Raw genomic sequence first — 72,089 nt, 5'->3', positions numbered from 1 at the left:
AAATAGTGCTCAAATCCACCTCTACAAAGTCTTGTAGCCATCCAATATGGTTTCAATGGTCTCAAATCATACTATGCTCTGGAATGGATTGTATGTCTCATACGATCCATTTTAGCGCATAGTATGGGCTTTAACCACTCAAACCATATTGGATGACTGTGAAAACTTGTACGGATGGGAGTGATCACTATTATTCTACCCGTGAAAAGTTGCACATTCATCCAATATGGTATGGACAGTTAAGTCCCATACTATGCGCTAAAAAGGGTTGTATGAGCCATATATCCCATTTTAGCACATAGTATGGGCCTTAACTGTCCACATCATATTGGATGGTTGTGTAATAGTGCAAAGTGAACTAGTGGTTCTCAGCCCCACTCGTGAAAAGTCTTTTGGTTGGTTTGGGCGGTCCCGAACCATATTATGTGCTAAAATAGACCGTATGTCTCATACGATCCATTTTAGCACATATTATTGGCCTTGATTGCCCATACTATATCGGATGGCTGTGAAACATAATAGGGATGGGGGAATAGTGCTCACCCCCAGCTGTGGTCTCATACAATCCATTTTAACACATATTATAGGCCTTGATTGCCCATACTATATCGGATAGCTATAATACATTATAGGGATGGGGGAATAGTGCTCACCCCCACCTGTGGTCTCATACGATCCATTTTAGCACATATTATGGGCCTTGATTGCCCATACTATATCGGATGGTTGTCAAACATTATAGGGATGGGGGAATAGTGCTCACCTTCTAGCGGTGGAAAAAGACACTCTCTCCCACTCATGAAAGTCTTGTGGCCCTCCAATATAGTTTGGATATTCTCGACCCATATTATGCACTAAAATGGGCCGTAAGGCTCATACGTCCCATTTTAGCGCTTAATATGGGCCTTGGCAGCCCATACCATATAAGATGGTTGTGTAACATTGAAAGAGTAAAGTAATGGGGATTTTCCCCATCCTTGCAAAGTGTTGTGGCCATCCAATATGTTTTGGGTGGTCCCTAGCTATACTATGTGCGAAAATGGAATCACGGCCCATTTTAGAACATATTATGAATCCTAATCGCCCACACCATATCGAATGGCTATGAAAATTTATAGGGATGAAAGAATAGTGCTCATCTCCACCTCTACAAAGTCTTGTAGCCATCCAATATAGTTTCAATGGTCTCAAATCATACTATGCTCTAGAACGGATTGTATGTCTCATACGGTCCATTTTAGCGCATAGTATGGGCTTTAACCACTCAAACCATATTGGATGACTGTGAAAAATTGTACGGATGGGAGTGATCACTATTATTCTACCCGTGAAAAGTTGCACATTCATCCAATATGGTGTAATAGTGCAAGGTGAACTAGTGGTTCTCACCCCCACTCGTGAAAATTCTTCTGGTTGGTTTGGGCGGTCCCGAACTATATTATGTGCTAAAATAGACCATATGTCTCATACGATCCATTTTAGCACATATTATGGGGCTTGATTGCCCATACCATATCGGATGGCTGTGAAACATTATAGGGATGCGGGAATAGTGCTAACCCCCACCTGTGGAAAGTCTTGCGGAAATCCAATATGGTTTGGATGGTCTCAAACCATACTATGTGCAAGAATGGGTAGTATAGCTCATAGGGTCCATTTTAGCGCATAGTATGGGCTTTGACCACCCAAACCATATCGAATAGCTGTGAGACTTTTCATGAGTGAGTAAATAGTACTCAACCCCATCCATGACAAATCTTATGGACATACAATATGGTTTGAGAGGTCTCGACCCATACTATGTGCTAAAATTTATTGTATAAGCCATATGTCTCATTTTAGCACATAGTATGGGCCTTGACTGCCCATACCATATCAGATGGCAAGGAAAATTTCTAGGGGTGGAAAAGACACTCTCTCCCACTCATGAAAGTCTTGTGGCCCTCCAATATAGTTTGGATATTGTCGACCCCTATTATGCACTAAAATGGGCCGTAAGGCTCATACGTCCCATTTTAGCGCTTAATATGGGCCTTGACCGCCCATACCATATCAGATGGTTGTGTAACATTACAAGAGTAAAGTAATGGTGATTTTCCCCATCCTTGCAAAGTGTTGTGGCCATCCAATATGTTTAGGGAGGTCCCTAGCTATACTATGTGCGAAAATGGAATCACCGCTCATTTTAGCACATATTATGAGTCCTAATCGCCCATACCATATCGAATGGCTATGAAAATTTATAGGGATGAAAGAATAGTGCTCATCTCCACCTCTACAAAGTCTTATACCCATCCAATATGGTTTCAATGGTCTCAAATCATAGTATGTTCTAGAATGGATTGTATGTCTCATACGATCCATTTTAGCGCATAGTATGGGCTTTTACCACTCAAACCATATTGGATGACTGTGAAAAATTGTACATATGGGAGTGATCACTATTATTCTACCCGTGAAAAGTTGCACATTCATCCAATATGGTATGGACAGTTAAGTCCCATACTATGTGCTAAAAATGGGTTGTATGAACCATATATCCCATTTTAGCACATAGTATGGGCCTTAACTGTCCACATCATATTGGACGGTTGTGTAATAGTGCAAGGTGATTTAGTGGTTCTCACCCCCACTCGTGAAAAGTCTTCTGGTTGGTTTGGGCGGTCTCGAACCATATTATGTTCTAAAATAGACCGTATGTCTCATACGATCCATTATAGCACATATTATGGGCCTTGAGTGCCCATACCATATCGGATGGCTGTGAAACATTATAGGGATGGGGAAATAGTGCTCACCCCCACGTGTGGAAAGTCTTATGGCAATCCAATGTGGTTTGGATGGTCTCAAACGATACTATGTGCAAGAATGGGTCGTATGGCTCATAGGGTCCATTTTGGCGCATAGTATGGGCTTTGACCACCCAAACCATATCGAATAGCTGTGAGACTTTTCATGAGTGAGTAAATAGTACTCAACCCCATCCATGACAAATCTTATGGACATGCAATATGGTTTGAGAGGTCTCGACCCATACTATGTGCTAAAATTTATTGTATAAGCCATATGTCTCATTTTAGCACATAGTATGGGCCTTGAATGCCCATACCATATCAGATGGCAAAGAAAATTTCTAGCGGTGGAAAAATACACTCTCTACCACTCATGAAAGTCGTGTGGCCATCCAATATAGTTCGGATATTCTCGACCCATATTATGCACTAAAATGGGCCGTAAGGCTCATACGTCCCATTTTAGCGCTTAATATGGGCCTTTACTGCCCATACCATATCAGATGGTTGTGTAACATTGCAAGAGTAAAGTAATGGTGATTTTCCCCATCCTTGCAAAGTCTTGTGGCCATCCAATATGTTTTGGGAGGTCCATAGCTATACTATAAGAGAAAATGGAATCACCGCCTATTTTAGCACAGATTATGAGTCCTAATCGCTCATACCATATCGAATGGCTATGAAAATTTATAGGAATGGAAGAATAGTGCTCATCTCCACCTCTACAATGTGTTGTAGCCATCCAATATGGTTTCAATGGTCTCAAATCATACTATGCTCTAGAATGGATTGTATGTCTCATACGATCCATTTTAGCGCATAGTATGGGCTTTAACCAATCATACCATAATGGATGACTGTGAAAAATTGTACGGATGGGAGTGATAACTATTAATCTACCCGTGAAAATATGCACATTCATCCAATATGGTATGGACAGTTAAGTCCCATACTATCCGCTAAAATGGGTTGTATGAGCCATATATCCCATTTTAGCACATAGTATGGGCCTTAACTGTCCACATCATATTGGAGGGTTGTGTAATAGTGCAAGGTGAACTAGTGGTTCTCACCCCCACTCGTGAAAAGTCTTCTGGTTGGTTTGGGCGGTCCCGAACCATATTATGTGCTAAAATAGACCGTATGTCTCATACGATCCATTTTAGCACATATTATGGGGCTTGATTGCCCATACCATATCGGATGGCTGTGAAACATTATAGGGATGGGGAATAGTGCTAACCCCCACCTGTGGAAAGTCTTGCGGCAATCCAATATGGTTTGGATGGTCTCATACCATACTATGTGCAGGAATGGATCGTATGGCTCATATGGTGCATTTTAGCGCATAGTATGGGCTTTGACCACCCAAACCATATCGAATAGCTGTGAGACTTTGCATGAGTGAGTAAATAGTACTCAACCCCATCCATGACAAATCTTATGGACATCCAATATGGTTTGAGAGGTCTCGACCCATACTATGTGCTAAAATTTCTAGGGGTGGAAAAAGACACTCTCTCCCACTCATGAAAGTCTTGTGGCCCTCCAATATAGTTTGGATATTTTCGACCCATATTATGCACTAAAATGGGCCGTAAGGCTCATACATCCCATTTTAGCGCTTAATATGGGCGTTGACCGCCCATACCATATCAAATGGTTGTGTAACACTGCAAGACTAAAGTAATGGTGATTTTACCCATCCTTGCAAAGTCTTGTGGCCATCCAATATGTTTTGGGAGGTCACTAGCTATACTATGTGAGAAAATGGAATCACGGCCCATTTTAGCACATATTATGAGTCCTAATCGCCCATACTATATCGAATGGATATGAAAATTTATAGGGATGAAAGAATAGTGCTCATCTCCACCTCTACAAAGTCTTGTATCCATCCAATATGGTTTCAATGGTCTCAAATTATACTATGCTTTAGAATGGATTGTATGTCTCATACGATCCATTTTAGCGCATAGTATGGGCTTTAACCACTCAAACCATATTGGATGACTGTGAAAAATTGTACGGATGGGAGTGATCACTATTATTCTACTCGTGAAACTTTGCACATTCATCCAATATGGTATAGACATTTAAGTCCCATACCATGCGCTAAAATGGGTTGTATGAGCCATATATCCCATTTTAGCACATAGTATGGGCCTTAAATGTCCACATCATATTGGATGGTTGTGTAATAGTGCAAGGTGAACTAGTGGTTCTCACCCCCACTCGTGAAAAGTCTTCTGGTTGGTTTGGGCGGTCCCGAACCATATTATGTTCTAAAATAGACCGTTGTCGAGAAATTTGCGGTCTTGCCAGGAAAGCACCAGGCTTATGGCTGTGAGAGTTTGTGAGAGAACTCCAAAAAACTATATGAAGTAGTTAAAACCATAGATGCCATGAAGACTAGAGTTTGGAAAGAAGTGCAATCAAAGAAGACCCACTCTTTCTCTCTTTCACTCACACACACAAAGAAAGAACACAAAAGAGAATGTCAAAAGAACACAAAGATGAAAACATCAAGGCTATGGTCATATTGTATCATGGGTAGTATGAAAGGGTTAATAGATGAGTTAATGGCGTTCAATCTTGGCTGACCAAATAGGCTACGAATTGTTCTTTGGAAATGTAGTTTTGTGCTTACCATAATATATATATATATATTGTCTAGTGATTGAGATTAATTGTGTATACAAATCCTCTTGGTTCATAGCAAGATAACTACGCTTACGTCAAAAGAAAAGCTATAGTCTATGAGAGGTAGTATAATGGGATCCGGTGATAGAAGTATTTCATTGAGATTTTCTGGGCCAAAGAGAAACACTATACGTTGTTGAAAGTGTATTTTACGGCTAATCCATACGTTAATTCTAATAGATTGTACAGAGTGAAAGCGATAGAAATTATCATCATGTGGATTATTCATCTAGGATAACTCTAGTATGTGTAAAATGTAGATATGAGAGAAGATAAGGGAAGAGAAGAGAAGAGAGTTTCCCTCCCAAGCCCTATTCTTGCCCGTAGGCAATAAGGATACTGCGGGGAGAGATGTACCTGTAGCAAGGAGAACCTAAAATTTGTAGAGAGAATGAATTACTAAGAGTGAGAGAGATAGATTTGGTTAAGGAGATGAGATTAGATATATATATATATATGTTGGATTAGAGATGAAAAAGAAAACAATAAGAAATCAAGAAAACATCAATGTAGAACACATCTTACTTGACAAACCCTTCGACACCATTATTGATGGAGAGAGAAGAAGAGGGGAGAATTCAACGTTGATTGATACGTCAAGTCCAAGACCTTCTTTGATTAGAGTTGATCTTCCAAGGATAGCGTACAAGAATGGCTAGTCTTCCTCTAGGAGAAAGTGTAGGCTTGGGCTTATGTTAATGGCTAAGTACAATTAGGCATTACTACTCTCTCCCTCAAGAATTTCTCTCATCAATTGCTTGAATGCTTGAGTTCTTTTCAAGGAAGAAAATGTCCCCTTTTATAGGTGAAGGGAACCCCCAAGGGTTTACACAAGAAGAGAGGAGCCAGTGTGAACAGGAATTGGAAAAGTTGGAAATGAGCTGTCCCTGCATGATGTGGGCAGACCGGGGTGCAGTATTTTGATCATATCTTCTCAACCGTGGCTCAAAATAAAAAAGTAAAAATATGGGCAGAAACTTCAGCTCATTAGCTACAATTTTTATTCTAAAATTGTTTTCCAATTTGGATTGAAACCTTGTGCAAAAAAATCATCAAAATAGGGTCCATTTCTGGCAGCAAAAGTCTTCCTGTGGTCCTCTTAGCTTAGACTTTCATTTGATTCCAAAGGACACCTCATGCCATATGAAAGCATGACATTGCTCCTTGAAAAAGTTTTGTAATCATGCTTGCAATAATGCATTAAAGTAAGTGTATCTTTGAAATCATGCCACCTAGTGTCCCACTAGGATTTGATTCCCTCCTAGTAGCTATTTAGAAAGAAATATAAGAAAAATATGAAAAATACATAGAATATATATATATTGGAGTCTACCCTAGATATAGGATCTAGCTAGGGTGTGAGATGATAATGAGATAGTAGAAATAAAGAATCAATGTTTTTTGCCCCAAGTTAAAGAGGCGGAGCTATTGATGCTTTTCCCATAGTATTTTATGATGGTAAAGTAAGAATAGGTTACCCTTGAGAAAAATAATAGGATGAGATAGAAAGCTTATTATTATACTTAAATATGCATATGTACATTATAGGAAAGATAATTATGTATCTAAAAAGTTACAAGATAACTCTTGTAGGATGCGTTCCCACTATGTACGTGTCACAGCACGACATCCACCCCCTCTAAACCTGCACATCCTCCGGCATGTGCCAACCTCATGGTAACTTGTGAAAGCAATTGTATCCCCTATCATCCCATGACCTCCTCCAGGATCATATGGGTAACTCAAAAACTTGTATTTTACTAAGCATTGAGATTCTTCGCATCTTTTAATTCCTCTCGGATAAGAAGGAATTGTTATATACATCTGTCTCCAAAACATCTGTAACAAATCTCCATTATGCACAAAATCTTCATGATGTAGAGACATAGGTTCCTAATTCTCCTCTTCAAAAAACACTTCCAGGCTTCCTGTAATATACTTGAAAGATTTTTGAAACTGCACTTCAACCTTCTCACCAACCTCTAAATCCATATGTACCTCTTTCACATAGAATTCTGAATCTGCATCTTCATTCTCAAAAGAATCCTCTAGATAGCCTTTCTCAACATCGAGAAAACCTCCGAAATATACATGGTAAACCTCTCATCAATTCTCTCACCTTTTACCAAATACCTCTCCAGTTTTACATCATAAAACTTTGCATACCTCTCAAATATGGTGTCTAATTCCCTTTCCAAATCATCCTGGTAGGTATGCTCCCGGTCACTTGTAACCGACTGCTCAAAAACCTCCTTGGATTTAGTCTCTGACACAATATCTTCACCCCTTCTTCCTTTTTGACCCATCGCTAAATTATCTTCAACTGAATCATGTCTCCACTCATCTAGGGAGAACCCTTCTTCATTACATGAGTTTGGTGTCAGTATAGAGCTAGCATCCTCTTCTTGCTTCAAGGCATCACCATGTATACCCTTCATATCCATAGCAGATAGATGCTCACAAACCTGCTTGCAATTTATACCCTGTGACACAAGACCTAAATCCCTTTTATGCCTCAGATATTGTTTGCATACCTGCAAGCAACCGAAATTCTTAGAACCCTGTATAGTAGGCACTTTATGGCAAGCATCTTTATTTGCATCTTCACACAGATAAGAAATATCACCCCAATCAGAGACCATATCCAAAGAGTTTTCTTGCTCTTCTACTCTATCCTCTGATGTCACTTCAACCTGCATAGCATAACCAAACACTTCTCTATCTTTGATTTGTGAATCTTGAAGATTCATAGCTTCATCCGCTGAACCCCAATCCTCATGCAGAGAATCTGCATCTATCATTCCTTCCTCTACCATGGAATTGTGAAAGCTTGCTGCATCTAGCTCTAAATAAGGCACAATTTCATGAGTCATCTGCATCACATCTGCTACCCCATATATACAAGACATACATATTACTCTGTCAATGCACTCCTCTTCTTCCACCTCGTCTAGCTGAGATACTTCACAATCCGGAATGCTACTAGCAGAGCTATACTCACAAAGGAAGAGATTTTCAGTCACCCCCTCTAAATTAGCACTTTCGCAGCTAGGCATATCCATTTGGGTAGTACCACATGCATCAAACTCGCATAGGAAAGCATTGATAATGACTTCTTCATCTTGGTATATGTCTTCAGCATAGGCATCCGGCTCTTCTAAACTTGGTAAAAGTTCATGGATCTGCTCAAAAGTAGATTGTAGCACATCACTAATATAGCCATCTTCCACCTGTTTTCCCTGCACATCCTCTGTCAAAACCATATCATCCTCATCCTTGTATATACACTCATGTGCATCTTCAAACGAATCAAAAGGAGCATCCAAATCATCTATCATAGCTGAGGAGTTTGCATCATCCTCTAAGTCGCTTTGAGCCGTTTCAGGCACTTGGATAGCATCATGAGAGTCATTATCTTGAGATACGAAAGTTACAAGACCCAAACGTGCATAAATAGCTTCCACTATGTCTGCTTCATCTGCATACAATAAATTTGCATCTTGCAAAAGATATGCATCTATTACTGCTTCTAAATTAGCCTGTATGGATGTGTTGACACTTGCATGGCTTACAGGAGACACCAACTCTAGCTGGTCACATCCACTTCCACTCTGCTCCATCTCTTGGTCTTGATGTTCCAAGCATACCTGTGTTATAGCTATAGAAAACTCACCCCAGTTGCTTGCATATACACTTGCATAGTATTGATCTTGGTGTTTGAAATCATCACTCACAAGTTCAACAAATGCTGCAACCATCCGAGCTTCTAGAATTGCTTGAAGCCTCATCTCTATCACATAGCACTCAAGATATCCTTCTAGATTATAGCCTTCGAATATATTAAGCTCATTATATACGGATTGCCTAGCGCTTTCAATCACTTTTTGAATCCGGTCTTCTTCTTCAAGCCATTTGCATCTGTCTGCAAGCTCTTTCATTTCAGTATAAAGCTGCTCCACTTTCTAGCCATCTTTATGTACTCTCACCCCGGCTTGTTCGCGTCGGGTTCACCAAAAATATGTTGAGAAATTTGCGGTCTTCCCATGAAAGCACCAGGCTTATGGCTGTGAGAGTTTGTGAGAGAACTCCAAAAAACTATATGAAGGGGTTAAAACCATAGATGCCATGAAGACTAGAGTTTGGAAAGAAGTGCAATCAAAGAAGACCCACTCTTTCTCTCTTTCACTCACACACACAAAGAAAGAACACAAAAGAGAATGTCAAAAGAACACAAAGATGAAAACATCAAGGCTATGGTCATATTGTATCATGGGTAGTATGAAAGGGTTAATAGATGAGTTATTGGCGTTCAATCTTGGCTGACCAAATAGGCTACGAATTGTTCTTTGGAAATGTAGTTTTGTGCTTACCATAATATATATATATATATATTGTCTAGTGATTGAGATTAATTGTGTATACAAATCCTCTTGGTTCATAGCAAGATAAATACGCTTACGTCAAAAGAAAAGCTATAGTCTATGAGAGGTAGTATAATGGGATCCGGTGATAGATGTATTTCATTGAGATTTTCTGGGCCAAAGAGAAACACTATACGTTGTTGAAAGTGTATTTTACGGCTAATCCATACGTTAATTCTAATAGATTGTACAGAGTGAAAGCGATAGAAATTATCATCATGTGGATTATTCATCTAGGATAACTCTAGTATGTGTAAAATGTAGATATGAGAGAAGATAAGGGAAGAGAAGAGAAGAGAGTTTCCCTCCCAAGCCCTATTCTTGCCCGTAGGCAATAAGGATACTGCGGGGAGAGATGTACCTGTAGCAAGGAGAACCTAAAATTTGTAGAGAGAATGAATTACTAAGAGTGAGAGAGATAGATTTGGTTAAGGAGATGAGATTAGATATATATATATATATGTTGGATTAGAGATGAAAAAGAAAACAATAAGAAATCAAGAAAACATCAATGTAGAACACATCTTACTTGACAAACCCTTCGACACCATTATTGATGGAGAGAGAAGAAGAGGGGAGAATTCAACGTTGATTGATACGTCAAGTCCAAGACCTTCTTTGATTAGAGTTGATCTTCCAAGGATAGCGTACAAGAATGGCTAGTCTTCCTCTAGGAGAAAGTGTAGGCTTGGGCTTATGTTAATGGCTAAGTACAATTAGGCATTACTACTCTCTCCCTCAAGAATTTCTCTCATCAATTGCTTGAATGCTTGAGTTCTTTTCAAGGAAGAAAATGTCCCCTTTTATAGGTGAAGGGAACCCCCAAGGGTTTACACAAGAAGAGAGGAGCCAGTGTGAACAGGAATTGGAAAAGTTGGAAATGAGCTGTCCCTGCATGATGTGGGCAGACCGGGGTGCAGTATTTTGATCATATCTTCTCAACCGTGGATCAAAATAAAAAAGTAAAAATATGGGCAGAAACTTCAGCTCATTAGCTACAATTTTTATTCTAAAATTGTTTTCCAATTTGGATTGAAACCTTGTGCAAAAAAATCATCAAAATAGGGTCCATTTCTGGCAGCAAAAGTCTTCCTGTGGTCCTCTTAGCTTAGACTTTCATTTGATTCCAAAGGACACCTCATGCCATATGAAAGCATGACATTGCTCTTTGAAAAAATTTTGTAATCATGCTTGCAATAATGCATTAAAGTAAGTGTATCTTTGAAATCATGCCACCTAGTGTTCCACTAGGATTTGATTCCCTCCTAGTAGCTATTTAGAAAGAAATATAAGAAAAATATGAAAAATACATAGAATATATATATATTGGAGTTTACCCTAGATATAGGATCTAGCTAGGGTGTGAGATGATAAAGAGATAGTAGAAATAAAGAATCAATGTTTTTTGCCCCAAGTTAAAGAGGCGGAGCTATTGATGCTTTTCCCATAGTATTTTATGATGGTAAAGTAAGAATAGGTTACCCTTGAGAAAAATAATAGGATGAGATAGAAGGCTTATTATTATACTTAAATATGCATATGTACATTATAGGAAAGATAATTATGTATCTAAAAAGCTACAAGATAACTCTTGTAGGATGCGTTCCCACTATATACGTAGTATGGGCCTTGACTGCGCATACCATATCAGATGGTAAAGAAAATTTCTAGTGGTGGAAAAATACACTCTCTCCCACTCATGAAAGTCTTGTGGCCATCCAATATATTTTGGATATTCTCGACCCATATTATGCACTAAAATGGGCTGTAAGACTCATACAACCGTAAGAAGGAAACACAACCGTTCCTGTGAGATATAATGATATAGAAACCATGGAAATACTGAACAGTGGAGCTGGCATAGCCATACCCACAAAAGCAGTATGGGAATCATGGGAAAAACCAGCCATTAGACAAACTCATATGAAATTATAATTGGCGGATGGACACATAGAAAAACCCCTAACACTGCTTGAAAACGTGATAGTTAGTTCCTGTGGAATTGATTATCAACATACTTTTGTGATAGTAGACTTTAGAAAGAAACTTAATAAATCATTTTGGGAAGGCTACTCATGCAGCAAGTACAGCTCATTCAAGATTGGGGAAACAATTACTTATACTTGAAGCAAGTGGGATCAATCAAAAGGGTCAATCTGAATATCACACTTATAGAGATGTAATGAAAACACCCATTCAAGAATTTGACTCAGTATCTTCAGCTGAATCAAAGCTTCTGTCTTGATTAGGCAAAGACACACCTATTTGGATGTGTGGAGCCTCGTTGTCTCTCTTTCCATTTCACCCCAGTGGACACTTGATGTATATGAAGGAGCATGATTTATGCAGATCCGGGAAGTTATCTATTTGTTAAAGATAACTAAAACACCTGTTTCAATGGAAAAATAACAATTTGTGGTTGAAATCTGTGCGAACCCGATCTTTTCAATTTGGGAAGGTGGAGGTAAATTGGTAATAATAAAAATTTAGTTATCAAATGAAGTCAAATGGGAGTTTAAAACGAGATTAATGTATCTTAGAAAGGGATTGCACGGACGAAGCATATATACCTGAATCCTTTTCAAAGCATTTGTTTGCGCCATTTGAGTGGACTCAAATTTTGGCAACAATGGATGTGTGTGGGAATACGTCTGTGCCTACTCAATTTTGCAATGAGGATGGTTATGACAAATTCCCATACAAATGATATCAACCCTTCACATTGAAGATGAAGTTCAGGAACCCAAGGACTTACTGAAATCTCAATCAGTCTTTTCAGACCTCTATTTATGATGCTACTGACGAGTTTGAAGAACATTCAGTTACATCTGATGATTCTGGGTCAAAAAAAGAACATGTGAGAGCCCAACTACTCCTAAAATGAGGAGAGGAAAAGTTTTTTGACTTTCCAAACCAAAAAACAAGGAGACAAAAATGGTATAGAAGAAAAAGAGACACAAGAAACTTGAATCTAGACCTATGCCATCAGTTTCTAGCAGATTACAATTTTTGGTGCAGATAGATGCACATGATTGTGTTAATGACAAAATCACATGTCGATATCCTTTAGACAACAAAAAGGAACATCAAAAACATTGAAGAAAACGAGAAAGGAAACTCAACCAAAACCTAAGCACCAGGATGATGAATCATCCATGACACGGGTTGAAAGAAATAAAAAATATCAAGAGTTGAAGAAAGCTCTAAAGGAGATATATACCACTGAAATAGAAACAACCAAGGAAGAGAGTAAAGATGTAATGAGTGTTCCATCCCATTACAAGAAATATACTCTCCAAGACCAAAAGATCATAGTTGAAGGAAACTAAGAAAACAGGGTGAGACCTATGAAGGACCTAAAAATGCAAAGAAGATAGATCTAGCCGTGAACCAGGAGAAGAGACTAGACCTGCTTACATTGCAAATGACTTGACAAAAGAAGAAGAAGAGCTTCTACTAAGTTTGCTAAAAGAATATCGAGATATCTTTGCTTGGTCTTATAAAGATCTCAAGGGTGTTGATCCAAAAATCTGTCAACATACCATACCTATGAGAGATGATGCAAAGCCAAGTAGAGACCGCTCATATACTTATAATGAAACATTTTCCAAAAAGATCAAAGAAGATATAGAGAAGCTCAAGGAAGCTGTATTCATTTATAAGATTGAACACACATATTGGGTGTCTCCAATTGTGGTGGTACCCAAGAAAAATGGAAGATTAAGAGTGTGTGTCAATCTCAAAAAAGTGAATGCAGCCACCATTAGAGATAACTACCCTCTTCAAATCACCGAGCATGTTTTAGAACGAGTTGCGGGAAAAGAAGCTTACAGATTCTTAGACGGCTTTTCAGGGTACAATCAAATTTTGGTTGATCCCAAAGATCAACATAAGACTGCCTTTGCAACTGAATGGGGTATTTTTACCTATAGGGTTATGCCTTTTGGGTTAATTAATGCTCCTGCCACCTTCCAAAGATTGATGAGCCATGCTTTCAAAGAATATCTTCGGAATTTCTTGGAAGTATATATGGATGATATAGTGTACATTTATCAACTTGAGCCGACCATTTTGAACATCTCAAAAAGGTATTCAAAAAATGTATACTTTATAGGATTTTCTTAAATCCCGAAAAGTGCACATTTATGGGCAGGCAAGGAAAAATTCTTGGACATATAGTGTCTAAAAATGGCATAGAGACTGATATGGATAAATTTCATGTTATTGTTGAATTTCTTAGACCAACAATAGTCAAACGGGTTCAAGATTTCATGGTACATTGTGGATATTACAGACGATTCATTTACATGTATGCTATAATCGCAAAACCCATGTATGGTCTGATTACACTCTTTGTATGGACTGATGAATGTGAAGAATCCTTCATGAAGTTTAAACTAGCTCTTACTTCAGCCCCGATATTGAAAGCACTAGATTGCAATAAAATATTCCATATACATGTAGATGCTTCTAATTTTCCCATTGGATGTGTATTGGCTCAACCACGAGACAAAAAATTGATTTTCCCATTCCTTATGCTAGTAAATAGCTAAATGTTGCCAAGAAGAATTATACAACCACTAAAAGAGAAGAATTAGGGATGATCTATGCCGTAAAAAAGTATAGACATTACCTATTAGCCAACAGATTTTTGTTCTTTGAGGACCACCAAGCTTTATTGTACTTGGTCAACAAGACATGCAACACAGAAAGAATAGTGAGATGGTTCATCATTCTTTTGGAATTTGATTTCACTGTAGTTGTAAAATAGGGCACCACACACCAAAGAGCAGATTATTTATCAAGGATTATTTTAGGATAACCACAAAAGAGGTAGACGATGATCTACCAAATGCATATCTATTCTCTGTAGAAATGATACCATGTTGGTCAGAAGATATGGTTTCATTGATGACCATAGCTCAAGTGGATTCTCAATTACCACTTCCTATTACACCAGGATTAATTGGGCAATTGGCTATGTATCAATTACTAGGTGGAAGGCTATACAAAAGAAATTGAGATGGAATATTCCTTTTGTGTATTAATCCTAAGGAGAAAACCCAAAACCTAAGTCAAGCACACATCACTATAGTAGGACTTCCCTTTGTAGAAGACCAAACTATGCAATGGATCTTGAGACTTGGAGTATTTTGGCCAACCATAAGAAGTGTTGTTTTATCATTTGTGAAAAACTATCTTCAATGCCAAAAACAAACACCCATACCTCATGTGACATTATTTCAGATTTCTGTTATGGCGTGGGCCATACACCATAAATACAAGGGATAGGAACCTTAGTCTAAGGGTAAAGGGAGATTCCAAAAGGCAAGCACGAGGGGACACCAAGGGGATCTCATGGGGCAAGCAAAAGCGTCATAAGGAGATATGAAAGGGTATGGGAAGTTTCCTATATAAGAGGTTACTCTTATCACTTGTAATCAGACCGCAATCATTGAATAAAGCAAGTATAGATCGGGATGTATGGTTATCTCCTGCTTCTTCTTCTATAACAAATTACATCTCTCCATCTCTCTCTACTTATTCTTCCTCTCTGTGTATGAATATAGACTTGTATAGGGTGGGTCATGCCCTCTACAATTTCACTTGTTCCTAAGTGGAGTAACTATATAGTTACTTACTTATCAAGTAGAACATTCCCAGAGGATATGAGTAAACATCACCAAAGAGCTATTGAAACTGAAGCAAGAGACTATGCTCTTATTGGAAACCAATTGTATTGGAGAGAAAAGGATCAACATTTGCGTCTCTGTGCAAATGAAGACGAATATATCCCCACTCTAGAACAAACACATGCTGGATTAGCTGGAGGTCACTTTTCCAGTGAGACCACCACTAGAGAAATTTTAATGGCAAGCATATGGTGGCCAACGCTTTTTGTAGATGCCAAGGAATATGTTCAAAGGTGTGATGCATGTCAACGAGCAAAAATGCCAACCAAGGTAGATAGCATGCCTTTAAGACCAATGATGGGAGCTAGAGCTTTTGCAAAATGGGGCATAGATTTTGTTGTGCCAATACAACCACCTACTTATAAAACTCAAGCTCAATTTATCATTGTAGCTACGGGCTATTTGACCAAGTGGACAGAGGCTAAGGCAACCAAAAACAATGATCCTAGAATCACAACTGCATTCTTGTATAAGAATGTATTCATAAGATATGGAATTCCAATAGAAATTGGCAGTGATAGGGGAACTCATTTCCTCAATGAGGTAATTGAGTATCTGTTGAATGAATTTATGGTCATCCATAACAAATTCACTCCATATCATCCACAAGCAAATAAACGAGTTGAGCACACAAATAAAATTCTTAGCTTAGTATTAACTAAAGTGGTTAGTTCAGGACTAACTGATTGGGAAATGAATCTACATGCCACTCTATGGGCTTATAGAGTTTCATTCAAAAGATTTTTGAATGCTACACCCTTTAGTCTTGTTTATGGTCTTGACGCCATACCACCGATGGAATTTCTATTGCCAGCACTAAGGGTAGCTAAAGATCTTGAGTGGACTCGACATGAATTATTAGAAAGGCTTGAAGATTTAGAAAATCTTGATGAGCAAAGGCTAATAGCTGTACCTCACGTCTATGCACAAAAACGGAAGCAAAAACAATTTTTTGATTCATATCTAGTAATAAAAATCCTAAAAAAAGAGGACCTAGTTTTAGTCTATTCCCTTAAGCAACACATTCCCAAATTCAAGAAAAAGGGAAACAGACCATTTATCATTGAAGACGTATCTCCAAGTGGAACAGTTAAGTTGTCCACTCTAGATGGTGAACCAATGGCTAACTGGACTAGTGAATGCCGCTTAAAGAAGTACCATTTGCCACTAATCAACAAATTGCTAGAGAAAATGCATGCAGCAAAGCAGAGAAAGATTAAACGACAGTAGGTTATTGATGAAGCCCAAGAGGAAGCTCAACTTCGAGTACTCAAGAGAAAAGCTTATTTCAAAAATCAACAAACACCTATTCCCATCAACACTTTGGAACTAGATGAAAGACTATGGGAATCACAAAATGATGGAGTATCAACGGATGATGAATGGTTGGATGGAATGGACCTTCCAATTAAAGTACAACTAAACAATCATAGCACAAATGCACTAGTAGATACCAGAGCTTGAATGAATGCAGTTAGTTATTCCACTTACAAGAGAGCTACGAATCAATCTTTAGCATCGGGAATATCTGATATCAAAGGATGCAACAAAAACCCAACAGCGGCATTGGGATTAGTCAACTAAAATGTGATAGTACATGGATGTTCATGCCCTCATCAATTTGTATGCATATCAGATGAACATATGAATGAACAATGATTCTTGGAATCTATGGATGAGGACATACAAGGAAGTACCAGATTGGGAAACCAATCAACTCAAGCTATCACTCAAAGGAGGACAACTCTTAGTTCAAATTGCACCAAGCAAAGAGGAATGGAAAAGAGGTCAGCCACAAAAGAATCCAAGGAGTAATCAATCTACTTCCTCATCTAAACAAGCAAATGCTACAAGTAGCATGCAAGGAGTCAGGTAGATTTGGATACCAAAAGCACAAATTCAAGGACAATCCATCTCAAATTTGGGTGCTTAAAAACTCATCTACCATACTCAAGAAAGTTTCACATCTAACGACTCATAGAAAAACATCTTCAAGAAAAGGGAAAGTAACACAAGATGGGTTTGGAGGAAAAAGGAGCATTTATCTTCTCCACAAACTGTAAAACTAAAAATACCAATGGAGAGTTAAAGCTCAGCAATAGTCATCATTGATACCTAAAGCTCAAGAAATTAGTGTGCCAAAGCATCCAGATGGTACAATCAGACAAAGAGCACACAAATTATAGAATTTGCTATTTACAAAACATCAACAACGGAAACCCTTGAGTTAACTACTCAAGACCCAACGCTTGCACAACATATTGGTTTGAATTGCATTGACCTTCAAAGCATGATAGATCCAACCACGGCTATGCATAGAAACAATTGTTCAACCCATTCACACAGTCGTCCCGGAGTACTCCATCTAGGAGGGGTGGAAGGGAACTTCAGTAATTAAGGGCAATGTTGAAGAGGGAGGAAAAAAGTTGGATGTTAACGTGTGGTTTTTGCAAAATTACCTAATAATGTCCTTAAAAAATCATCAACAAGGGAATTTTATCTGATAACATCTCCTCAATGAGTTTAAATAGTGTATATACTATCATAAAATACATCAAAAAATAGCATTTTTTGCTTATTTCATCAATTTTTCTTGATATTGGAACTGAGAAATCCACCAAAAAGCAATAAAATAGTGTTCTTCAATGAATTTTCTTAATTGTTGATTTTTTAATTTTCTTTTTAATGCATTTTATTATTTTCTTTGATTTTTTCAATAAACATGTCAAAAATTAATAATAAATAGCAATTGAGCTCAAATGGAGAAACTGAAAATACGATGATAATTAGAAGAACAAGGCAAACGGACACAAAAAATTTCAATCAAAACGACAAATGAAAGAGGGAAGCCTAAATTAGGCCGCCAAGGCCTGCTTTTACAAATTCTTGCAGAATGAGCTAACGAAGTCCGATTAAGAATTTTTTTGAGTCCAACATAGATTGCATGGCCTAGTAGCACTAACAGGGGAATATGGGAAAAATAGTTTGGGAAGTCCGAGTATAGATATCTTAGGTGGCCCAAAATAACCTCATTTCCACTAGTCACTCTTGGCGGAGATAGCTCTCTACCTTCTTCGCACGCAATTTTTGGAGTCCACAGTCGCCCATTTTCAGCGTCGTCTCACACAAGACATAAGGGGTAAGTTCTAAACTCATCAGAGAACGTTTCTATATGATCGGGTAATAAGTCTAGGCCCATGAAAAAACCCTAGAATCCCAGTTGTGTACGAATTTCTATGACCCAAAAACGATCCTAGCGGCCTGTCACCTCGACCGAATTGGACGAGACATGAACTGTAGCATGCCTCTAGATAGTAGAACACGTCCATATCATTAGATGACCATTTAGCAAGGGTCGAGGGGGTCCCAAGTAAATAATCTAGGTTTTGGCCACATGCTAGAATTGGATTCTGACTCCATGGGCAGCTTATAGACAAGGCCTAGACACAATGTACCTAGATGGTTTCAACAAAATAGTAAAGGCAAGCTCTCAAACAAGGAAATAGCTCGAAGACTACAAAGTGTCAAATTTGACATATGAAGTCAAACTGACTCAGAATGAGCCCAAACTGGATGAGCAGCATCAAGATGTAGCGGACAAGTTCATGGCTTTAAAAGTGACCAAACAACTCTACACACCAAGTAGTAACAAAAACCGATGATTTCAGAGTCGACAAAAGCACAAAGTGACACGACCAAACCTTACCAAAATCATTTTAGGACTTGTTTTAGTTGTAGTAAAGATGTGTAGGTCATAAAATTATCTTTTCATGCAAAAAGTGACTGTTGTAAATAATTGTGATTATTTACTTTTGTGCACAATTGGCTTGAAAATTATCTTGTCACTTCACCTATCACTTGTACAAATCTACCACATGCCATATGTTAAGTATGGGCCCAAAAGATCAAGAAAATCTATGATTTTGTCAAAAAACACACTAAAGGCTCTTCTGTCCAAATTTGAGTTAATTGTCACATTTTTTGATCCAAATCACCCAATATCTCACACAAAGGATCTATATCATGCTTAGAACCAACTTGCAAGAAAAAATGTCCAAGTTGATAAAAAGTTAATAATCACGATTATTTACTTTTTTACCAGAATGACCTCAAATTTCAACTTTGACCTTATGGGACCAAAGTACATGATGTTCCAAGCCTAGTAATCAAGTTTGATCACATTTGGATCACAAAAACCCAAAATCCCTTTATACCTACTGTTTCAAACTCTGAAGCCTAAATGTGGCACCATTTTCACCCAGTGCAGTGAAATGAGCCCACACTTCACTCAGACTATCTAAATCACATATATTTCAAGCCTATGATGTCAAAAATGCAAAAAGTTGGAAAAAATTTCCATATGTAAATAATCACCATTATTTACTTTGATTGCAAATTTTGCTTGGATTGCACGGTTTTGATCCATACCAGTTGGAGCCGAGCTCTGTGAAAATGACAAAGGCAAGCTACCTATCCAAAGAACAACTTGAAGAAAACAACACTACAGTCTTCACCTGTAGGTTCAAGAGTGAAGATGGAAACCAGGTAGAGTTACAAATGCTACCCAAGGAAGTTTATGATGTTGTCATGAAGCCAACCACAAAAGAATCTAACGAAAGGTTAGGGCTTTGAGAATTCTATGATCAATAGCCCTGTGGAGTAGATTTCCAGCGGACATATTATCCACTATCAAAGAGGATGGATCTGCTTAGATCACGGATCAACAAGGCCAAAAAGTTGAAGTGGTTATCAACAAGGACATAGTGGTCGAGGCATTAAAGCTACCAACTAAAGAAATGACAATGAGGGCCAGAGATAGAAAAACAGTTGGCACATTCACCAAGGATACAACTGCCACCACTTTCTCCGACCTCATTCTAAAGCAAGTGGAGGATCCTGCCTGTCTTTATCATCAGCACTTCCACTTCCTCTCAAAGAGATCGCCAAGATATACTAATCCAAATCATGCAGTTGCAACCACTTTCACACAGATGTTGAAGTCAACAAAAGGGCAGACTGGAGATTCTGAATTCCAAATACCAGTCACTGAAGAAGAGCAAGTGTCAATGGTCCAGATTTTTGAAGCTGAAGAAGATGCACTGAAAGAATACATTGTCCATGAAGTAGATGCTGAATGGAAAGCGACAATGGATTGGGAGTTGAGAGTTCTCCACTCAGTCAATGTAACCTAGCTCTCACTCCCAACCAAATCAATGCTCAATGGCATCAACAGTTGCTGCCATACCCTGTGATAAAGGTGGAGCTACTTCAAGTCAAAAAAAGACTTTACAAGGATATGCAGGAACAAGGTTCAAATGCTCTCCAACCCAAATGGAGAAAAAATTGTCTCAACAAGAACTCAAGGTACCGCATTCTGTTTACAAGAGCACCTGCAACAATACAAAAAGACCCTACATTCTGTCTTGTACCAAGGATAAGGACATGGCAAGTACACGAAGCATTGAAGAAGAAGAGGCCGACATGGCTCAATTACCCCAAACTACTAACTCCAAAACAGGGAGCAACAACGGAGGAATACATGGTGAAAACCCTAACGGGTGCAATGAACTTCTTCAAGAGCCTCCCTGACCTCTCATGTGCAATCCTCTATAAAATCTACAGAATGCTGCTTGCATGCATTCAAGCTTTTTATGAGCCTGAGCAAGCAGGAGCCCCATGGATGTCTTTCTTAGAAGGTAACAAAGTCTTGTGCTATGATTTGAGTGGACAGCCTTCAGAAGAAGTCCTCTATGGCTTCTACGCCAGATGTATGTTCTTGCCATCAAGCAATATGTTGGCATTTGAAGAGGCTTTTTATACATGATTCACATGGCAGACAAAGATTTTGGGTCAGTGATCAGCAATCTAACATCAAGGTTTGTTGGCTATTCTGCCATCGAACTTAAAAACAAAGTCACTATTCAATTTCTGCAAGTCCCTGACAAAGAAAGATGCATGAGATATGAGAAAGTTCTACATGCACTTAAAGACCGCCTCGCCAACCATCAACCCGAAGACTATTTCAGCCCATGACATTGTGTTAAGGGACACACAGTCGAGGATGTGGGGAATGCTAGCAGCAAGCTAACCCATGTAACATTTTTTGGGAGCTTTTATTGAAAAAACTCTTATTTGTTTAATAGATCGGGAATATTATAACTCCTATTTTTCAAGTGGATACTGTAATCAATGAGCTGGGGCTATAAGCTTCCAGATTGTATCAATCTATCCTTAGTTAGAGCTCCTAGATTATTAAATTTGACCAAAGAAACCTTGGCTAAGGTATAAAAGCCAATTTTTGTAAGTTATTGTTAAGTTTTGGATAATTGAAACACAATGTGAGCTAACAGTGCTCAGTTCTCTCCTTCTCATGCTTCCTACTTCCTTGTTGGTTGTCACATTGCAGTGTCGTCTGTTGCGTTGTAACCGTAGGTAAGAGCTCTATGCATTGACGTAAACATATCATGGTAAACTGTAGCTTTTGGCATCGCCAACGCGCGGCCTAATTTCATCATAATTAGGAATTTAAGCTAGGATATCACAAAGTAAGCATAGACAAGGTATTGGAGAATCATTGCTAAGCATTTAGATGCAGCTTCATCCCATGGATTGACAATTATGTTTGTGGTTCTTGCTATGTCTGCAATAAGATAGTGAGGTTAGAATCCCATCTCACACAAAGCTTGTCAATGGACTCTCCCTATAGAAGATGGAAGCAGACGATGGGAGAATGAGAGGCATTAGACTTTGATGTTGCTGCTAGAGAATCAGTTGACTTGCAAATATGCCTCCACCATGACAATGCAATGCACGACATTGCAGTGAATAATGAATGGCACCTCAATAACCTTCGCGAGTATCTTAATCTCAAATATAACTTGCCCAAGCAATATCTCTTTGTAATCAATGGAAGGGTTGTTATGTGAGAACATTCCGTTTCCGCGATGTATTTTTGTAAAAGCTTGTAAGTGACAGGGATTTTGCTTTAATTAATACATACGGTGTTTTGGATCTCGTTTTTGCCCATACTTGTTTATTCTCAACTTGTTCAAGTTTTGGATTGAAACGTGCAATTTCTTTGATGTGGAGCACAATTGTTTTCAATGTTGGTGTCTTTCAATGCTTTGTCACGTGATTTTGTTTAAAATTATAGTTTTAAGTTATTTTGACGTTAATTTTAAGTGATTTTTAAAAAGTATTTTGGGTATATAAGTGACTTGCTAGGTTTTAAACTTCATTTCTCACATTCACAAAACTCTAGCTCTAAGCTCTCTTCGCATCTTCTTCGTGAACGAACCCATGGCAACGTCTACTACCGATGCACTTTTCACATAACTAGAAAAGGTAGGGCTTGCAGATCGAGCACATGAACTACTTAGTGTGTTCAAGGGGACAATTGACATGCAGGCCATTGCCAACCTTTATGCAGAGGCATTTGAAAGCTTTCTTGAGTACATGGTGGAGCACATGGAAGAATATGCCATAGTCTTTGAGGGATCTGACACGGTGTGATTTCCTCAAGCATCTCTATGCGGCCATCAAAAACTTTTGCTTTTGCGTGTTGAGGTTTATTAAAGGCCTCACAAAATGGGACTACAGGACAGAGGATGAGGATGATCTCATAGATTTGGGCATGGGGTGCATAGGCACCCAATTCATTTCTTTTGACATGGTTCAGGCCTTACCTGTGCTTGAGGGCATGAATAAGGAAAAATCAAATGAAAAGGTCAACCAAAGACCACGTGTGACCATTGTGAAGGAATCAAATAAAGTTATCAAAGAGATTGATGAGCAGACTGAAGCATCTATGGCACTCGTCCTTTTGCAAGAGCCCAGCTCCATTGAGGAGGAAGATCGGATGATACAGGGAGATGAGGTGTTGGAGGAAATCCCAGACCTCCAAATTCTCACTTTGCATGCAGTACTGGTGGATGATCGTCACTTTTTTTTCCTTGACAACACTGCCAAAAGATCGGGTCTCAGAGAAGATGAGTCGCTCGCAGTGCTTGCTATCTATGCGGGAATGAAGGATGCTAGTGGAAAGGAAGAGAAAGTCAAATTTCAAATTGACTTTGAAGACCAAGGTCTCTCAGCAAGCCTCTCTTCCCTTCCCAATGAAAACGAACAAAATTTGGTGCAAACAGTAGCAAGTACACTTGTGGAAATCAAATCATGTGCCTCATTTTATGAAAGCATCCCGAAAAGCGCTTTTCATCCACACAAACCACTGATCGCGATGGGTAGAGATGATTGATCTATCATCGATCTTACAAAGAAAAATCTTGAAGAGAAGGATGAAGAAATTGAGGTAAACATAGCTTAACCTAGTCGATTGTCTATTGTTCCTTACAATAAGTGTTAAAGTCATTTAAAATTTTTTGCAGATGGCATACCATGTTGATAAGTTTGCAATGCGTACTGGAGGTTCATGCAACGCGCCCATGCGTAGGGATAGCTCGCTTTGGCACTACTTGAGCCACCTAGGGCCATTGATTCTTTGAGTTTCTCACATAGAGTTCTCCAAGAATGGTTCTCTAGAGCTGCTCACACCCCAAATGCTCACAAATGTAGTGGACCAAGAGGCGACGGTATATGCCTTTACAGGCAAGCACCCAGGCTCAGTCCTCTCCCACTACACCTTGAGCCTAGGTCAACAGTTGACAAACCCAAAGGAAATTGTAAAATCCCTTGGGGTCAAGGCAACCATTTTCTCCATACCCACATATGTAATTTGTAGGAAAACTAATCGACCATCATGTAATATCCAAATCAATACATAATAATTGTTTTTGTTAACAACTTCTATCAACATTTTGTACTTGTTTTTTTTGGATTCATATTGTCCAATAAATTTCATTTCCGCAACACATGCACAGAACCTCGAACATGCAGCGACCCGTTGGCCGGAGGGCACATCTCGGTGATTTTTTTACAAAAGCGAGCGGGGGGGGCGTACAAGGTAAACGGAACCACCAAGGAGCACGGCAGCACTTCGTGGGGTTGGACGGTGCAAAAACAAAAGCCCAGTGCCCCCTGCACACCGTGGCACCTAGAGCTTGTTTTGCACAGTCTGACCCCGATGGGGACTGCTGTGCTCCGTGGTGGTCCCGTTGACCCATACCCCCCCCCCCCCCCTTCCTGTCACTCGGTTTCGTAAAAAAATCACTGAGATGTGTCCCTTGGCCCTGTGGGGTGCCTGCATGGATTTTTTTTGTGCCTTCCGATCGCGCCGGGCGAGCCGAATGCTGTGATGGTCAGTTTAAATTTAGCATCTTGAACAATTCAAATACTTTAAAAAAACAATGTACAAAATCAAGTTCAACAATTGAATGGAATGATACAAATTTGACATTTGATATTATATGAAAAGATGGCAAATCTCTTCAAGAGAGAGTACACGGGATAAACTCTTTCTTGTGACTCTATCCTTCATTTTGCAAATTGATTGTAGAGCTAAATCCGTATTTTCCAATGTTACACACTTAGCATGCACCATATAGGAAATGCCATCCTGAAACATCTGCACCAAAATGTCTTCAGTGGCATCTTGTAGGACCAGTAAGGCTGCACGTTGTATGCGTGTAACAAAATTACTATATTCATTCATTATCTCTCTCACCACCCAAGAGAAGGCCACTTTGGGTATGATGTGCTCAGTGCTCTTCTAATATTTCTGAATCTCCTGCAAAGCAACTATGCCTATTTCCATCTCCGCTTTTTTTGTGTTGTTGGCGGTGGTGGAGGAGCCGCCTACGTGGCCCATTGAGGAGGATCATTTTTGTACTTTTTCCTCCTCTCCTCCTGAGCCTATGGTTCTTTAGGCGTCACCTTGTCCTTCTTCCTCTTTGCACATTGCTTGGCTCTTTGAGGTATTTTTGAAGGCCTAGAGCTCCCAACCTTTGCTTGTTGGGTGGCTTGAGCTCTATCCTCTACCACCTTCCTCTCTGCCTCTACTCGTGCTTGTAAGTTTTCCAAGTGAGCTCTCTCAGCCTCAGCTCTCTGCCATTCCTCTTGCTCCCTCTATCTTCTTTGTTATTCTTGCATTCTTTTTGTTTCCTTCTCAGCTACCTCTTTCTTTTAAATCTCTTTCATTCTTTTCCTCCTCTTGGCCTCTTGTGCTTTAGAAACTCGGTCTCCTGGTATTACTTTGATTACTTATTCCTGTGTTGTCACACACCTCCATCATATCCTGAGGTGACACAATGCTCTTTAGCTCACTAAACTACTTTTGGTGCAAAACATTAGCAATGCCAGCATTGGATGGATCATCCAATAGATCCACCAACTCCTTTGGCTTGATGATATGTTGTAGTAGAGTATGTTCAGTCGTTTGAGCATTGGAATCAATTCCCATCATTATCCGAGCCAAGCTCCTGCATATTGAAATATTATTACAGCAACCTGCAAAAAATATAAGAAATTAGAAGCTTGCATTTGTATCCCTACCGAGTTTGACGAATACGTTTCTTTTGAGCTCCACCGCTTGAAGATAGCATAGACATCGCACGTCTCTTGCTCTTGTGAATGTGGTAGCCCAATGGAGTGTGTGTGTGTGTGTGATGATCGATATGCGTCGTTGCGTATTACGTGTACGGTGTTGTAACTGAACATAATTGTCTAGACGACGCTCTTGCTTCGTTTTCTTATGCTCTACTTTTTTATTAAGCTTCACCATCTCATCGTTTAGCTGCTTCGTCTTCTCGTTGGCTTACTCTCTGACTTACTAAATGTCTTTCACGTACTTCTCTTGCAATGATGAATAGGCAGCACAGAGATGTTTTTTTGCTTCTCTTTCATTGACAAAAGTTGAATACAATCTCCAATAGTAGCCAGACAATCCATCTCTCCCATCTCCAATAAAACGCAATAGATCAGTGATGTTACGAAAGGGCGGTGATGCATTGGTCATCGGATGGCTAGGGTAAATATGGCCATCAACCCATAAGTTGATTGCCTTGCACCCAAAGTTCTGTAGATGATCTCCAAGCATTGAGATTAGATGCGTCAAGTTGCACAATAGCGTACTCCTGCTCTAAATCAGTGTTTTATCAATATCGTTTATTCTTGTTAGTAATTTCTTACAGTGGTAGGTGATTGAATGACATTTGTGTTAGCTAATCAAGCAATTAGAGAGAGAATGTGTAATGGTGATTGCTACAAGCAGGTGAAGCCGGGTATGGAGGAAAGAAGTGGAGAGTATTCAGAGATAGAAGAAAAGGATTATGTTGTGGAGGGAAGAAAGAGAGGGAGTGTAGCTCAATCTCCTTTGAATTCAAATTGTTGATCATGAGTGTAGAGAAAGAAATGCCGACGCACACAGAGGTAATGGAGTTTTCTTTGCTCTCAGCTGGAGATAGAGTGGGAGAAGCATGAGAGAGAGAGAGAGAGAGAGAGAGAGAGAGAGAGAGAGAGAGATAGAGTGGGAGAAGCATGAGAGAGAGAGAGAGAGAGTGGGACATGAAAGACAATAAAGGAAGAGAGAGTGGGAGAGAGAGCAGATCTGCAACCTTGGAGGATCTGAAGTCTGTCAGAATTAGGCAGCAAAGAATGTTCCCTTAATGATTTGGAGGAAAAAGTGACAAGAGAGAAAAGGGGGGAGAGAGAGAGAGTTGTCTCACGTTTAGAGAGAGAAAATGCAGTGAAATAATGTGGAAAGTCTGCTTTTCGGTAGGGGGGCTAAAAAATGCCTCCTGTAATAATGAGATTTAAGTGAGAGAGAGTGTGTTTTATATGTTAGAGAGATAAGAGGGGTGGAAAAAAGACATTTTAAAATTTATTTATCTACCTCTCTTTTGGGTTACTAAATAGACTATTTTCAAATACAAAATATGGAAATGGCTTTTTTATAAATCTCAGCATAGACCTTTTTGCCCTCTCTTTTAGGCTTGGGCTTAAGCTTTAAGCACTCCCTTAAACTGCCAACAAATGAAGAGGTCCTCCTATACCCCATTCACTTCCTAATGATTTAAGGATGAAATTCCTAGGGAGCTACCTCCCAAAAGAGGGCCAGATGATCATATCATAGAACTTCTACCTGGTAGTTCACCTCCCAATAAGACTCCATGGTGAGTCTCACTAGCTCAACAAGAGGAGATTATGAGGCAACTAAGCGAGCTAGTGAGAAAAGGGATGCTCATGACCATTTCATCTCCATTTTTTCACTAATTCTATTAGTACAAAAGAAAGATGGTACTTATAGAATGTTTGTGGGGGCCATTGTATAACTTAAGTAAAATGAGCATTCAATATTTATAGACTACAAAAGAGAATGAATATCATGAAAGTCTCAAAGCAAAGGTGATATATCAACTAGTGTTAATATTATTGAACCTCTCAAAACCTTTTGATGTTCAATCTAATGCTCACATAAATTACTTTGGAGCTATGCTGCTTCAAGAAGGGCATGCCACAACATACAAAATTAGGAGATCACATGACCAAGAAAAGAATATAAACATATATGAAAAAGATTTGGAAGCTATTTTTCATACCTTAGATGCATGGAAGCATTATCTTCTTGGTATTCTATTTATTTTGCATGTATCACCAAAGTCTTAAGTACTTTTTGATGAAAACTAAATCAAGTGACAAGAAAATAAGATGGAAAAACACTCTTTCACATGTTAATTTCCATATTGCTCATATAGTTGGTAAGGACAACCAAGTGGTTGATGGTCTTTCACGTAGACCAAAGATGAATGATATATTGTAGCTACTCACAATGATCTATCTTCTATGATAGATGAGTATGCTATAGATCCAAACCTCAAAGATATAATGTCAGCTATTGCACTAGGGAAGAAAGAGGAATCATGCAATGTGCACCATGGTTCTTTTCACGTGACACGTCCAACCCTATGTGTCTGTGGTGACCAGGGTTCAGTTCAGTCAAGTCAGTCTAGAATAGGAAGTGATCTGGCACCTTTTGTGAGTCTGTTCGCAGACCGTGCATATCCAGACACTTAGGGTAGATGCATATCCTCTGGTTGCACACAGCATGATCATCAACATTACCATCAGAATCCATCAGGAGAATTTTCCAGTGCATTAAACCTATTTTTTATTTTTGACAATTTTCACTTATTAATTTTAAGTGACTTTTGTTGGGAACTAGGTAGGGCAATTTTGCTAATGAAATATATAAGCAACCTAGCGCTAGCACAATCTGGTAGAGAAGGAGGAAGTGCACCAGGCAATGCAATTGCAACAGGCATCTCTCTCCCCATCTCAAGCAAGAACCACCCCCCTTCAACGTGGCGTTTTCAGCAAAGAAACTCCAGCATTTTCAGTCCCTGTAGTCTGGTGTTTTCAGTCCCTGTAGTTTGGTGTTTTTTAGCATCCACTTCCCTCGCCAACAGTTATCACATTAGCACCTGCAAACATCAACGTTTTTTAGCCTAACAAGACCAACAAGTGAGCGTTTTCCAAAGCAGCAAATCAGTCTTTTCTTCAGCAGTAAAACAACAGCAAATTAGCATTTCCTTCCATAGTAAAACAACAACAAGAACAACGTTTTTTTAGCAGAGTCATCAATTTCGCCGTTCTCATCGTCGTCGTCAATTTTGTCCTAGACATACCTTGCATCAGCATCTTGTACCAGATTTGTGCAATCAATAACATAGACTTCTCTCGCCATCGAGAGGAGGGCCTTCAAAGGAGGGTTTGACAACTTGTTTGGTGTCGTATTCTTCTCTCTCTATCTCGTAGTCTCAGCACCTTCATGCATAGTGTTTATTCACTTTGTTTGTGATCACTTGCACTCTCTCATTAAGGAAACGGAAAGCTCTCCCTTCCGTAAGTAAAAGGAACCTTGAGCACGATCAGATCACTCATCTTGAGCAAAGTTCAACATTCACTTTTGCTGCACGTAACAGCTCTCTTCTCTCTACGGCAATAGGTTATGCATTACACATAACTTACATGAAAAAGTTATGTATGAATCTCATGATCCCCCCTTATGTGGGACATAGAGGATTTCAACCTACTCTAATGTGTGAATGATGCAATGAAATCAATCTTGCACACTCTCTGATTCTCCTTTAAATAATCCTCTTAATAGAAAACTCCCCTTTTAGAGATTAATTCTATTGTAATCACATAGAAGTACTACATTCTTTGACATTGCACTACTACTTTTAGACAAACTAGAGACACCCCTAAGATGGGTAAATAGATTGAGATTCTGTCCATCAGTGTCTTTGATGATGACATCCGACATTTTAGTCTCCTTGACCGTCAAGATCTCCTATGAGGGCCCTTCTAGTTCAGTCTATTTTTCTTGTAATTCCACAGTAGAGTGATTAGTTTCCTCAAGCACTATATCCAATACTTGATCGTATACTTTCTCCTCAGGTTTGCCCTTTTCTTCCTGCTTATCCTGAACAATATCTTCAATGACTAAATCCTCTACCATATCTCCTGAACTCGTGCTTCCTCCTTTGGTATGCCAATATTCTCAACCTTAAATGTCTTGACATCTCTTGAAACATGCCTCTAGGTGGATTTGACCATCAGCTCATTGACTACCTCTACCACATGGCAATTCTTTGCATATTGACCAATCTTGTGACATTTATAGCAAGCATTGGGGAAAGAAGAAAAAAACGCTAGTTCTTGCCAAAAGGCTCTAAAACATTCCATGTTTATATTCACATATTTGGGAATGGGTTGGTTCATGTTCCACTAGATGCAGACTTTAACATCTAGTCCAGACTTAATCTACTTCAATCTCGACACATGAATAGCAACCAACCCATTCTTGAGGCAAATGTGTGTAATCATGTAGCCAAATATGATGGTATTTTATTGACGCTACCCATATATGTAAAATATCCATAAATTCATCATTTTTGGAGAACTCTGATGTCCACAACATGACGTATACAAAAAACAAATCACCCCTCTAATGACAAGATCTTGAACCGCTTGTTCGGAGAGACATGTAGCCACATAGAATCCTTTGCCCACCACCATAAAGTGATTGATTGTTGTCTTACTATGAAGTGAAATTTGATGACCAATCCCATAAACCTTGAGTCATCATTTGTCTGCCCATAAAGTACATCACCATCAATTTCAGACAACATGCTTAATGGCACATAAGTTTTCATCAACAAAATGGATTACAAAGGTGTTGCTTTCAAATAAAGAATGAAGAGTTTAGATGGGCATATTTTAAATAGTAAATCTTTAGTTTGGAAGATTAGAACAGTTCACACACACATACACATACACACACACACACACACACACACACACACACAATAAGCACTTTAGAATGGTTGCTAACTTACTAGGTATAGTGCCACACTTCTCCCTGTGCGGAAACACTTTAAGGGGTAGTGTTGGAGCTAATAATGCTAACTTACTAGGTATAGTGCCACACTTCTCCCTGTGCGGAAACACTTTAAGGGGTAGTGTTGGAGCTAATAATGCTCCATCCATTGTTTATGAATAAGCTACTTGAGTAGGTGCACAAATAGATACATATATTGGTATCTTAGTGGTTGCAAGGTATAAATAAGATGTACGCCAATTCATCTACAAAGTTGTCTCTATGTAATAAAGGCTATGGTGTATGCATGGCCCTCTCTCACATAATTCTTCGCTCTCATTGTCTACATATCCAAAAACCACCTCCTCAATGATCACATGCTACTACCATGTGCATATTGTAAAGTGTGAGCTTTGTCCTAAAGTGTGAATCAAGGAGAGAAGAGTAGATTTATCACGCATGCAGTGATGCAAGGCTATATATATAGCTACTTAAAGCTCAATTGATGAATGAATAAACACGTCTATTTTGCATTACATCTACCTTGTTTATGGTGAGCTTGTGATGGCTTAGCAAATACTCAAGATCGTATTTATGAGTCCAAGTTAATTGATCTTGGAACCTAATTCGCTTGAGTGATAATCTAGCCAACACACACTCACTTGTGTGCACAATGTTTCTCTTTCATCCACCCTAGCTAGCACGATCTCATTCCCAACAAGTGGTATCAGAGCTATGTTGTGCTGGCTAGGTCTGTTGTTGTGCATTTGTGTGTTAGTGATTAACGTCTCTTAATCATATCAATATGCTAGGTCACAATAGAACTTCCTCTCTTGCTAATGGTGATCGTTAAACTTCCTTGCATTGCATATCATGCTCAACCCTAATTGCATTCTATTCTTTGAACTCCATTAGTGATGGGATATGTACTATTGAAGTGCCATTGCCCACATTGATGGAATAAGAAAGAACGGATGTGAATGGATCTTCTTGCATCATTAATTAGGCCAATTATTACACCGCATTACACTCAATTAATGCTTTTCTTTCCCAATCATAATATACTTTTCTAGCTTTCATTCCCTTTCCCTACTTGTGTGTGTTACAAGCCCTTCTCGAGAGCTTTCAGTTGAGCCAATGAATGCCAAATTTGAGTTAAAACTCAAAGATTAATGTCCCAATTGAGTTTTTCTTAATCAAGTTTAATCTCTGGAATTTTTTGTTGTAGATCTTTAGTTTGTGTGTGCCTAGAATAATTCAATTCTCACACTACTTGCTTGGTGGAAAAATGATTCCAAGTCGTTTTCTTTGGCCACTCAATGGACCCACGTGGTGGGAACACTCCATCTTAGGAGCCAAAGCCTAAAGGCATAGAAGGGCTAGTGACTGGTGGAAATCAAGTTGGCCGATGAAATTTGAGGGCCCAACTCATTGCAGCAACCCAAGTTCCCAACCACACTCTACCGACTACTTCAGGCCCTTCTTACTTGCACCAGCTACTGCTCGTTGGCAAGCATAACCCACAAGTCACCCTGGAACCGTTGATTAGCTGCCATTGCAAGCCGATACTGCCTTCACCATCACCACTGATAAGCCTCGCTGATTCTGCATCTGAGCCAGCCCGCTTCAATACACCTGTTGGCCTTGATTGCTGCAACCCACATATTCGACCTCGTCACTTGTCATCGCCTGTAAAGAGACCATCGAACGATATCCGGTGCCCTGCCCAGCTCGGCCTGCACTCGCACCCCAAGTCACCCAACACCGTCGTTGCAAGCCCGTAAGCCTTTCACACTGTCTACAAGCAGTTCATCACCACCAAATCGGCCTACATTCAGCTACTCACAACTCAAGCCCTACCCACACCTCAGCATCATCGAATGGCCCCACAACTTGTGGCCCAACTCATCGGCGGCTCGCACCATCACCCTCGGCTACTCTACACTCGTCAACGGCCTGTTATAATTTTTTTAAAATTGAAATTTTAAGGTCCACTTGGCTTGGAACATATTCCCACAAGCCATTGAATTCAAAAGAGCCACCGTCCCTCCTTCTAAGCCAGCTCCCATAGACATCAGGTGACTCACACGCTGATATTGCATTCTTGCTCCAAGAGCCTCGTAAGCAGCAGATCCCACTCCGGGCACAACAAGGCCTCCTAAGGTACCCGTTGGGATCGTTCCATTGCAAAAGAGAGAGCTCCAACCATCGAAACTCAAAACCTTCAAAAGGGCTTTATCGAGCTTAAAAAGGCCTTCTCCAAGCAGAAGTTTCAGAAATCTCACAGACTATTGTGAAGATCACTCCAGTGAAGAGGAGCTTCACAAAGTTCGAAGGAAATTTGCTCTCTCTCTCTCTCTCTCTCTCTCTCTCTCTCTCTCACACACACACACAATTAAAACTCTTCAAATCTTGCAACCAAGCGCAATAACTTATAATAGTGTTTATATCATTTCTAAGGACAATTTGTGCTCATGTAAAGAGTTGGACATTGGCTAGGAGAGTCTTCTAAGCTAAGACCCCTCTATTAGCACAATGGAAGAGAAAGAGCCTGGGAAATTTAACGGGGAGGGCTTTCATACTTGGCAAACCAAATTAAAAGGCTACTTAATGAAAAAATAGTAGTGGGGAATAGTCAAGCCAACGCTCACTAATTCAACATCTACTAATGGTGCACACATTCTGGCACAAGCTATGAGTGCACAAAATCAAGCCGACGACGAGCAGGCATAGGAATCATAATCACTGCACTACATAAAAATTAGGTACACTATATTGATGATTGGGATACCTCATTAGCTGCATGGCAAGCACTAGAAAAAAACTTTGGAGCCAGAAAAAAGAAGAGCAAAGTGAGCTTAAAGAAATATCTCTACAAATTACAAATGGAACACAACAAGGCTGTTGCAAGCTTGGTCAATTGCCTCAAAAGCATGACCACATAACTAGCTTATGTAAACTGTGTAGTACCAAAGGAAGACAAAATTGCAGTTCTTCTAGCAGCCTTACCACCTAGCTTTGACAAGATCATGACCATCAATGAGGAGAAGGATCCAAAACCAGATTTTCAAGATGGCATCAGCTCTTTAATGTATGAGGAGAAGAAGCAAGGGAGGAATGCTTCTTCAGGGGGAGGAGCTTTTGCAGATAGCTCTAGCAACAAAACTTGTTTCAAGTGTGGCAAAGAAGGGCACATAGCAAAGGACTTCCTATCATTGAAGACTTGCAACATTTGTGGGAAGAAGGGTCACCTTCCTTCCAAGTGTTTCAAAAGGGACAAAGGCAGCATAAGCAGAAATCACGGGCCCAAAGTGTATTTGGCAGAAGAAGACAAAGATGAAGATGAAGAGGAAGGCAGCAATAGCCTTCTAGTCTACGATGACATTCTCTAGCTTTTTTGTTTTGCCTTTCCCTATCAATTGTATTTTTTTGGAGATAGCTTGGACTAGCTTGGTCTCAGTTTTATACATCTGTTCGAGGAGAGATGTTTGAGTATCTCTTGGATTAGAGATAGTTTGTTCCCTGGATTAGGGATGGTTTTCTGGACTGGAGATGTTCTTTTGCTCTTGGATCAGAGTGTGCCAGAGATATCAATTCTCTTTAGTTTCTACCTACTCCAAATCTCAAGGGGAGAATTGTAAAGTGTGAGTTTTATCCTAAAGTGTGAGTCAAGGAGAGAAGAGTAGATTTATCCCACATGCAGTGGTGCAAGGTTGTACTGATACTTAAAGCTCATTTCATTTCGTAAATAAACACAAGTCTATTTTGCATTACATCTCCCTTGTTTATGGTGAGCTTGTGATGGCTTAGCAAATACTTAAGATCGTGTTTATGAATCCAAGTTAATTGATCTTGGAACATAATTCGCTTGAGTGATAATCTAACCAACACACACTCACTTTGTGTGCACGATGTTTCTCTTTCATCCACCCTAGCTAGCACGATCCCATTCCCAACACATACATTGTGAACCACAATTTGGTGGTGATGGTCTCTAGAGTACATAAAAAGTGTACCACAGGGGGAAATTAGTGGGTCACCTCTAAGGAGAAAGACAAAACCACTCCACAAATTGGACTCGATGTCTCCATCTCTATGACTCACATGAACCAAAGCATAAGTCAAAGCAAGCTCACTACCATACAAAAGAAGACCGGATGAAAAGATCCGAGAAAGGAGCACACAACTTTGAATCTCACGTTACATAAATTAAATACCGAATCCCTATGTCTAGCCTCACCAAACTAGTAGTTTTCAAAGAAATATCAGCACATAATGTCAAAATTTGGTCATGAATCTCGAACCTCAAAATAGCAAACGTATATCACAAGAAGGTTTTGAGAGTTTTCCTTGTGGTGAAAGAGTATTTCTCCAATTTTTTTTACCTATAGTGCTAGACATTCAGATCTCTTTCTTAGAATGCACCACAATATAACTTAGCTATTGTGATTAGAGGAGCAAGGAAGTGGTGGCCTTCATCTCAAGCCAACAATCCTCTTTTATAGGTCCCAACCACACCTAGCTAGGTATGGAGTCCCTCCCTCATGATGACTCATGAAGTTTTTGTAATCCAAAACCATGTTGGACTAACTTGGGGTTCCTTTCATTGTAATATGCAAGTTCTTGCATCAGTTAGCCAGCCGATGCATCTAGGTGTAAGGCACGCACAATACAATTTAGTAGTGTTTAAAAATCTATGTGGGCATGTTTGCAATTACTCTCTTGATCAACATTTATTTTATCATCAAAAGGGGTGAGGACGTCAAATGCTTTGATACGATCCTCCTCCACAGTGATTCATAAGACACCGCTTTTGCATGCATCGATCAAATTCATACCCTTTTCTATATTGTGGTGATAACTTTTGTAGGCTAAGTGATTGGCTTAATATACTAATTGAGATTCCTAGCAATACATAGTTACTCATCCGTGTTTTCCATAGAAGACACTCATAGACATACATACATAAATATGTACTTCTTAGACAGACAAGAAGAAGAAGAAGAAGAAGACAATTTTAATGTCGTAGGAAACTATCCCAAGAGACCTCAAATATCTAGCCGAAGAGGATAGTTGAACTCAAGAGTTGAGGTCTCTTGAGTTGAATTAACCCAAGAGACCTCAAGATCTAGCCGACGAGAGGAGAGGAGAGGAGAGAGAGAGAGAGAGAGAGAGAGAGAGACTTTATGCCACATTATTCCTTGAAAGTAGCCAAAAACAAAGGTCATGGAGGATCCACGTGTTGTGCTTGATAGGGTTAAGGGGCTAGTATAGAGACACCTATTTGGGATTTTGCATATCATTTTTTAAACCTTGTATTAATCCAAAAGATGTTATAATAAGAATAAGGAACTCAATATTCAAATAGACCTAAACATAACACGATTAAGCTTTGTTGCAAATAATATGGTAGTACTCTGCAAGTAAATCCTAGAGCTAGAGATGAAATTGGTATAAAGCATTGTCAATATTTGTGATAGTGTTTTTCAGTTCACTCGCATTATCTCTAATGAGCTCCCTACCACCATGTATTTTTCATTGGCCCCTATCGCATTATATAACTCTGATAATGCACTAACAATGCTTAGTGGCCTCTGCTCAAGCATCTCACACCTCTTTTTTATCTCATGCGTCTTCTCCTTCACAATGGTGAGCTAATTAGCAATCTCACCATCTGTTAGGAAATACGACGTAGCTAAATAGATAATTGAGTAGATTACTTAATGGAGAGAGACAGATTTATATACACGAGATTATAGTGTAGAGAGAGAGAGAGAGAGAGTACACATGATATACGTGGTTCACTCAATGTGGGCTACGTCCACGGAAAAGCAGCCACTCAATGGCTTTAGTACTTCAAAACAAGTAGTAGTTTACAAAGGGATTATACCCTTAATGGAGCTCCCGCCTTGCTTCACTCTCACCACCTCACACTCACCTTGTTGCATCAACTTCACACTATGAAATGTGTGTAGAAATGGCCTCCTTTTATAGGCCAAAAGGGCTGCCCTCTCTTATGAGAGACAGCCATGTGTAGCCGCCCTTGTGCGAATAAGTCCAAATCGGACCTTCCAATCCGTCCATGTGTGGCCGCCGTTGTGAAGACAAGTCCGCTTTTGAATTCGGCCACCGGCCACCGGCCATTGACTTCCGAGCACCGGCCATCGGCCATTGACTACCGGCCACCGGCCAACCGACCGGTTGTTTTCCGACCACTTTTCGGCCGCCGTCCGGCCATAATATTCCGGCGAAAAAGAATATTCCGACGAAAAAAAAGTCTCGGGGACCTCCACCTCCGAGGCCTTTAAAGTTGCCCCTGATTCTTGTCTGTGAAAATTTTGGTTTCCGGTGAGTGATTTTCCTTCACGCATGATGGCTTCTCCTCATAATGGGGGCCTTACAAATGTGTACTTTTACCACTGAAAATTACAAGGGTAAATCAGGCTCCATACTTAGCATCATCGGCTCCTGCATCAGCGCCTGCCCCACTTACTGCCACCCCTGTCATTGCGAGCGGTGCGGGGAGCCCGAATGTGAAGATTGACCCTATTATGCCCACACCAACCAGGGCTCCCCCAACTATGCTAGCAGATCCACATGCAATATTTCACCATTACATTATTCACATCTCTCTGCTGGGCGCAGGGCAGCGCCTTGTGGGGAGGTTACTCCAGCTTCTACCCCCCCCAAGCCAGCGCACCAACCCCAAGCACGTTCAGCTTCAACTCCCTCTATTGCCTCAATCGAGCCACAGCCATCCCGACCACTTAATCGAGCTACAACCAGGCCTCTGTTGCCTTAATCAAGCCACAGTCATCGCGCGAATCGAGCTACAACCAGGCATCGCCTTATCGAGCCAGTTCTGGTGACTTAAACGATTCAAGCCACAACCAGTCCTCTGCCTTAATCGAGCCATGGCCAGTCTTTCCCTCTGTTGCATTAATAGATTCACTCCCACGCCCTGGTGACTTAAAGCCACAGCCACCAAGGAGTCGATTCAAGCCACAGCGGCCCTGTTGAGTTTCTGCCGACTTATTCGAGCTCAGTTTGAGCCACTTCACGCACTTGGCTCACCGAGGCCATCAACTGCGCAAAAAACAGTGATGGCAGCACTCACAGCTTGATTTTTTATTTTGCTCTATCTCTTGCCACAGTGAAGCATTTTGGAAGTAGTTTTGATTCTGCTCTGGTTCCCTGCGACAGTGAGCATTTGAGGCATTTGGAGAGAATGTTCTCACCAAAGGCACCTCTAGCAAATGAGAAGATGGCGACCCACACCCCAAAAACACCAGGGAGAGCACAGGCTAGCTTTGTCGCTGTCCTAGCAGCCTCGAACAAAACAGATCGCATCGGACAATTGCAAGCTGCCCTAGACATGGTCATGGAAGAAAACCGCGACCTCAAAGCGCGCCTTAGCACACTCGAGGCACGCTTTGACTCCATGGTCGGCCTCACAACAGACAAAGTGAAAGAAGTCGAAGAAAAAGTCACTCAAGCTCACACGATCGCACTCGCCAAAGTGGAAACATGTGTAAAAACAGAACTGCGGGAACGTCAGCTTCAAGAAGAGAATGCCCTCAAGCTTCGCATTGGAGGGCTTCCCCAAGCATGGGATGAGTGCAAACAAGATTTCTACAAATTAATAGATCTCCTCAACGAGACTCTTCAACCGGTCCATATCGACTACGATGCGGTCGAATGTATCGTCAACAAGTTCAACACCAAGCGCACACCAAGTGGACATGCCATTCTTGAGTTCAAAGACAAGGATGAACGGCTCCGACTACTTCAGCAATCGCGTCTCCTTAGAGACACCGGGTTTTGGATCGCCGAAGAACTCACCCTGACACAAGTCAAGCACAAAGGTGAAGAGCTGAAAAAAGTGCGTGAAGCACGAGCCAAAGGCAAGTGGGCAGTATACCGCGGAGGGAAGGCCATCATCCAAGAGTTTCGAACTCCAAAACCGGCTCCTACCCCATAGGACTCCCCTTAGGTTTTGCTTTTTCTTTCAATGGACCCTCAGTCCTTAATTGATATGTATCGATTACCCTCACGTAGAAGAAGTGGTTGTAATGTTTTGTTTTTGGTCCCATGGGTCATATCTGACCTCCGTGGACGATAATTCAATCTATCTCTATCTCTCTATCTCTCTCTCTCTCTCTCTCTCTCTCTCTCTCTCTCTCTCACACACACACACACACACACACACACACACATCATTTATGCGTCTATATTGTCTGCTTTGGAAGTTATACTATAGTGATGTAACTACCTGGTGCATGCATATAATTGAGGTAGGCAGGCACGAAGCCATGGATGTACGAGTACATGTGTGTGTGCACCTCATGACTAAGTGACACGGAACATTTAAGGGAGGGAGGGGGGGAGGATCAATGGACGGGAAGTCCATGCGCAACCATCGAGGCGATCTGCATCGTAGATCGTTTGTTAAAACTAAACCCGGCTAGGGGCCCCGCCCGGATTTAGTCTTAGGGAAGTCTAGGTTTTGTGTTTATAACATTAGGTAAAATGGCCATGCTTTCAAATGTGCGTGGGCAGGCGAAGTGGTTCGTCTACGCTTCAAAATGGATTGGGGTGTGAGGTCGTGGATTCCAATCCAAAGCTCCTCACCTATGTCCCCATTTTTTGGGTAGGCCCGTCTACCTCGAGATGCCCGCCACACTCCTTCGCCGTCGATCCCCTTACTCGTGCCCTGTGTTACTTAGTGTTGTGGGTGTGCGCACACGTGCACACTCATGCACATGATGTGTATATTTGACGTGCCAAGTGCGTAAAATGCATTTGAGGCGAAATGCTGCCATAGAATATGGATGTACCTGTGGCCTTGGTTATTGCAACATTATTCTCAACCTTGGCCATGAGATCTTGGCCTTCTTGGCGCCAGCCCTCAGGGTCCATTTGTTTCAGGTTACTGAGCAGGAATGGCAACTTGATAGTGAGGCGCTCGTCCTCCATATTACTGTTGGTGAATTTGAGGATGTCGATGATGTGCCGATAAAAATGAATGTCGTGCTTAAAACCTTGTTCTAATATATCTTTAGTGTAGAACTTGCAGATTATTACGGTACGGGTAAAAATGGAACCGCGGCTGCAAGCTCTTCTTGATGGCGTGTAATGTAAGTCGAAAAGGTCGATAACAAGATAAACAAGCAATAGACACTATCTCCATTTATCACAAGAAGATTTAGAAATTTTCTCGTGTAGGAAAAGGGAGCCTTTTTCAGTGCTTTACAAACAATAAATAACATCATGAGCTTCTGTTGGGGAGGCACCATATACCTAGCTAGGTACGATTCTAGTGGGGGGGCCGGCTATCCCTTGCCCCCAATCGTACCTAGCTAGGTATGTCGTGCCTCCCTCACAAAAGCTCATGATGTTGAAGTAAGTCATAATGTGGGAATTATTGTGAGAATATGTCCAAAACTTCTTGTGTATATAAATAAGCATGTAATTAGGTACGAGTACTGAGGGAAAATTATTCTCCCAACCATACACAAATCCCTTTCCTACTATTCTAAGGAGCATGTAAGGTACTAGTACCAGGGAAGAATTATTCTCCCAACCATCCGGATATTCACTAATTATAAATGGAGTTTTTTCCCGTTCTTGACGATCTCAACCTACATTTTCAAAATCCCAAAAGGGCGCATATTAAGCGGAGACACATTTTTCCCACTCTTTGCGAGGATAGTCTATTCACAACATAGTTATCCTCAGTTGGGGAATCTTCCAAGATGCTCATAATAATTGAGTTGTGAATAGCCTTTCCCACTTTTGCATCGCTATAAGCCCCAAAGCCATGGCACCCCACATTCGTCCTCGTCTGCCATAGCATCCCCCTTGCATGCGATCTACTTCTTACTTCCTCCAACCGCTCTTGCCTCCTCCTCAACCTCCTTTGCACAAGGTGCCTTTTGTGGCTGCAATGAATTTGCCTCCCTTCTTGTGTATGTGTGCAACTTGAAAGGCTACCACCAAAATATCATTCACCCAGGATTGCTTGACATGACATGTATGTCATGTGTGTGTGTGTGTGTAAGAAGAGAGGAAGAGAGAGAGAGAGAGAGAGAGAAATGAAATGCTATATTCAACGTCGTCAAAAGGCCAAAATGACCTATGAGACCAAATTGATAAAATCTTGGTGGATCTAATACAATGTCTTGGTAAAAAATAAAATGAAGTACAATACAAGCTAAAATGAACATCAGTGTGTCCGAGGATGTCCACCATCGACCGTTGTTTCAAGAATGTACTCCATCGATCACTAAAGAACATCGTCAAAGTTCGTGTTGGTAAATAGTCGTATTGGATGTCTTCCATGCCGTGCTAGAATAATCATGATCCTCCAATGGAGCCTTCATCAATGTCGTGGGGACCAATTAGGATTTAATAATCACGTGATCATGTGAAATTTTTTGTGATTATCGTTTGTTATTATCATATTAACATAATTACACTTTACTTGATCACATTTAAGCCAATAAATGATGACTTGATAACCCACCGAGCTATTATTTTTCCATGGCTGACCCACTTAGATATAACAAAAACCCGCCAGTGGGCCTACCAAAATATGAAAAATCCCTGGGGGGGCTATCATTTTGGGTGTTATTAACATGTTCGCGTGTTTGTAATCACATTAATGAAATCTCTGGTGGGGACCCTCATAGACATGGGCATCTAGATCTCCTTAGCTCAATGCCTCTATTAGCCAATATACTTCTGGTATAGGTGTACTTAGAAGTCTGTTGTGAATCTTGCTCGTCTGACTACCCAGTCTCTACTCTAAAGAGATTAGTGATTTTTCTCTATGAATGTCTCCTAGTATCTAATCTCCTCAGGAGACTCTCCCTGTGTCTGTGGAGCTCTAGCCAAAACAACCCCCTGTGTTTACGCAGCTCTAGCAAAAACAACCCGAGGCATCTCTCATCATCCTGACATCTCATGACTCTAGTCACTGGTCCAAAGCCTTCTCTAAATAGATAGTGAAAGTGGTCTTGTATCTCATAGTACACTAGACAATGACATTTGTCATGTAACTCTGTCTCTGGCTCTATATGACACAAATGGCAAATCATGGCCTCTGTTGTTACTCTCCTAAATCTACTAGTCTCAATCTCTATCTGATGTGAGGATGAGCAAGTCATAGGTAGCTCAAGGGATCCAAAGGTTAAACATCAAAAAGACAAAAGTAAAACATAGTAGCAAATGATGGCGAGGATGTCTTTAGTAAACACATAAAATATGGTTGAAGTGTAACAAGATTCGTAAGTTGGATCCTGCGGAGAAGTGGGCTTTTTCAAGAGAGCTAGTCATTTCTAAATCACATGAACCAGGGGATATCCAAAATTGGCAATTAGTAATCAGAGCTCGCAACTCATATCCCAAGTGAGATCAAGAGATTCCCCAATTTCTTGTGCAATTATTTGTAAAATTTCTTATCTTTCACCAAGTGCTATTGACTCAATTTCATGATAATATGAAGCTTACACCCAAAACTTCCCGGGTTTGATTATGGAAGATTATGAGTAGCTAGTACTTTGACAACTTCATTGTTAACCCTCACGGACACCCTATTGATCACGCTCGATGGACGCATATTATTTATTCGATTGATTCATAGACCGGGCTTGTCAGTCCAATAGGTGTGTAGGTGATCGTCGACGAGAGGCGCACCACTTATCTTATTTTTACACTAGTTTTGCAACGACCAGCCATTGTGGGCGCCCATGTGTGAATGGGTCAAACTCTTATAAAAGGTCCATTTGACCTAAAAATCCTCATTCTCTGAGGTGTAAGCTAAGAAGTGCTCTTGCTCCATCTCTATCTCCTTCTCCTTCGTGTGCTCACAGGTGTGTGTAGGGGTGTGTGTGTGTGTGTGCACCCGCGCTTGAGAGAGAGAGAGAGAGAGAGAGAGAGTGATCGAGCATTGCGGCAGCATCGACGGCGGCTTCTTCTTCTTCGTAGCACAGTATCCTTCATGACGAAAGCATTGAGCAGTGAGTGACGCACCCCTACCCCTTTGAGCTTCCTAGGCTCTTCTAGTTGTGTGTTTGCAACCTTTTCAAGCCTCGCACACAGTGCATAGGCAAGTTCCCAGCTTCGACACGTACGGCAAAGTGTACATTTTTGGCACCGCTATCGGGGAATGCCTTGCATTAAGCTTGAGGAGCACTCAGTGCTACCTCTGGAAGCCTTTCTTCCATCTATTTTTGTTTTTTGTAGTGTTTTTCTAGCTACTTTTAAGTGACTGTAAAGAGCAGATTATCAGGTTTTTGTCAGCTTCTGTTAAGTGGCTGTAAGCTCTGTTAGTGCTACATCATACAATTTTTGTTAGTTTTGCAAGATCTGTAATAAGCAGGTGTTAGTAGATCTATTAATGAGAGTAGACAGTGATAAGTACAGTTGACTGTCTGTGAGTATGTAGTGTACTGTGTTTCACAGTGTGTTAGCAAAGGTAGTTAATGGTAATTAGTTGTTAATTAGCTGTGTTAGGTGAAAAAGGGTTAGACAGAGCTCTCAAGAGCTAATGTGCGCACGTGGGAGCTCGGTGTTCACGCGGCCACATTATCCTCAAAAAAAGTTTTTTTGAAAAAAAAGAGTTAAATTTGTTTATAAAAAAACGCTCGAGATATTTCGAACTAAAAAGAAAACTCAAAACAAAAATTAAAAAAACCTTATCTTAAAAGGAAGGGATTTGGATTGGGATCTTTTCCCAAGCTCAAGCCCACGTCTCAGTCCTTAGTCTTATGATATACTATAAACACCACTTTATATATAAAGACTAGGACCTCAAGTGAAGGGAGGGCATGTGGGACAAGTTCCTCAAGTCCTCCACCATCCCCTTCAAACTCACCCTTTGGACTTACTAATTCTAGCCCTCTCTCCACCTAGGAAAAGACTAGTTTTAGGATTTCGAGGGTTGTACGTAACCGAATTGGAGGCTGTAAATCAAAGCACGTGCTCCTAGCCAAGACGCTCGTTTTGAGCTATCACATGCCATATTCCGTGTCTTTATTAAAAGAAGGGACCAAAAATACAAAAAAAATTAGGTTGTAAGCACCTAAAACACTAGGTGAGCGGCCTTCACGGGCACTCACCAACACCTCTAGAGTGTTGAGGTCACATGCACCTACGCTCTAGTCATGTGCTATAGGACAAGCACATTGAGAGTGTCTCTATTATGCGAGCACTCATTATTCCTCAACCTTAGGCTCTAGGCCTCAGCAAGAACCAAAGGTAATACCACTCAGGACCCACATATTGTGTCTAGTGACTCTTCCTCTGACTATGATGTCATGGAGGATAACCCAATGCCTAATCCCGATAGCTTAATCCAAGAAATCCATGCCATGGATCCACGGTCCGGGCCGAGAATGCTTAGCCGCTTGAAGGAAACGTTTAGTAGAGCCACTCGCTCCGAACATAGAGCTAAGGATGTAAATGAGGGGGGTGAGGAAGTAAATTTTCCATTCATGACCAACGTGGACCCCATGTTCCTGGAGAATGTGCACGTGAATACTCCATTCATTGCACCCACCCTCTGACTCTTCAAAGCTATTCCCCTCCGAGGTTATATTACCTAATGGTAGAAGCCTTGCCGAAGTGTAAGAGGTTGAACGATATATCATTGCGGCTAGGAAAAACAAAATTGAGAGCTTATGTAGGGTAGTGCAAAGGAGATATTTAAAAGTGAAAGCCCCTATGTCAACATCCATGACAGGTGAGCAATCGAGTGCTCCTGAATTAGCGACCACTATAGAGAGCCACATTGCATCTAGTTCAAAGGACACCCCTAGCACCTCAATCCTAGATGGAGCGTTCCTAAATGAGAACTGGGAGTATGAACTACAAACAAAAACTCTAACCGACCTATACACAGGTCACACCTATCACGTGGGTTGGTTAGATGTCCTACAATCCACAACGGGTGCTACTAGTGTAGAGGATCAACAACAAAAAGTTTGTGAGGTCATCCATAGGGTTATTAAGTTGGAGAGACAGAACAAGGGGATCGACATGCCTTCAATGGGTCTCATGAGATTCTTGGATACAGGGAAGGCTAAACAACCAACCTTATCACAAATGGAGACTCCCTTGGTAAGTTCGATGGATCCTCCTTATGTTGTTTTGCCAGGGGTCTCAGGTGAAATCTGAGCCCACAAGTGATAGCTTTACCTTTCCAAGTCTAGCTCATATTTCCCTTGATGAAATCATAGCTACCATGCCTACCCCAGTGATGGACATGCCAAGAAACACGCCATGGACCTCTTTTGTTAGTAAAGCACCGTTACATGGTAGCTCAATGCTTGCAACAATACCTACCAATCATATACACCTATGGGTCCTTGTACTCATGTAGCTCCTACCCCTCCCATTGTTTTAACAACCTATGCTCCACAACCACAACATCCAAGCTCGTATTTCATTGGGACCATACCGGCTAGCATTAGCATGTCATATCCGATGTCTACTATGCGTAGGGCCACACATATGAACTTTGGGCCACCACATGGCAGAACAACGTACCAAACTTGGAACCCAAGGGCTTCCTATGCGCCAAGCCCAATGCCATTACCTACTCCACATGTAGTCTCTGGAGAACCTTCACCCACGGTGCCTGCTCACTTAGGTGACTTGGCAACATTTGCTCAAGCTATCGATCGATCTATTGCTGAGAATATGCATAATAGACATGATATAGATTCTAGAAGTAAGGTAGTACAAATAGCCAAGCTCACACAAAAATTTAGTGGAGATGAGGATGTGAGAAAGCATATCAAAGTGTTTGAACAAATATGTGATTCCCTAGGAGAACACAATGACCTACATAAGAGTAATGCTTTAAGCATGACCTTAAGTGGGAAGGCTGGAGATTGGTATAGAACCCTAAGGACGGAATAAAAAATGACTTACCCTACTCTTAGACTCGACTGTTCTTGAAAGAGTACATACAAGAGGGAGTGCTTTGGGGTGTAGCATCTCAAGTCCAAAAAGCCCAACAAGAGAAAGGAGAGTCGGTGAAAGACTTCATTAATCGCTTGAAGCATTTGAATTCTCGTTGTAATCCAAATGAGTGCTTCAAAAATAACCAATTTCTTGATAGATTCATTAGTGGATTACAACATGAGGATATCTACAATGGCCTAGTCATTGTAGAGGTATCACCACTCGAGAAACAGTCACCACCAATGCGATCCAATTGGAGGATAATTTACTGATTCAAGGAGAAAAAGTGTCTATTGAGCCTAAATCTACTAGCTCGCAAGCATCGGGGCATCAGCCAATGACCCTAAAGCCTATTGCTAAGGAGCCAAAGATATCTGAGATGACTTTAGTAGATCTCACCAAGGCCATTCAAAAGAGTCTTAGAGACAATCGTGCGCAAAACAACCATATGTATCCAAGAAGGGAGCAACAATGGTGCTCGGTTTTCTATGGTCCGCATAGTATCAATGAATGCCCTGCTTTAGAGTAAACTTTAATGGGAATTTCAATGCTTGTGGGAGGTATGGTCATCAAGCGAAGGATTGCATAGTATTTAAGCACGCGATGGCCAATAGACCAACCTTAGCATGGACGGACACATCTCGAGTGCCTGCATTGATACCGGCCTCACCTCTTGAACAAACGTCACAACACATGGTCCCTAGGGCCCAAAATGTTGTTCAAACAACACCCTTTCCACCTCCAGTGCTAGGACTGCAACCACCACATCCGAGAATCACTTCTGTGAATCAAGTGGGTTGTGAGTCATCTATTGCTTGTTTGGAAGGCTGTGAGGAAGATATAGACCCTGATATTGCCTATGGGATTGATGCACTTGAAGAAAGTCCACAATAGTACATGGAGGACTATTGGGGACAAGTCAAACCTGTCTATCAAGTAGATTCTCTTGTTTCAAGAGGCCAAAATATCAATTACACTGTCAAGAGACCACCTCTTCAATGCTATGAGTGTGGAGGTCCACATCGTGTAGCCGAGTGTCCTATTAGGCTACAAAAGAATGCTACACTAATGTAAATTAATCAAGCGAGCACGTCTACAATGCCGATACTCATGTGTAATCGATGTGGCATAGATCATTTGATTGCCCAATGTCCGAATAATCCAAATGTGCCAAAGATCACGCCATTAAACTTGATTGAGGTTACCGAGGAGCCATCACAAAGTACATTTGTGGTACCAGTAAATATACTCACACGATCGATGCTCCAAAAACAAAACTATATTCTTGAGAAAAGAGACACGGCATCAATTTCCCAATCTAAGAAGAAGAAGAAAAAGCGAAGGAAGAGATCGCAAAAAGCAGCGAAGTCAGACCCCAGTTCAAAGATCAACATAGGGAATGGTGACGACCCCGTATATATGAACGATGCTGAAGAGGATTCTGATTCAGGTGAAACCATGGAGACCAAAACGACCACTAGGAAAGAAACCAACAAGGAATATCGTCATGAGCCACAATGGACGGGACCCAAGAAGAAGATAGGAACTTACCCAAACCCTATAGAGGACATCGAGCGAGTTAAGCAATTAAGAAGTTTTGTAGAATATACCCAAAGGGATCTAGAGCCAACACCTAGGCACATCCAGATAACAGACACAGTGCTCCCTACGCAACAAAAACCTCCCAAAGTCCATAGATCCCTAGACATACCTAGTGTCATCCAAGAAGAAAGTGACTTAAAGTCATGGGAAAGTGGGCATACTCACTTCTTGTTGGAAAGAATGTTTACAGAGGGACTACCTAACTCTATCGAAGAAATGGAGATCTCATCTTCCCCACGTCAAGGGACTGAAGCCCAAAAGGTGTCGTTAAATATTGCCAAATTGATGGATTTCATGGCTTAAGAAGTTAGAACCACCATTATGTCCAAACTATATGGAGACTTTTGAGCTATTCTTAGCTCTTCGAGCTTTCCTCAATGGAGAACTAAAAGTCGGGCTACCACAATATTCACGGATAGATTGATCTAGGGAGATGCCAATAGAGGAAAAACACTTAGATCCACAACCCAACTTAGATGAGAACTCTATTGTAGAAGTACATGTTAACAAGTTGGGACAATACTTTGAGGGTGATGAATCCAGTGCGACCATACCAATCACTACCAAGGGATTAACTACGAAGGGAATCCTTGATGGTGTCGCTGGGGTTAGCATTGTGACTAAAAATTGCTGAAAAACTATAGGAAGACCTCACCTTGGGACCGCAAACATAGTAGTAAAGATGGCCAATGGGACTATTGCTAAACCTATTGGGATGCTAGAAGATCTCAAGATCAAGGTCTTTGGACACAAAATAAGAAATACCTTATTGTTATGGATTTCTCCAAGCACACTGTGTCATCTGAGATGATCTTAGGATGTCCTTTCATGAGGGAAGAAAAAATGGTGCAGGACTGGTCTAGAAACCATGTCTACTTGCACTGCCAAGATTTTGTCATTCGGATGGATCTTGTAACTAGTCAAGCACATCCTCTAGGAAACAGGTTTATAATTGATCATAGATCTGACACCACAGTTCACTCGGCCCCATTGCAGTATTGTTACACATGTAAAGTGGACACTGATATTGGGGAAGATTCTCCGTATATGGATGTTCTTCCTGGGATGACTGAATCTGACAATGTGGATCCATATTCTCCGTATATGGATGTTCTTCCTGGGATGACTGAATCTGACAATGTCGATTGGGTCCACCTAGCAGCAACCTTAGACACTTGGGGAAATAAGGGGACGACCTGGGTAACACCTGAGGGGGATGAAATTCCACAACTCGTACCCTTAAATATGCTAGAAGCAATACATATAGCTTTTGATGCTCTACAAGATGAAGGCTTGACTGACATTGGAATCAATAGCGTCTCACAAGACTATAGCCCACACAATTTGGAGTTAGAATCATCAATTGAAATTGTCTTTGAGGACAAAGAATCTAAGTTAAATCTTAATGCAAATGTGGAGACAAACCATTCAGGCCCCAGTGGTACCCTAGATGAAAATGTATCCAAGAGAGCAGAAGAAATAAGTAGTGATTCATCTAGTGACTCTTCACTAGAGATCAGTCGTAATTGAAAATTAAACAAAAAGAGTAAGAGATATAAGAGTCAACGATATCGAGAAAATGTGCATGCTAGAATAAATGAAAAGAAATCTACCGTGGAATGGCTTAATTATATAGGGGCATGTGATGCTCATCGGAAGTTGGTAGATAACTAGGGTGAATACCTTCAAATCGTTATGTGGTGTAGTCCACAACCCATTTGACATCGCACATCTAGAGTCTATAGAGAAGCGAAAGTTGAGCCGTACCATAAGGAGACGACAAAATCGAGAGTTAGCTCAACAACAAAAGGAAGCGGAAGAGAAATCACAATCCATAGAACAACAAGACTCCATAGACTTACACCCTACACCTGAACATTTCAAATCCTACACCACAGAGGAACGTAAGGTTGTGTATACAAAGGCTCAAAGAAAACCTATTTATGGAAGCAATGGAGTCTATGACGGTCTAGTGATAGTTAAGAAAATAGAGTTAGCAGACATAGGAGAAGAGTCCAAACATGTTTTCATTGCCCAAGATCTGACAGAGACTGAGGAGTATGTACTTAAAGAACTTCTTAAGGAATTCAAAGATATATTTGCTTGGACATATCATGATATGAAAGGTGTTCCATCTTCCGTGGTGCAACACAAAATCCCCATGAATAGCATTGCTAAACCAGTCCAGCAACAACCCTACCCAATGAATCCTAAGTATGCAAAGATTGTTCAAGAATAGATTGAAAAGCTTGTCAAATGCGGATTTATATACCGTATTGAGCACTCAGAATGGGTGTCTCCAATAGTGATTGTGCCAAAAAAGAATGGGAAACTCAGAGTGTGCGTGGATCTCAAGAAGGTCAATGCTGCCACTAGGAGGGACCATTACGCTTTGACGTATTCAGAACATGTGCTTGAAAGAATTGCAGGAAAGAAAACTTATAGCTTTTTAGATGGGTACTTTGGATACAATCAAATCATAATTTCACTAGAGGACCTAGCTAAAACGACTTTTATAATCGAATTCGGAGTGTTCGCATTTCGGGTTATGGCTTTTGGCTTAACCAATGCTCCTGCTACCTTCCAAATATTAAGAAACACCGCTTTTAAGAATATTTGAGGGAGTTTTATGAAGCTTTCTTAGGTGACCTTTGTGTTTATTCTTCTTGAAAAGAACATCTATCGTGTTTATGAAAACTGTTTGAGAAGTGCAAGTTGTATCGCATCTCCTTAAACCCTTTCAAATGCCAATTTCGGGTTAAACATGGAGTCATTTTAGGGCATATAGTGTCCAAAAATGGGATTTCCACAAATGAGGGAAATATTAAAGCCATTGCTGAATTTCCACCACCTACAAACTAAAAAGGAGTTCAAAGGTTCATGGGCCATGTTGGTTATTACCAACGGTTTATTTTAAACTTTGTTGCGATAGCTCGTCCTTTGTACAAGCTTCTTCTTGAGTTCCACTGGACCGCGGAGTGTGACCCTGCTTATGAGTCATTGAAAAAGATCTTGACAAGCAGTCCCATTCTACGAGTGCCCGATAATATATAGCTTTACCAAATGATTTTCTCATATTAAACTGATCACTTAATATAGGAAGATAAAACGGGAACAAGAGTTAGTATATATATGTGTGCTTCTAGACCTATCTCAACAAGGGACCGAAAGGAGAAATGATTGCATCTCAATAGGGGTCCAAAAGGAAACGGTCTATCAAAGAGCAATGTGCAATTTGCTTCTAGATTTACCTCAGCAAGGGACCAAGAGGAGACATGGTTACATCTCAAAAGGGGTCCAAACGGAGGTAATCTATCAAAGAGCAACGTGCATCTAATGGATCTTTGAATATCTTAGGGTTAGCTTCATTAAAAACCTCCAAAACTTAGTGTTAAAAGGTCCTTTGACCTTACGCAAGTTAGAGATAACCTCAAGGTGGGAATCGTACCCAAGCATAAGGTGCTAAGCCGTTTAAAGTGGTTGTGGGAACCTTGCCCAAATCTTGAGGTGATTTTTATGCTTAAATGACTAAGGTTTTTGAAATGTTAAATTCAAAGATAAATTCTCAAGATAAATTCTCAAGAGGCATGAACGTCCATGCTGTCCATGCTTGATTGTTTAAGGCTTGAAGTATTCAATTCAAAACAAATGACTTAAGAAGCATAAAAGACACATGCTTGCTTGATTGATTAAGTCCTTGAAGTATTCAATTCAACCAAATGACTTAATAAACATAAAAGACACGTGTTCAAATGATCCTCCACATGTGGTCCTCATGATGTTCTTGAATGCTATTGGATAGGTCTTAAAGGGATCCAATGAGAATTTAGATACATAAAAATAAATAATTAAGTTCTTTTTCTCAAAGAAGAAAAAGAGGACACGTGTCCAAATGAAATAATAAAATAATACAAGAGAGAAAGAGAGGGGTGTGGACCAACCATGAGAGGGGGGATATGCTCTCCCACACATACACACACACACACATTCTCTCATTGTGTGGAATGCAAAGTGCAAGAGCTCCATCTCCTTCTCCAAGTTTGTTAAGAAGTGGGGAGCCTACACCAACACTCTTGGCTATGGAATGCAAATCCAACCAAGAATCATGCTTCAATGCTTAAGCTTGACCTCTTCTTCATCTTCATTACTATGCTATTATGCTATGCTAAGCAAGAAGAGTGATGATAAGTGAGAAACTATTTCTTTTTTGTATGAACGATTCTTCTTCCTCTTCCCTACCCTCATTCCCCACTAGCTCTCTCCACCTTCGAAGGTGTTTGAGGCCTTGGGACTGAGGCTTGGGATAGTTAATGCTTTTTGCAAAGTTTATGTTATGTTCGTGATGCATAAAGCTTTCCATCTTCATAGCATCACCAAGGTCACTAGGAACACAAAGACTATATTGTAACAAGTCTCTCTTAATGGGAGAATCTATAATAGAAATGCCTTTGGAGGGGGAACCGGCTCCAAGTAAATCCGGTCCTCATCTATTGTCATGTTCTCTAATACTCTCTCTCTCTTGCAAAAGTATTGTTCATGTCAAGTTAATTAAGTACTATGTTTATGTTGCTACCATCAATGAAGTTCACCCTCCAAGTTCTCAAAGTAATCTCACAAAAATGCTCACTCTAATTTTCTTAATTCCGCTATCCTCAAAGTTCATAGGCCATTTCCCTTACATTGGTATCAGAGCATTTGGTTTCTCTTTTCTTGCTTAAGAAGAGAGGTCCTTAACTAGCCTATTAATGGTTGATTTTGTTAATTATATTAGGGTAAGTGGGACTGGGATCTATTATCGGTTTTGTTGAGCCCACTATGTGGGATATGGTGCACACCTTGAGAGCTTTGGTATTAATAATGGGGTCTTTTTAGACTTGCCTACGGTTTTACCATTATTGAGCCATAAGAAGTTCAAAAGGAGCTATCCCTCAACAATTCTGCTATGTTTTATGTGGATGACTTGTACGTGTCTATTCTCTATTGAGAGAAGACCATATAGATCATCTTAGAAAGGTATTCGAAAAATGCAGAACATATAGGATTTGCCTCAACCCAGAAAAATGTGTATTCATGGTACGGAAAGGTAAGATCCTAGGCCACATAGTATCGGCTAATGGAATTACCCCACTAATGAAGACAAGGTAAAGGTGATCATAGAATTTCCAAGACCAAACACTGTAGGAGAGGTACAATCATTTATGGGACATTGTGGATACTACCGACGTTTTATCTACATGTACGCTATAATAGCAAAACCCTTGTATAGTTTAATCACGATCTTCATATGGATCAACGAATGTGAGGAGTCATTCCAGAAACTAAAAGATGCAGTGGTATCTGCACCAATTCTAAAAGCACCAGATTGGTCAAAGATCTTCCACGTACATGTAGATGCTTCGGCAATTGCAATAGGGTGTATATTAGCACAACTAGAGGGGGGTAATACAGATTTTCCCATCAGTTATGCTAGTAGACAACTCAACAGTGTAGAGAAGAATTATACCACCACTGAAAGAGAAGGATTGGGTATGATATATGCGGTAAAGAAATTTCGGCATTACTTACTTGCAAACAAATTCACATTCTTTGTGGATCATCAAGCACTCTTGTACTTAGTAAACAAACCTTGTAACACGGGACGAATTGTAAGATGGTTCATTGTGTTGCTGGAATTTGATTTTGCGGTAGTAGTTAAGAAAGGAAAAACTCATCAAAGAGCAGACCACCTTTCTCGATTACTACATGGAAAAAAAGATATTGGGGTAGATGATGATCTCCCAGACACATACCTGTTTAATATAGAGATGGTACCGAAATGGTCAGAGCAAATTATTCCGTTGTTGACATATGGAATGAATCTTGACAAAAGACACGCGGTGGAGAACGTTAGACAAGCATGAGATTACATAATGCATGCGGGAAGAATGTACCATCGTGGAAACGATGGGATTCTAAGGTTGTGTATAGGCCCAGAGGAGTACGACGCATATCTAGAGGAGGCCCATACACAAACAGGGGGGTTTCATCGAGGAAATCAAATGACCTATGAACAATTAAGAAGACTTGTAGTGTATTGGCTAGGAATGGCAGGCGATGTAGCTAATTACATCAAGAAATGCAACTTTTGCACATCCAATACCGCTGTGGATTATGCCACATTATACCAAGTGACAGTAGCACCCGCATGGAGTCATGATATTGTGGAATATTTGACTAATAAGGAGTTTCCAGGAGATTGGTCTAAAGGCATACAAAAGGCTTTACAAATCGAAGCGAATAGGTATACCCTCATTAGTGACCAATTGTATAAAAGAGGAACTGATGACCAGCTGAGGTTAGTTCCTCATGAAAATGACTACTTTCCATTATTGGAACAGGCTCATGCAGGCATAGAAGGAGGTCATTTTTCAACAGAGAGAATCGTAAAAATCATTATGGTTGCAGGCATATGGTGGCCGACCATGATTCAAGATGCAGCAGAATTCGTGAAAAGGTGTGATGAATGTCAACGCACTAAGGTACTAGTTAAAAGAGACGAAATGCCTTTAAGACCAATGATGAGTGCTCGAGCATTTGCTAAATGGGGATTGAACTTTGTTGGTCCTATTACTCCACCAGCGTATCGTTCACAAGCACAATATATCATAGTGGCCACGGATTACATGACCAAATGGGTGGAAGCAAAAGCCACAACGAAAGCAGACGCTAGAACCACGCCACAATTCTTATATGAATATGTGTTTACACATTATGGCCTTCCAATTGAGTTGGTGAGTGATAGAGGGACACACTTTGTAAATGAAGTTATCCAACATCTCTTAAATGAGTTTATGGTAATTCATCGCAAATCTGCACCATACCATCCACAAGCTAATGGTCAAGCAGAAGCGACCAACAAAATATTGTGCACAGTTCTTACAAAACTGGTTAGTGAAACAAGAATGGACTAGGATCAAATGCTATATTCAGCATTGTGGGCTTATCGAGTTGCATATAAAACAACACTCAATGCTACACCATTTAATATGGTATATGGGTTAAATGCAATATTGCCAATTGAATTTTTGATTCCCACACTAAGGGTGGCCACACAATTGGACTGGACGGGGCATGAGCTTTCAGAATGGTTAGCGGACCTTGAAAAATTAGATGAGTTACAACTCAATGCTGTAGCAGCCATATATGCAAAAAAAAAGACAACAGAAAGAGTTTTTTGACAAACATGTAAAAAACAAGGACTTCAAAATGGGTGACTATGTCTTAGTATACACCCTTAAACAGCATGCCAAGAAGCTAAAGAAAAGAGGAATGGGGCCTTATTTGATCCAAGAAATATCGTCCAGCAGAGCAGTAAAACTATCGACACTAGATGGAAAAGAAATGCCGAACTGGATTAGTGGGTGTCGTTTGAAAAAGTATCATCTACCTTTAACACCGGAAATGTTGTTTCAATTGCATTATGGCAAAGCCTATAGACAGGAACAACAACAAATTCAGGACCAGGCACAACAAGAAGCCAAGGAACGCATTGCTAAGCGAAAGCAGTTTCTAAGGACAATAAACATGGTCACACCAATGATGACTAACGAATATCCTCTTTCGACATTCCGAACAATCGAAGCGGATATACAAAGCGAAGAATTAGCAAAGACAATAACAGACTTTATGGCTCAGGACGAAAGCACCATTGACAACTTGGAAAATACATGGTGTATTCCTTACATAAAAGCTTATGCAGGCACATAACAAGTTGAAATCTATGCATTGCTTGATACTGGGGCAAAATTGAGTGTCATCAGCTTTGAGCTTTTTCAGAAACTTGGACCAATGAGGAAATTCCCAGAGACACACAGGTTGAAAGTAGCATCGGGTGATGAGGTGACCACATTGTGGTCTATTATATTACAAATCACAGTGCAGGCACACACGTACACTAACAAGTTCCATGTATTGCCACCAATTAGATCAGCAACGTCGTGTATCTTAGTAGTGTCATGGATGAAAGCTAACAGGGTATTCATTGATTTGGATACTAATGAAGCACTGTTCAGAAATGAAAACTTTTCAGAACCCTTCTTATCATATGACCAATACATGTCAAGGTGGAGACAAGAGTCAATACATCCGCAAAGCATTGAACAACAACAAACAAAGTTTACATGTCAAGAAATGTATTATAAAAAATCAACAATCATGCAGGGAACCAGGCAAGTTTGGGTACGACGTACAGATCTAACCGAGGCACAATTTCATCAAGGGCAGAAATATCAAGTTTGGATCAAGCAAGACAGCTTAATTCCTGTAAAAAAGTGGACAAAAGAACAAACAAAACATCCAAAGCCAGCAAAGCTTCAAAGAACAATTGTCAACCAGTCGAATCCGCAACGGACTATATTGGTATGGCGTCCAAAATTACCAATTCAGAACGTGCCAACAACACAAGTATGGATGCCAAAGAAGACCAATGAACAGTTGTCTACAACTGTCAATGACAAGCTAAATCATACAACCAGCACGCGGAAACAAGCAGCATCCACAACAACAACAACGAGGATCTGTACGACCAAAGTTATCAACTGGACACAAAAGAATGTTCCACCAGAACATGCGACTTCAAAGGAGCCACATACACCAATTCAAAAACCGTGGAAAACAATCAAACAAAGAGCGGAAGATTTACAACTTCTTCTTGCAAAGAAAATCTGCCAGCCAACTCAGGCTACCACAGGAAACCTCAACTACAAATGCCAATAAGCGAATCGCTTATACCTTCCTCTTACACCGCATAAATTTTTTCTAAATGCATTGACTGTGCATGCATATAGGGCTACATTACAAGGCCTGCATTAGCACGAGTTCACGTCCATGCACAACACATAACCTTGACGATACACTTTCGTCCGGGAGGACTCCAACTAGGAGGGGGGGAGGCATTCCAGATGCGGACTCACGTCATATATTAGAGGGAAATGTTTGTGATTCATTTTTCAACCATTTTTGCGTTTTATTGTGTGATTTTGGGAAAAAGAATATGCCCTCGTAATTAATCAGAATTGGGGACCAAATGAACCATCGAAAAACATCAAAAAATAAGCCAAGGTTGACGATTAAGAGTGAGAACGTACATAGACGAGAGAAAAGTGAGCTACAAAGTGTTTTGCTTTTCATTGGTATTTTTATAGGTTAGAATTGCTATTTTCGGGTTATTTTGGGATTTATTTGCTTTATTTTAGCCATTTTCTAGCAAAAAATATAGAAAAAAAATCCATAATCCAGATGGAAACACAACAGAAGAGACGCATGATCAGAGCAAGGTAAAGAAGACACATAAAAAATAGGGACTGCGAAGGTGACAGGGCAAAAATGACCACCGTCATGACGGGACCTCCAAAAGGAGAAATCTGCAAAAATAATAGAACTGGAGCAAACGAGGTCCAAATCAAGAAATTTGCGAGCCTAAACCGCATCTCGCAAAAAGTTATGGCCACAGGTAAAAGATGGGAAAATTTTGTGTCGGTGTCTCGATTACATATAGAGGGGCTAGGCTAGAAATCTCTCATTTGAGTCATTTTCCATTGTGAGAGAGAGAGAGCTCCCTACAACAGTTGAGACTTCCAAGAGCTCATCCATCGCGCACGGTCACCAGATCGACATTAGATATGAGAGGTATGCTCGTCAAAACTGACTCTAAGTTTTGTTTACTTCAGTTAGTCACAAAACCTCGCCAGCACCACCACCACAACCTGTGCACACATACTGTAGACCGGTTGTTAGGAAGACCTAGCGGCCACCAAATGGAACCAAAATTGAAAGGCACAATGCCTATAGCTTAGGGATCAAGCCTATGACCTCAAAAAGCGTGAAGGAAGCCGCTAGAAAACCCTAATTTCACAAGACCTACAGAAGGGAAACTGAACCAAAGTGATCGGAAATGAGCCAAAACTCATAGGCAGCAAGCCAATAACCTCGACAAACCAACTGAATGGTTAGACCATGAAAAAGTTCTTCAAAATGGAGCCTAAAGTCCCTATCTGACGAAAACTGCTCAAAGCGTCACGATACTCTAACGGGCCGATCAAGTGACCAAATGACACCAAATTTGACAGGGTACATCCAAAAGAGGTCAACTATGAGTTGGAATGTGTCCACTCAAGAAAAAGCTCTTCCACTAGGGCAAATGCCAGCAACAGGCCAGAAAGATGTCCAAACGGTCGTTCTTGGTGATGTAAACATCAAAAGAACAACCGACTGCTTTGACGGAAGGTCAAAAGGAAATGAAAGTCAGCCTGAGTCATACAATGACCAAAAGCAACGGCGACCATCACCTGAGTGGTCTACTCCGACTCCAGAACCAGCAAAGTGCTGCAAACAGGAAGTACACTCTTCTAAATTGATTAAAACTTAATGTGTTTGTCTAGGAGAGCCTACTAACACCATTGTGGTCAACTAACATCAAAAAACTTGTAAAAATGACTAGATGCTCAGTCTATCGCGATAGACTTGCTATTACACTTAGACAAGTAAAATTTTGATTTGACTTCATAAGGGGTACTAACATGGGATAATGACCACAAATATCAAATCAAAGTGCAAAATTGCTCTCTCTTGGACAAGTAACTGAGTCTATCGCGATAGACTTGCTATTTTTATCTTTGGGGGGAAGGCTATCAAAATTTTCACAGGATAGACTTGGGGAAGAATATGGAGGCAGTACACCAAATTTAGTGACAAGATGGACTCATATGGCAAGCCGAGATAGACTTGACAGCAACTCAGAGTCAGAACAGGGCATCTCAAGGGCAGACAGTTAAAATTCACATGTGAGAGGTCAATAAACCTTACATCAACTAGGAGAAGGCAGACAGATGATCACAGAGCCAAAATATGACAAAACGACACTAAGTCCCAGTCTATCGCGATAGTCTAAGCAGAGTGATAAAGGGCCATCTGATCAAAAATTGGAATCAACAATTGGCTTCAGCATGATGCAAGAGGACTACCCACTAAGTTTGAGCCCAAAACAACACAAAATGAAGGAGATAGACCAGCATCTCCTTGGAGGGAATTTGAAAAAATGGAAGTTGATCCAAAAAGGGGTCACTTGACATTCATTTGAGGTGGAAATGGGATCATATCATGTGCAAGACATGAGAAACCAACTGGTAGAGTCACAAGTGGAAAATATATCCCTTGTCAAAAGATAGCCAACAGTCTATCGCGATAGACTGGGCAGAAATTGCAAATGAGCTGATGTTCAGTTTGTGACTATAGGGTGACCTTACATGCCCTATGCACATACACCACACAAAATTTCAAGGCATTTGAACTTGTTCTCCTTCATCAACAACATTAATTTGAAGCCGTCAGAGTCGGACAATGAAAGAGCTTGTCTATCTGCTAACATTTTACCTTAACTCATCTTGGGATTAAGAAGGCTCATCTAGATGCATGATTAAGTGGTAATCAAGTTAGAAGATAAGTACTATGTTTGTACATTAACCGTTATTTGTGAATACAGGATCCATGGATGCTTCTCCGGGAAAAAGAAAAGGCAAGAACCTAGCAACGGAAGGTGCAATACCCTATGCACTTCTACCCAATTCATTAAAGCCAGCGGCCACCTAGATACCTTTAGACGTGCAACAGGCAGCATCCTTTCAAATCTACCAAGGTTCCTATGTGGATGACAAAGGAAACTTAGTGGATACAGTGATGATCCCCAAGGAGGTAGAAAATTACCTGAAAAGATCACCGCAAAGGTCATGGCTGAAAAAAGTTGGCTTGTGGAACTTTGTTTCACTACCACCAGTGGGGATAGATTTCAAGAGGGTACAACACCTATTGAGACTATCCAAGAAGATGGAACTTGCAGGGTGGCAGGCATGGATAATGAGGTGATGGAGATTCAGATCACAAAGGAAATCATCAAAGAGGCATTAAAATTGTCTGATCAGGGAGCCAACATGAGAGAAAGAAGGAAGAACCTCACAGTCTACCTGCAAAGATCCAAACTGCCTTCTTTCGAACTCATAGAAAACCCGGAAGTAAGAGAACTGACACAGGTATACAGTCAGTGTTTGTTGAGCTACAGCAAGAGACCGCCTAGATACACTACACCACACGGGGTCATCTCAACAACACTGACCTGGGCTATGGGAATGACACATGAGTTCTACATAGATCATGCATCATATCTGTTTGAGGAAGTGACAAAGCTGCGGTAGGGCAAGCCAAATTACATTGCAGGAGGAGAAGTCCTCACCAGAATAATATACCAGGCCATAGGCGCGGCAGATCAGCTGCCACCTGCTCCTCATCAAAATAATTGGCTGGTGTTAAGAGAGAATATTGAAGACAGATCACAAAGGCGAGTACCAGCCTCTACTAACACCATTGGAGGACGCAGGCTGGAAAGAGTAACCAGAAGTACACAGGAAAAGATGGAAGAAGAATGAAAAACTGAAGAAGAAGATTTGAGACTAAAGAAGCGGCAAGCGGAAATGGAGAACAACACCAGATTGCAGAAGGTAGCAAAAATGGAAAGAATGCTAGAAGGCTTTGTACTCGAGAGATCTCTACGAGGCGATGTAGGCACTACTTGGAGACCTTCTAGTAGCACTTACACATTGAGAACAAAGAATAAACACAACCCAGCTTTTAAGTTCGACTGGTTTGAGAGGTACATCCAAGAAAGAAATGCTACGGATGAACCAGAAATGCTACTTGAAGAGGAGGAGCTCCAAACCTTGAGAGATCAGTTAAGGCTAACTTCACGAGATCAGGAAACACCACCTCCATCTCCAAAGCCAGAGATAAGTGAGAGGCAATCAACCCCACCTGCTGACTCTCCTTCGCATTCAGAGAGCTCACATTGTGATGAGAGGGTTCATACACCACCCAATGAAGAAGAAGAAAAAAGGACAGATGGTCACCCAAACACTGGAACAGTATCACACATTGATAAAGGCAAGCAAAAAGAGGTGGATCTGACAAAAGAAAGAGCTTCCTCCTCTCAAGAAATTGAGTTGGAAGCTAATATAGACCTGGATTTACAGTCAATGGAGACCCTACTAAACCGAACAAGACTGCACAGTCAGTGGTTAGCCGATCAGAATAGGGCAAACAAAAGGAAGTTAGAAACAACCCATCAAGAAGTTCTGAAGTTGCAGGAGCAAAGAGATGACACCCTTAAACTGATCAGCATCAGAGATGCTGAGATCTTAGGGCTCAAAAGCAGAGTAAACCTCCTCAAGGAAAATTTACAGGAGTCACAAAATTTCAATCCCATTTGTGAAGATACAATCAATGTATTTCTTGAAGATGTCAGTGACAAAGATGAACAAATCCAAAGGTTGGAAAAAGAAAAGCAAGATGCCCTGGAGACAGTCAAAAGTTTGCAAGTTGTAATCGATGACTTACAAACTGAAGTGAAGGATTTGAGAGCAGTAATAGATATACAAGCAAGGGAGATAGAACGAGCAAAGAAACAAAAAACGTTGCTACCAACACCACCGGTGGTCCAACCGCAAGAAGAAGTAGCGGCACTGAAGAGAGAGATGGAATTGGAAATAAAACAATGCTTAATGATAGCCGAAAGTGCGCTTAGAGAAGAGGATCAATTACAAAGGACAATCTCGGACTTAAAAAGTAAATGTTGGAATTAGGGTTGCAGAGAAACACACACAGCTTGGAGAAGACGAAGGAAGCTCAAGGCACACAATAGAGAGTGTGTTACTTAGTGTGCAATGGAAAAGATAGATAGCCCTAGAGTGATGGGCGTATATACAATGCACGGGGGAAAAAAACCTCCTAAAGAGGGAAAAAATTCCCCGGCGGTCCTAGTGTGTTCACACACATCACTACCACATGTATATGGTAACAAATCCCCCCTGGAGTGATGCGGTGAACGAGAGCTGGCACATGAGTAAAGGGAAGTGCCATGCCCTGAGGACAGGATCAGTCCACAAAGGGGAGTAAGACCAAAGCTTTGCGGAAAGCTTCAAGCTTCTCACGAGACAATGCCTTTGTGAAAAGATCAGCAAGGTTGTCCTGTGTTGGCACATAAGCCAAGCTCATCTCTCCTGCTGAGAGCCTCTCCCTGACATAGTGGTAATGCACCTCAATGTGCTTTGTGCGAGCATGAAAAACTGGGTTCCTTGCAACTGCCAATGCGCTCTGACTGTCAATGTAGATAGTGTTGGTAGTGTCCTGTCCAACACCCAAATCATCCATAAGACGTCTGAGCCATACACACTCAACTGTAGCTCTGCAGACTGCCCTGTACTCAGCCTCACAACTCGAAGTGGCCACAGTAGGTTGCTTCTTGCTCAGCCATGATATACATGAACTGCCAAGCATGAAACAAAAACCACTTGTGGACACTCGCGTGTCAAAACAACCAGCCCAATCTGATTCCGAAAAGGCATGTAAGTCTGGCGGCAATGATCCCCCCTTGGGATAAAACAAGCCAAGATGTAAAGTGCCACTAAGGTAGCGGAAAATCCTCTTGACAGCCTGCCAATGCTTAGACCCTGGGCTATGCATAAATCTGCTGACTCGTGAGACTGCAAACAGAATATCCGACCTCGTGTTGCATACATAAATGAGGCAGCCAACAGCAGTTTGGTAAAGAGTGACATCAGCAGGATCGCTAGCATCATGTAGACTCAATTTCAAACCTGTTTTCCATGGGCATGGCAATAGGTTTGCAATCCTCAAGTCCAAATTTACATAGCAATGTCTCTATGTAACTTTTCTGACACAAGGCAATACCACCATCACACTGCTTAAATTGTATGCCCAAATAATGATGCAACAGCCCCAAATCTTTCATCTTGAAAGTAGCATTCAAATCAGCCTTAAATTCAGAAATATGTCTCTCATTTGGTCCAGTGATCACCAAATCATCAACATAAAGAACTACAATGAGAACTACATCACCCTCACGCTTTACATACAATGTGCTTTCTGTTGGACTGTTACGAAAGCCTCGTTTAACCAAATGAGTGTCAGTTTTCTCATACCAAGCACGAGGAGATTGCTTCAACCCATACAAAGCCTTCTTACATCTGCACACTTTGTCCTCTTGTCCTTTTATGACAAAACCGCGAGGTTGCGTTACATATACTTCCTCAAATATGTCACCATTCAAGAAAGCAGTAACAATGTCTAATTGATGTACATCCCAACCAAAATGAGTTGCCAATGCACATAGAAAACGTACGGTAGTCATACGACAAGTGGGAGCAAAAGTCTCTTCATAATCTATGCCTTTTTGCTATGCATAACCCTTTGCAACAAGTCGAGCCTTATGGCGATCGATCTCACCATCCGGCTTGCGTTTCAACTTGTAAACCCACTTCGGACCAATGGCCTTTTTGCCAGGAGGCAAATCACATAAAGTCCATGTGTCATTCTCTATAAGTGCATCATATTCTAATTGCATGGCAACCGTCCAATTTTTTGAAGTTTGTGCTTCATCAAAAGTCAGAGGCTCCTCAACATCATGTAAGCTAGACACAGCCAAAGCATAACAATCTGATGCATAAGATGCATGGAGAGATCCTGAACGAGTACGACTAGACAAAGGTGCATCCAATTTACTGTCACGCAAAGTGTGCACCAGCCATTTTGGCATACCTGTAGCCTGCTCATTTTCAGCCCTTTCCTCATCAAGTACATCATGTACATCTGCATTAGTAATAGGCTGATCTAGAACATTTTCAGAAACCCCCATAGGCTGTAAATTTGCCTCATTGGAACTTACATTCGTATTTCCACCACTGAAAAGAGGCAACAAAGTGTCATAAATGTCCTGTGAGCTTACATTACTATCTCTAGTACATGACAGCAGGGGCTGAACATAATCTTCCACAAACACTACATCCCGTGAAACGAGAATACCTTTTGTTTGTGGATGATACAACCTATAACCTTTGCTTTCAACACTATAACCAACAAAAATACATTTGACAGCCTTATCATCCAATTTTCTGTGCTGGACTTGTGGCACCAAAGCATATGCCAAACAGCCAAAAACACGCATGTGCTCAATAGAAGGCTTTCTATCATGCCATGCTTCATATGGAGTAATAGACTGCAAAGCTTTCGTAGGACACCTGTTAAGTACATAATGGCCTCAAGCCAAAAAGAATGCAGCAAAGCTTGACTTTTGACCATACATCGTGTCATTTCCGTCAGTGACCTGTTTTTCCTCTTAGCAACACCATTTTGCTGAGGTGTATAAGGCACTGTACATTGGTGTTTTATCCCACGACTAGCCAAAAATGCATTAAATTCATGAGACATATACTCCCCCCCTCGATCAGAACGGAGAGTGCCCATAGTACATTTCGAGACATTTTCAGCCATAGCCAGAAATTGTTTGAAGCCATAAAAACTTCAGACTTCGCTTTAAGCGGAAATACCCATGCATGCCTGGAGTAATCATCAATGAAAGTCACGAAGTACAGGTAATTTCCCAAGGACGGAGTTTGCATGGGCCCACAAACATCACTATGCAGAAGCTGCAACCTGCATGTGGCCCGAACTGAACCATCCTTTGGAAATTTAGAGCACTGCATCTTACCCAAAATACAGCCTTCACAAACATGTTTGACAGGTGCTTCAAGAGGCGGCAAAGAAGCAACCATATCAGATTTCTGCAAACGCAACAAACTAGCAAAATTCAGATGACCAAAACGTGCATGCCAAATTTTTGCATCTGAAATAGCCCTTGAATCTGCAATAGCATTTGCAAAATTTTGTCCACACTTGTCATACAAAGTGAGTTTATACAGCCCACGGCACAAAAGCCCAGATGCAACAATTTCATCACCAAAACTAAGATCATGAACTGTACATCTGTCATCCACAAATTTGACTACAAGTCCAAGTCTAGCAAGTGCGGATACAGACAAGAGATTCTTCTTGATCCCAGGTACATAAAGTGCATCACCAAGTGTAAAGGAACTGCCATTAGCAGCAGTGAGCACAATCTTTCCAACTCCCTGAACTGGATAAGAGGCGTTGTTGGCACAAGTGACTCAATTCCCATGAGGGACAGACTCAAGAGAGGTAAACAATTCACGATGTGAGGTAATGTGCTTTGTAGCACCACTATCAAAATACCGCACATGTGAATCTGCAGCAACTGGCAAGCATGCATCATGGACAGCAGGATTGTAAGTGCACTCTACGCTAAATGCCCATTCTGCATCAACATCAGCAACACATTCTCCTTTCACAGAAGACTCAACAATGGCTGCATTTGTAGTGGAACCAGCATTTGCAGTGGAACCACCCTCTTTCTTCTTAGCCTCTTTGGCCTTCAACTTAGGACACGACTTGATCAAGTGATCATTGGCTTTACAATAATGGCAACGCATCTTCTTTTTGCCCTTATCACCAGAATTGCTAGACGAAGTGCTGCCAGCAGAAGCATTAAGAACAGAATTTTTGCCACTTGCAGCAGAACCATAAGAAGTGGCTACATTACTGTTACCACCCTTTCTTTGAGAAGCAATAAAAGCCTGTTCAACTGCACGCTGTCTAGTCTTGTTTTTTCTGGAACGTGACTCTTGCAACAACAATGTAGATAATGCATCAAACTTGACAACTTCAGGATTTCCTTGGGTCATAAGTCTCCAAGTACTAGCAAAAGTCTGGTAGGAATCTGGTAAGGCGTCAAGAACAGTCTGCACAAGGGAACTGTCTGAAATGACTTCACCTACAGAAATAAGCTGCTCATTGATATCCTTGACAGTAGCAAGGAAAGTGTCCATATCATCTTCCTCATGCATAATCTTCGACTCCAGCTCTTTACACAGCAAAGCAATTTTAGCCTCATTGCGGCTTGCATAACGACCTGCTAAAATATCCCAAGCCTGTTTTGCAGATTTTGCTGAACGGATGTGAGGAACAATGGTGCGCTTCACAGTCAACACAATCAATGCATGAGCCTGCGCATCCTTAACATCCCAACGAGCTTGTTCTGTCGTAGGCAAAACAAATCTAACAGCTACAATCCTTGCAGCATGTTAACCCTCACGGCACACGGACACCCATCACCTACGATGGACGCGTATTATGTATTTGGTAGAGTCAGGTACCGGGCTTGTCGGACCAATAGGGAAAGGTAGAGTGATCGTCGATGAGAGGCGCACTTTAACTTGGACATTCAAGGGATTAGTTGGTTAAGCATGGGCGCCCAAGTGTGAATGGGGTGAGCTCCTATAAAAGCCAACTAAACCTAATTTTTACTCATTCTCTCATTTGTGCAATTGAAGAGTGCTCTTGCTCCATCTCCATCTTCTTCTTCTTCACCTCCTTGTGTGTGTGTGTGTGTGAGAGAGAGAGAGAGGGAGAGTGTGTGTGCGTTCGAGCATTACGAAGGCACGACGGCGGCGAAGCGGTTGAGCGCGGCACGACTGCAGCTTCTTCTTCATCGCGGCGAGGAATCCACCACGAAGGCGAGCGTAGAGCGGTGAGTGACACACCCTTTGTTTTCTTGAGCTTGCTAGTTTAGGCTTGTTGTGTTCTTGGAGCCGTTTGTGGCTCGCATACGGTGTATTGGCAAGTCCCTTGCTTCGACAGTGCGGCAAGGAGCGCACATTTTTGGCGCCGCTGCCGGGGATATGCCCTACACTAAGCTCGGTTAGCACTTTACGCTTCCTTGTGGTGCAATTTCTATCATAGGAAAGGCAGGGAAGGAGTGTGTGGAAGGTTTCTGTTTTTTGCGTTTTCTGCAATTGCTGTCAAGTTTCAATTTCTGCTATTGTCTGCGTTTTTCAATTTCTGCAATTTCTGCGTTTTCAAGTTCGGCGTTTTCAATTTCTGCAATTTTTTGCATTTCTGTCAATTTTCTGCAATTTCTGCGTTTTTTCTGCATTTTCTGCAATTTCTGTCAATTTTCTGCAATTTCTGTCAATTTTCTGCAATTTCTACGTTTTTTTGCATTTTTTTAATTTCTGCGTTTTTCTGCGTCAACAAAAAAAAACAAAAAAAAAGTTTTTTGGAAAAAAAAAAAAAATTGGGAGCGAGTGGGCGGCGAAATTTTTCGAAAATAAAAAACGTGACTCCTAAAACGTACGGGTTGGTTTGTATAAAAGATAGATCGGGATCGGGATCATTTTCCCAAGCCCAAGCCCAGGCCCAGGCCCAGGCCCAGGCCCAGGCCCAGGCCCAGGCCTCAGTCCTCTGATATATTCTAGACTCACTCTTATATATATACCCTACTCCCTCAAGAGAGAATGAGAGCATGTGGGACAAATCCTCCACTCTCCTCCTTTCTCTTCCCACTTGCACCCTTAGACTTTCTAGTTTGGGCCTAGTTCCCTACTGGGAATTGACAGTTTTAGGGATTCCGAGGGCATAGAGTGACCAAACGGAGGGCTGTAAAGCACGGCACGACCCTCTGACCGATACGCTCGTTTCGAGCTATCACACGGCCCATTCCACGACACGCTCTAAAAAATCTAGCAAAAAAAAAACAACAAACAAAAAACACGCTAAAAACTAGTCACAAGGCCTCCTAGAGCAGCTTTTTGACACCTTAGGGTATCAAAAGCACATGCACTTACGCTCTGGGCGAGTGTTAGAACACGAGCATATTGAGGGTGCCTCTGTTCATACGGACACCCATTACCCATCCACGATAAGCTCTAGACCCTAAACGGGGACACAAGGTAGCACCACCCAAGACCCTAAAATAGCCGCTAGTGATTCCTCCTCCGACTCAGAAATCATGGAAGCATACCCTACCCAAAACACTGAGAGAGAAGGCCATGCACCTCCCGAAGCTCCACAGCCTAGTACTAGTATGTTTAGCCGTTTCATGGAAACATTAGGTAGAGCTACTCGCTCGGAACCTGATGCAAATGAAGCACACGAAGGGGGTGGGGAAGTGGAATCTCCTTTCACATCGCACGTGGACCCCACACCCCCAAAGAGTGTCCATGTGGATATCCTGCCAACTTCTTACCAAGAAGGCCCTGTTGAGCTGCCTCCTTCAGAAGTTCCCTCTAGAGTACCGTTGGTGGCAAGTAAAACCACGGGGAGCAACATTGCTTCTACCTCACAAGAAACCGTTAACACGTCGACTCTAGAAGGATTGTTCATTAATGATCATTGGACATACGACCTCCACACTGAGGTGTTGACGGATCTACACTCTGGCCACGCCTACCATGTAGGATGGATAGAGATTGTACAATCCACCTCTAGTGCCACGAGCATCGAAGATCAACAGAAAATGATATGTAATGTTATCCATGGCATTATTCAATCAGAAAGGCAAAACCGAGGGGTAAATATACTCTCAACTGGCCCCATGAGATTTCTAGATACGAGCAAGGCTCAACAGCCTACTCTATCACAAATGGAGACTCCTCTAATGAGTCCCATGGACCCATCTTACGTCATTTCACCTGGGGTCTCTATGCAATCTGAGCCTCCGAGCGAAAACTTTAGCTTCCCTAACTTGGCTCAACCCTCTATTAAGGAAAACACAGTGCTCACTCCAGGGATAAGCCTAACAGAGAATGTACCGATGACATCTACGGTTAGCGCAGTGCCACTACCTAGTGTCGTAGTACCTAATATGGGGCCTCGACCATATGTGCCTCTAGCCCCTTATGCACACATGGCCCCCACACCTCCAATTGTACCACTTGCTTATGCTCCTCGAGTGCCGCTCCCTAGCCCTTATCCGAGTGGACCTATGCCCGGTTATGTTCCATATCCTGCATCATCCACACATATGCCAAGACCGGTACCCGTTCCTCTCCCACATATGATTCCAAGAGTACCTCCACCGGCCCTGCCTCCTCACATAGGTGACTTGGCAGCTTTTGCTCAAACCATAGGTCGATCTATCGCGGAAAATATGCGTCATGCATCTGATAGAGAGCCTAGAAGTAAGGCAGTACAAATTGCCAAACTCACGCAAAAATTCAATGGGGACGAAGATGCTAGGAAACACATTGAAGTGTTTGAACAAGTATGTGATTCCTTAGGGGAATGCAACGAACTACATAAGTGCAATGCCTTAAGCTTGACATTAAGTGGGAAGGCTGGAGATTGGTATAGGACCCTAAGGGTGGACGAGAAAACAATCTACCCTACCCTTCGAAGGTTGTTTCTAAAGGAGTACATACGAGAAGGTGTGCTTTGGGGTGTAGCATCTCAGCTACAGAAGGCCGAACGTAAGGAAGGAGAGTCAGTAAGGGACTTCATTAGTCGTCTAAAGCACTTAAACTCTCGTTGCCCTGTAAATGAGCGCTTCAACAATAACCAACTGCTTGATCGATTCATTCGAGGGTTGAGGAATGAAGGAATTTATAATGGACTAGTGATTAGAGGTATCACAACCTGGGAAGATGTCACTGCCAATGCAATCCAACTAGAGGACAACTTGATGATAGCAGGCATGAGGGTGTCTACTGACACGAGATCCACTAGCTCACAAGCCATTGAGTATGAACCCATGACTGCAAAGCCCATTGCCAATGAGCCAAAGGTATTTGAGACATTCTTGACAGACCTCACCAAGGCAATCCAAGAGTCTCTTAAGGATAATCGACCCCCTCAAAATAGTCACATGTATCCAAGAAGGGAGCAACAATGGTGTTCCATTTGCTTAGGTCCACATAGCACTAGTGAGTGCCCTACGTTTAGAGTAAAATTTAATGGAACTTGCAACGCATGTGGTAGGTATGGTCACCAAGCTAAGGATTGTTTAATGATCAAACGTATGATGGCAAATAGACCACCTGTAGCCTGGACGGATGCGCCTCGAGCTCCTGTATTGATGCCTGCTCCACCTGTTGAGCAACTACCGCAACACATGGTCCCTAGATCTCAAAATGTTGTACAAGCTACACCGTTACCACCTCCTGTGCTAGGACCGCAGCCCCCGCATCCAAGAGTCGCCCCTATGAACCAAGTGGGTTGCGAGCCATCAAATGCTTATGCAGATGGTTGTGAGGAGGAAATAGACACTAGTATTGCCTACGGACTTGATACATTGGAAGAATGTCCTATATACTACATGGAAGATTGTTGGGGACAAGTCAAGCCGGTTTATCAAGCTGCTGCTCTCGCATCCAGAGGTCAAAATATCAACACCCAGGCTAGGAGGCCACCTCTTCAATGCTACGAGTGTGGGGGACCACATCGAGTAGCGGAGTGCCCTATTAGGCTGCAAAAGAATGCTGCACAGATGCAAGTGAATCAAGGGAGCACGTCTACAATGCCAATACTCACATGTAATCGTTGTGGCATAGATCACTTGATTGCCCAATGCCCCTATAACCCAAATGCGCCTAAAATCACACCCCTAAATTTGGTCGAAATTGCTAGTGTGACGTCACCAATACCACCCGTCGCACCCGCTTATGCGATTACACGGTCCATGCTTCAACGGCCAGGACATATCCTCGAAGAGAGAGATACCGCGTCAGTTATCCAAGCAAAGAAAAAGAAGACACGAAGGAAGAAGTCGCAGAATACGGAAAATTCAAAGCCAAGTTCCAAAACAAACATAGGAACACGAGATGACCCCGTGTATATGAATGACCTCGAGGATGATTCAGATTCAGTCGAGACAATGGAGACTAGAACCAATACCACAAAGGGAAAGACCGACAAAGAAAATCGTAACATGGAACCAAATGAAAACCGAATGAGAGAAAACCATAAAGAGCCTCTGAAAACACCACAAGTGTTTCCAAATCCAATCCAAGACCCCCAAGATAAACCGCAGGGGCAAAAAGGAAAAAATCGTAAAAAGAAGATTGGGACGTATCCAAACCCAGTAGACGAGATTGAGCAGGTGAAACATCTAAGAGGTTTAGTGGAGGAGACTCAAAGGAAACTAGAACCAGAACCCATGCATATCAAAATCCATGACACAGTGTTTCCCACGCAAGTTCATCCACCCCACATGAACCATAGACCGTTGGCCATATCTAGTATCATCCAAGAAGGGAGTGAGGACGGGACATCAGAAAGTGAGCATACACCTTTCTTGTTGGAAAGGATGTTTAACGAAGGAATACCTGATCCCATTGAGGAATATGAGATTCCATCCTCACCAGTTCCTAGTCAAGGACCTACACCTTGCAAAACACCAATGAATGTTGCCAAACTAGTGGACTTCATGTCTTCTGAGGTCCGAACCACGATCATAGCAAAGCTGTATGGAGATCCTGAGTTATTCCTTGCACTTCGAGCATTCCTTAACGGAGAGCTACGAACGGGATTACCGCAGTTTGCGCAACCAAATAGGCCTGACTCGATTATGATTGATGAGGAAAATCATGTGCAATCACTTGACTTAGATGGACACGAGTCTGTGATCGAGGTACCCATTAACGAATTAGGGCAGTATTTTGAAGGCGACGAGTCTAATGCGACCCTACCCATCACTACCAAGGGATTAACTATAAAGGGAATTCTTGATGGTGGTGCGGGAGTTAGCATCGTTACAAAAGATTGTTGGGAATCCATGGGAAAACCCCGCCTCAGTGTTACTAACATTGTGGTAAAGATGGCAAATGGTACCATAGCCGAACCTATGGGGATGCTCAAGGATCTTAAGATCAAAGTTCTAGGATACAAGGTGCGACATACGTTCATTGTAATGGATTTCTCTAAACACCTTATGTCATATGAAATGATTTTAGGACGACCATTCATGAGGGAAGCACAAATGGTTCACGATTGGTCTAAAAATCATGTCTATTTGCAATTCCAAGACTCTATCCTTAGAGTGGATTTGGTGACTGGTAAGGTACACCCCTTAGGGAGTAAAACCATTATTGATCATCGCTCTGACACCACGGTTCACTCGGCCCCACTACAATATTGTTACACTTGTAAGAAGGATACAGACATTGGCCAAGATTCTCCTTACATGGATGTGTTACCGGGTATGACTGAATCAGACAATGTGGATTGGGTCCACCTAGCATCAACCATAGACACTTGGGGAAATAGGGGGACGACCTGGGTAACACCTGAGGGGGATGAAATGCGTATACCCTTAAATATGCTACAAGCAATGCATATCGCTTCCAACAAGACTCATCCTAATATAGCAGAGAAAACATACAAGTGGGTCCCTAAAGCTTCTTTAGTGACCATAGCTAGTGCTAAAAAACAGAAGCCTTGTAAGAAACGTACCACTCACTCCAAGAAATGTAAAGAAACGCTGCATTGGATTCCTAAACGACTATTGGAAGCCCAAGGCTACTATCAAGGAAATGATCAAATCTGGGTGCCAAAACGTAGATTGTGCTCTTACCTATCACCTGACCCAAGTGAGCCCAATCCCGTAGCTCCAAAACAAATTGAAAATCGCGGAAAGGAAAAAATCATGGAATGTTACACACCCGTTCTAGAGTTAGTTTGGGTACCAAAGAATGAACGATTTGTTCCACCTAGCTCAGGAAGGGGAGAGTCCCATGAAGATTCTAGCTCATCATGTAATACATCCATAGAGGTAAAAGCTTCTACACCGCCTCCATCTATAGTAGTGGACCTCCATGAAGCTACAAAAGAATCCACACCTCCCAGTGTTCAAGAATCACCTAATGAACCACTTCAAGTTCGATCCTGGGAGAGTACCTTACCA

The sequence above is a fragment of the Adiantum capillus-veneris genome, chromosome 5, assembly GCF_014529385.1.
Source record: "Adiantum capillus-veneris isolate H3 chromosome 5, ASM1452938v2, whole genome shotgun sequence".
Classification (NCBI taxonomy): Eukaryota; Viridiplantae; Streptophyta; class Polypodiopsida; order Polypodiales; family Pteridaceae; genus Adiantum; species Adiantum capillus-veneris.
The sequence above is the reverse complement of the archived record's forward strand: the minus strand, read 5'-3'. Positions refer to the sequence as shown.